Genomic DNA, 63,412 nt, shown 5'->3' with positions numbered 1-63,412 from the left:
ATCCCGTCTGCACCTGATCCTACCTGCTCCTGATCCCGTCTGCACCTGATCCCGTCTGCACCTGATCCCGTCTGCACCTGATCCCGTCTGCACCTGATCCTACCTGCTCCTGATCCCGTCTGCACCTGATCCTGTCTGCTCCTGATCCCGTCTGCTCCTGTGTGTGTCCGCCTGGTCACGCTTCCGGAATCTTTCAGACTCTGAACCTGCCTGGAGCTTTAGGATGCCTGGATCCTGCCTGTTCTGAATCCCTGTCCAGGATGGGCTTCCTGCAAGTCCTCTGAAGCTGCAGCACCAGGGATCCTCTGGGTGATGCGCACCACATCAGCTGTCTATGGCAAGCCAAGAATGCCACTATTAGCATCTAATAGTGGCATTCTTGTCATCTAATTATCACGTTAAAATTGAAATTCACCCACTAAAAGCACCACTTTCGCCGCTTTTTTCGCCGTCTTTTACCAACAAGGGTGTATCCAGAAAACAGTTGCTATGTGACTAAGATGTCACATTTAATTGTAACAGCAGTTGGTCGTATGCTGTCGAAAGCATTATGAGCTTGGGTAAAGGTTAGTCATATGCAGGAAACATACAGAAAACAAGTCAGACAGACACATTTTCTGGAACAAAAGTGGCTCCTTTATTGTCATTCTATTCGCACAATGTAAAAAGTTTTGAAACGAAAGAATGCATGGCGATGGGTTAAAAACAACAGTGAAGTAGGCTACATTTATGGATTATATTCTCAAAATAACAAACTACGAAACGTGCTTGGTTAGAGACAAGAGAGAATATAAAGGGAAAAGTCGAACTGCCTCACCTGGATTTTAACCTGTATTGAAGCAAAAACTATGCATTACATGCAGTCACTTTAACCACTGCGCTGCCTCTCAGTTGCAAAATTTGCTGAAGTGTTCCATCTAATACCTGTAAAGCACCAAACATTTGTTAGCGATGCATGTCGATGAAAACGGGCATGGAAATGGATTCAATGGATTGTAGTGGATATATTCCTAAAATGGAGGCTTTGTGAAACGGCAATGCAGTAAACTTTGGCAACAATGCCACACAGAGCTCTGTGCAGAGCTTTCCACAAAGCAGATCTGTGTTGAACTTTCTTGGTCCGGCTGCTCGGATCAGCGATTGGATGCAACCAGTTCAAATGCCTTCGCTGTCGGAAAAGAAGGGAGGACATTATTATCATATTAGTTATTTGACACGCGTTGTCTCGGTAAGAATGCGCATTCTTACCGAGACAACGCGCATCTTGTGGTACCATCATGACCAAGGGCGTAGGTTTGATTTCAACTTTGGTAGGGACACTATTCTTCAGTTTCATTGGTCCTTTGCAAAAAATATGCATGCTCTTTTTTATGCTTATTGTGAGCTTCAGGGCTCTTTTTGTTTAAAGGAGAAGTTCACTTTTTAACACTTTAAGCCCATTTTCTGTAGTGTCCAGGATGAAATCGAATGATCGACACCAAAATTTTGACAATTGGTCCTGTCTCTGCTTTTTGGCTCATGCAGAATCCCCCCCTGGCTGCTTCAGAATGGCTTCCATAGAGCATGTCCGATAATGTCCTTAAAACAACCTTAAACGTTCTTTTTTTTAAATATGCTACTCACCGGGTCGTCAGCGCTGTTCAATGACGTTCCAAAAAAAGTTTCGTAAAGAAAAAACGTTCCTGTAGTGTTTTATTTAGCATTTTGTAAATCCCATTGAGTTCTGTAGGAATAGTCAATATTCCGCTGCCACCGGAAACGGAAATGGGGCCTGTTTACACAGTTGTAGTCTTTTCGCTTCACTCTGTGTACTCCGACGTCGAGGTGCTAACGTCTCTGTTAAACACTTTAAAAAACTCTGAAAATGGAATACGAAAGGTGGATTCTTGATTCTCGAGTACACAGAGTGAAGCGAAAAGACTACAACTGTATAAACAGGCCCCCTTTCCGTTTCCGGTGGCGGAGGGATATTGACTATTCCAACAGAACTCAATGGGATTTACAAAATGCTAAATAAAACACTACAGGAACGTTTTTTCTTTACGAAACTTTTTTTGGAACATCATTGAACAGCGCTGACGACCCGGTGAGTAGCATATTTTAAAAAAAGAACGTTTAAGGTTGTTTTAAGGACATTATCGGACATGCTCTATGAAAGCCATTCTGAAGCAGCCAGGGGGGGATTCTGCATGAGCCAAAAAGCAGAGACAGGACCAATTGTCAAAATTTTGGTGTCGATCATTTGATTTCATCCTGGACACTACAGAAAATGGGCTTAAAGTGTTAAAAAGTGAACTTCTCCTTTAAAGAGAACAGCAGCATTTCTTGCTACATTAATACAAATCTTATAAGCACTACATGTACTAGATGCTGTTTATCAATATTTAAAGCATCACTGGCTCTGATGAATGTGGAATTAGGACTTTTTCCACTTTGAAAAGGATTGCATTTAAATTTACCTGCGACTAAGACAGTGTCTATTTAACCAAATATAGTCTAGAATATGTGGATTTATCCTGTGTTTTCTTCTGAAGATATAGAATTGTGCAGAGGTAAAACCCACTCTTATTTTTTTTTATCTAATATGCTCTCTCTGGATTATGCAAAATAATACATTCAAGGGACGGCAAATAAATGTATTGTATTTACATGAGCACTGGAACTATAAGAGGAACTGACACTGAGCATTTAAACTATTAATATTAGAAGTTGTACATCTGGGCTGTAGTTACTCTGTGTAGCTAATTTCATGTATTTGATCTATGGCTGAAACAATTAATCATATTAACAAATTATTTAAATAATTGGAACTAATTTAGTAATTGATTAATCGTTAACTGGAGTATAGGGCCACTAAAATGTGCCTTTAGCTGACAGAGTAACCCACTTAGAGCAGGAATTATACCAAGATTGTAAAAAATATTAGCATTTAAGAAGTAAAAAAAAAAAGTTTTTGTCTGTCAATATTCTCCATCCAGAACTCCTCCAAAGGAAACGTTTAAACGTTTCTGTTTCACCTGGTTTCATTTCATAAAAGATCTTCTTTAAGGAGCCTTTGGCTATCTGATTAAAAGATAAAATAAAATAAATCATAACGTTTTTAACTTACATTTCTCAAGTTCCACAAATCAATGAAACTCTCTCCTGCTTCTTTACAGAACTCCAATCAGAAGCTTTCGCCTGTTTTAGCGTAGATAATATTTTTTTTAATTTGGACTAGTTTCGTAGCCCAATATTAATTTATTTTAACGTCTTTTTTCGCACTCCAAGCACCCGCACACGCGCACATACAGACTAGAAAACACGCAATCAGAAAGAGAGAAGGCGGAACTTAAGGCAGAATAATCAGAGAGTTAAACTGCGCAGCACAGTTGATGCCCTGCTATGTGAACGGGACAGGAAAGAGCAGGCAGCTGCAGGTACCAGGCAGAGAAGCTGCGAGAGGAAAAGAAGCGGCTGCTGTATAGTAAATTATAAACATGTTGTTCACATCCGATTATTGGTAGGGACAAATAGGTCTTTCCAAAATTTTGGTAGGGACATGTCCCTATGGTCCCTATGCAAACCTACGCCCATGATCATGACAGACGTAAAAAGTTGTGCTTGTTGGTAAAAGACGCCGAAAACAGTGGCGAAATTTCTGAAAAACGAGCGCTTTTAGGGGGTAAATTTCAATCTTAACGTGATAGTTAGATGCGAATAGTGGCATTCTTAGCTTGCCATAGCTGTCAGCCCATCAGCTGGTTCGCATCCCCTTCAAGAGAAATGGACTGGACTGTTAAACTAGGTAAGTGACTCACTGAGCTCATCATCTTCTGTTAGATGATCAGAGGTTTCAAGTAACAAAGTACAAATACTTTGTTACTGTACTTAAGTATGCTTTTTAGGTATCTATACTTTACTCCATTACTTAATGTTCTTCCTACTTCTGACTTCTACTCATTACTTTTTCACATAACTATCTGTGCTTTCTATTCCTTACGTTTTAAAAATAAATGTTACTTGTTACTCTTGTCTTTGGTTTAATGCAGAGGTCTGGGAATGCGCCGCTTCTCCTTTTACCCCGAAATCCCACATCCTCCGTCAGCGCTCCGCCCCGCAGCGCTCCAGACCTACTGCTCAAAGCAAAGCCTACAGCCTCTGCTGTTCCTCCCGTATTGCTGCGTTCCGACTTTTTTCAATCCTCTAAGCTTTAGGAGAGCATGCACCATATTATCATTAAATTAGTAGGAGCAAAACATGCAGAAATGAACGCTTAATTTAATATGACAGATCAGTGTTGTAGTACTCGAGATCAGTCTTGGTCTCGAGACCATTTTTTGATGGTCTCGGTCTCGTCTCGGACTTGACCGCATTTGGCCTCGGTCTGGTCTCGGTCTTGGGCGCTGAGGACTCGGCATTTTATTTCAAGACCGGTCAAGACAACAACTGTGGAAATAACGCTAATCATTGGAATATTTTGAGTTTCTTTAAGATCCTTCTTTTTATTGGATGCTTGGATTCAAATCCAAGCAATAACGTGTCTCATTGGTAAATGCATGGCTTTTTTTGTTTTTTTACCACTGCCCACCTCCTTTCACCTGCGCGGGCTGCTGCACTTTGATTGATAGTCACAATTGGTTGTGTGAGAACGCGATAAGATGTTGACCAAATCATCGGTTATAAAATTCGGCTATTTAAATCAAAAATAATATATTTGTAAAGCAACATTGAGAAAAAAGTATACAGCGCAATGTAAGTTCTGCAGTGCTTCACTGTCAGAGACGGTAGGGACTACGACCAACTTTTATCGACACCTTGACAGAAAGCACAAAGACAGGTAAGCTACGTGTAAAAGTGATGTTAGGAAAGCTAGCTAGCTCCTCTGTATCAAAATTCTTTTATTCTATTATGAAACTGCTTCCAGTTGTGTAATTTTATTTTTGAAACACATGCAGTTGGGCCTCTAAATGTAAGATTTCTTTATTATGTATGTTATGTATAAGTTGCTACATTCATTCAACAGCAAAGTTAAAGATGCAGTATGTAACTTTGATAAAACAAAATATCTTTATAAAAGTTATATACTGTAGTTCTTTTTTTTTTTTTTTACAGATTTAAGTCCTTATTTTGTGACAGTTTGTTATGAGTCCGACAAGCTGTGAAAATATTGATCACTTCTGCCTTTTCTCCATGTTCCCAGTACTAACTAGAGAAATACACCGCTTGGTCAAAACAAACCATCTGATCCTGCAACAGGGTCTTAGAACTGAAAACAGTCAGTCAGGCTTTTGTGCCTGTGGGGTTCAGTGGGGTTTGTATTTCTGCAGATGTCAGTAGCTCAGGGAGGAAGGGAAGGAGATCAATTAATGTTTTTCAACAAATTATCTGTCTCATAACATATTTACCAACTTGTTGACAGATATAGATTTATTTAAGAAAAGTTATATAATATAGCTTTAATCTGTATATGAGAGAGAAACAAGAGAAATGATTGGCATTTTTTCAGTTTTACACATTTTACAGAATTTTGCACATTGTTTTGAAATAGCACATTTAAAAACAACATAAATGTATGTACTGTTCATGAACGGCAGAGAAAATACTATTTTGATCGACTTTGATTAATTGTTTGAAATTCTGTGATTACTACACAGAAGTACTAAATAAAGATGTTAATGTTTAGTGCAGTTCTGTGTGCTAAATATCTAGGTGTTTTATGTGAATGTGGGTCTTTTAGATCAATTTTATTGATTTTGATCATGTTTCACATTTCATTGTCACATACTGGCGCTGGTCTTGGTCTTGACTCGGTCTCGGGTTAGGTGGTCTTGACCACAACACTGTGACAGATTAACAAATCAGCATCCAGCAGATGTTCAGTTTCTGATGGAGATGAGAAATCTGCTTCCTGGTCTGTTGAAGAACCAATAGTTTGCATCCAGTCTTTGAAATAAACGGTGTTAGTTTTTTGAAATATAGAAGAGTTATGTTCTAATTTGTAGTTACCGATCTTGTCATGATGGGTATCTGAATTAAGCCCAAAATGCAGAACACACACGGAAACTGGGTAAAAGTTCAACAGAGTTTATTTGCACAAGCACAAGGAATGAAACACAGGAACTGATTCAGGGCTGGTTCACTAAAGTCTTGACTGGGACTGGAGACTGTTGGTCAGCAGAGTTCATGGGAAGCTAAGCATCTAGCTTCAGGCTTAGCATGGCAGACCTTGATCTGAGCTTCCAGCTCATTGCAGAAAACAACAGGGATAATCCACATAGGAACCTTCAGGTTGGCTCACCAGGGCAGATTAGCAGGTTAAGCTCTCCTAGAGCTTCAGGCTTGAGACTGGTTTCCTGTGATACAGCTCTCCCAGAGCTTCAGACCAGAGACAGGTTTCCTGTGAGGCACAGACAAAGGAGAGATTAGAATCTGATCTCTCACTAGAGACAACCAAGATTCAATCTGTAACAGAGGCTTAGGAAGCTAACCAACTAAGATCAACACTGCGGCGTGGAATCAAGGCCTGGCAGGAGCTTATAAAGGGGAGGTCTCCTGATGAGAGGATTAACAACAGGTGTGCAGGAAGACTCCAGCCCAAGGAGACCCACGGCGCACTCTGCTGGAGACAGAGGGTAATCTCCAGATCCCAGCAGTAACTCCAGTCCTAATGGAAAGAAACAAAGAACAAAAGGGGATCCTCGGCGCCCTCTGGTGGGCAAGCCTGAGGATCCTAACAGAGCCCCCCCTTCAAGGGCGGATTCCAGACGCCCCCTGAAAAAATCCAACAAGAATAAACAAAAAACAACCCACCCAGGGTGGGCGGAGGGGGCACTAAGGCAAGGAGGGCCAGGAACAAAAAACAGAGTCCAGAAAACAAAAAACAACCCACCCAGAGTGGGCAATGGAGGAGACAGGCCAGGAGGGCAAAAACAAAAGCAAAGTCCAGAACAGAAAATGATCCACTTACGGTGGATGAAAACAAAAGAAAACCCAGAAAATTTCTTGGGCAACGTCTCCGGTGGCAGGTCGTGGGACCGGCAGCGGGACAGAGTCTCAGGTGGCCGGCCGAGGGACCGGCAGCGGGACAGAGTCTCCAGTGGCTGGCTGATGGACCGGCAGCTGAGGCGTAGCAGCTGCTCAGGAGGTCGAACTGTTGAGACGGAGGCGAGGCCGATTCTCAGGGGGCCTACCGCTGGGCCGGAGGCGAAGCAGCGTCTTAGGAGGACCACTGCCGGGCCGGAGGCATGGCTGAGGTTCTGGAGGCCGGCCGAGGATCCGGTAACAGAGCAGAGTCTTAGGTGGCCGACTGCGGGGTCGGAGGCGAAGCTGACGCTCCGGGGTTCTGCCGCAGGGCCGAAGGCGAAGCCGACGCTCTGGGGGCCAGCCGCGGGGCAGGAGGTGAGGCAGCTTCTCAGGAGGATGACGCCCAACCTTCAGAAGGTACCCCCATGGGGTACCCTGTCCCCTCTTAGGCGGCTCAGGAACAGGCTCTGTGGTGACCGCCGACTGTGGTGCTGGAACAGGCTCTGAGAAGACCGCCGACAGCAGCTCTCGGACTGGAACAGGGGAGCCCGCCGATTGCCGCTCCGGGTCTGGAACTGGGGAGCCCGCCGATTGGGGCTCCGGGTCTGGAACTGGGGAGCCCGCCGATTGTGGCTCTGGAGCAGGGGAGCCCGCCGATTGCGGCTCCGGGTCTGGAACTGGAGAGCCCGCCGATTGCGGCTCTGGAGCAGGGGAGCCCGCCGATTGCGGCTCTGGAGCAGGGGAGCCCGCCGATTGCGGCTCTGGAGCAGGGGAGCCCGCCGATTGCGGCTCCGGGTCTGGAACTGGAGAGCCCGCCGATTGCGGCTCTGGAGCAGGGGAGCCCGCCGATTGCGGCTCTGGAGCAGGGGAGCCCGCCGATTGCAGCTCTGGAGCAGGGGAGCCCGCCGATTGCGGCTCTGGAGCAGGGGAGCCCGCCGATTGCGGCTCTGGAGCAGGGGAGCCCGCCGATTGCGGCTCCGGATCTGGAACAGGGGAGCCCGCCGATTGCGGCTCCGGATCTGGAACAGGGGAGCCCGCCGATTGCGGCTCCGGATCAGGAACAGGGGAGCCCGCCGATTGCAGCTCCGGATCAGGAACAGGGAGGACGACCGACCGCGTCCCAGGAGCAGGCCCACAGGAGACCGCCACCTGCGGCTCCTGGACAGGAACTGAGGAGCCCACCGACTGCGGCTCCACATCTGGAACTGGGGAGACCACCGACTGTGGTTCCAACTCAGAAAAAGGGGAGGCCACCGACTGTGGCTCCACCTCAGGAACAGGAGACACCACCGACTGTGGTTCTACCTCAGGAACTGGAGAAACCACCGACTGTGGTTCCACCTCAGGAACTGGAGAAACCACCGACTGTGGCTCTTCATCAGGAACAGGGGAGACCACCGGCTGTAGCTCCACCTCAGGAACAGGAGAAACCACCGACTGTGGCTCCACCTCAGGAACAGGAGAAACCAGCGACTGTGGTTCCATCTCAGGAACAGGGGAGACCACCCAAGGAGGCACATGTTCAGTCTCTGAGGTGGCTTGAGGTGTCTGCAGAGGGCTCTTGGCGGTTTGTGGCCTCTGCTGAGGGGCTCTTGGAGGCATATCTTCACCAACTCCACATTCTGAAGCCCTCTTAAGTTTCAACTCAGGGGTCTCTGGATGGCACAGGGCAGGCTCAGGGGTCTCTGGACGGCACAGAGCAGACTCAGGGGTCTCTGGACGGCACAGAGCAGACTCAGGGGTCTCTAGACGGCACAGAGCTGACTCAGGGGTCTCTAGACGGCACAGAGCTGACTCAGGGGTCTCTGGACGGCACAGAGCAGACTCAGGGGTCTCTGGACGGCACAGAGCAGACTCAGGGGTCTCTGGACGGCACAGAGCAGACTCAGGGGTCTCTGGACGGCACAGAGCTGACTTAAGGCGACGCCTTTTCTTACGCCGAGGGGTCTTTGGAGCTAAGCTAACTGGTTTACTAATTGAATCTGGCGACAAATTACCCGGTTGAAAAATAAGAGTTCCAGAACGGATTACAAATTCAGTGGTTAGTGAATCGGGCATGGGAACGGATTCAGGAACGAAAGTGACAGGTTCAGGCGTCTGATCAGGCTGGCGGGGAAGTCTAGTAGTTTGAAATTTAACTTGTGGGCCTAATTTGAGTCCTTTGACAGACGGAGCTAAGTGAGGGTCGAGTATATGTGAGCAGAGACTAACCTGGCGCTGAAGGGAAATGGATCTGGTTTGTAGTGCTATGTCTAACCCAATGGCTAGTTCTATGAGGTACTCAAGGTTAGCTGGCTCGACGTAAAATGAAAGCTCGTTTCTGACGGGTTCGTTCAGAGCTAAGAGATAAGTGGTCTTGAGCGCAGACTCGTTCCACCCAGAAACGGCTGCTCTTTCCTGGAACTCAGAAGAAAACTCGGCAACGGATCTATTTCCCTGTTTCATTTCGAATAGTCCACTAGAAACACAGGATTTATTTGTGACCTGATTAAAAGTCCTTTCAAACTCCTGGATGAATTTCTGATATGTACAGTTTATTCTAATTTTAGGTGGAAATCTGGTCTCCGCCCATTCAAGGGCTTCACCAGACAGAAAAGAAACGACAAAAGCTATCCTATCCTTATCATAAAGAAAACTAGAATTGTGAAAACCAAAAAACAACTGACACTGAAATAAAAATCTCCTGAGCTTACTTGGATTGTCGGAAAATCTCTCAGGCAGAGAAGGGCTGAGTGCAGAAAACGACGGACTGGGTTCTGACCAGAAAGGAGGATTATTATCTTGACTGGGAAGTGACGTCATTGCCGGTGACCTAGGAGACGGAAGTGAATTCGGAGCAGGACGTGCCGCTGACGTGGCGTTAGCATTATCCAAGCGGCTAGCGAGTGTTTGATTCAGCTGTAACTCACGGAGGGTTTGTGAATGTCCATGGATCTGAGCGTCCCGTTCCTCAATCCACCGACGGAGGTGATCTGCTGGGCTTTGTGTTTGGCTGCAGTGTTCTGTCATGATGGGTATCTGAATTAAGCCCAAAATGCAGAACACACACGGAAACTGGGTAAAAGTTCAACAGAGTTTATTATGGAACACAAGCACACGATAAAGAATGAGTTCTGGAACAGGTTCAGGGCTGGTTCACTAAAGTCTTGACTGGGACTGGAGACTGTTGGTTAGCAGAGTTCATGGGAAGCTAAGCATCTAGCTTCAGGCTTAGCATGGCAGACCTTGATCTGAGCTTCCAGCTCACTGCAGAGAACAACAGGGAATATCCACATAGGATTCTTCAGGGTGATTCCACATAGGAACCTTCAGGTTGGCTCACCAGGGCAGATTAGCAGGTTAGGCTCACCTAGAGCTTCAGGCTTGAGACTGGTTTCCTGTGATACAGCTCTCCCAGAGCTTCAGACCAGAGACAGGTTTCCTGTGAGGCACAGACAAAGGAGAGATTAGAATCTGATCTCACACTAGAGGCAACTAAGATTCAATCTGTAACAGAGGCTTAGGAAGCTAACCAACTAAGATCAACACTGCGGTGTGGAAGCAAGGTCTGGCAGGAGCTTATAAAGAGGAGGTCTCCTGATGAGAGGATTAACAACAGGTGTGCAGGAAGACTCCAGCCCAAGGAGACCCACGGCGCACTCTGCTGGAGACAGAGGGTAATCTCCAGATCCCAGCAGTAACTCCAGTCCTAATGGAAAGAAACAAACAACAAAAGGGGATCCTGGGCGCCCTCTGGTGGGCAAGCCTGAGGATCCTAACAGATCTGTTGTTACTATATTTTAATCTGACAAACCGGATCTTCTCGCCGTTCTTTTTCGTGTTTGGTGCGATTGCAGTAGAGGATCCTGACCTGGCCGGACCGGAGCGGAGCCTGAACATTTAGAGGATGTTTGGCTCAACCTGCTGCTGTGAAGCAGGATTCTCCACCATGAACAGAATCAACAATAAATCTGGATCCAGGCTCAGAATGAGCTCCTTGATAATTGATTGAGAATTCAATGTTTAACATGAATGCATAAACACCTCATTTTATGTCAGTGTTAAATTCTGTTTAAGGTAACAGATCATTAAAAATGTCTGCGGATCTTTACTGGTTGAGGATTTTCTTTATTCAGACCCTGATGATTTTTAATTGGTTCCCCTGGTTTAATGTTTCTAAATCTCTATTTCCCGTCATGTGCTCCATCCAATGCAGATCATTGGCTCCACCCACATCTAGTGAAAACTAGTGTGATTGGATGAGTCATAGAACGCAAACACTCATTGGTTAGCTAAAGGAAACCATCAGAAGCTAGCAGGTGTTCTTCAAACTGCTAACGTGAATTGTCTATGCCATGCTACAATGTGGGATTCAGAAAAAGATGTTGAAATGTCTGAAAGGTCGGACACAGGCGAGAGCGTATCGGGAGACGGAGACCAACCAGACCTCCCTCATCCTTGGCCCTATCTCAGAGAATTTATAGAAATAGTCCAAAATTGAGCTTTCAGTTCATATAGCGGCATCTGGCTGTTTTTTTAAACGTTACTTTATACTTTTATACTTTAAGTAGTTTTTGGAGCGCATACTTTTTCAGTTTTACTTGAGTAAAGAGGTCAAGTTGATACGTCAACTTTTACCAGAATGTTTTTAAACTGCAGGATCTATACTTCTTCTGATGTAACAAATGTGTGTATTTTTGATGCCACTGGTACCAGCTTTAAATATTGACTATATCTCTGCTGACTACCTATTAACAGAATCAATGAGATAAGTGTTGTTACTTTAGACCTGTCCTATCAACTCCCCCATGCATAGCAGTCACTGCAGTGGACATTTAAAGCCATTTTATTTGTATAGCACATTTCAGCACGCGAACAAAGCATAAGAAAGAAAAAAATTGAGGACAGCATGATACTGTGCCCTAATAGAGGCAGGTGAAGAAAAATTGCAATACAAACACACAAACTAATAATGTTGTGTCCCACAGCCATGAGAGAACCATCACATGGGTGGAATAATGAACATGGATTAGACAATACTGCATTATTGTTTTCAAACAAAAGCTAAAATCCTTTCTGAAAAATGAGGAGCTTCCAAGAACATCATGGAACGCTGGGGTCATCAGTATAGAAACTCTTTGTCCAAACAAATAAGTCTCAATTCTATTCAGTTTATTTCTATAGCTCCAATTCACATCATGTCATCTCAGGTCACTTTCCAGTTCACCAGATCATCCAGTCAGATTGATTCAAAGTTTTCTATCTAAGGAAAACCAGCTGATTGCATCGACTCATTGACTCTTCAGCAATCCCTCACACTAAGCATGCTTGTAGCGACAGTGGAGAGGAAAAACTCCCTTTGAACAGGAAGAAACCTCCAGCAGAACCAGGCTCAGTGTGAGCGGCCATCTGCTGAGGCCCACTGGGGTTCAAGGAGACAGAAGCAGACATAGAAAAAGAAGCATAGATACAAAAGGCAACTGTCAACCAGCTCCACAGGCGGCCCCGTCCAGGAAACACACAGCCAGGCAGACGAGCTCCGAGCCAGCTCCCATGTCAGAGGATGAAGAGAGCACATCCAGTTAGTCACAGTTTATTACTCATTCACCTTTAGAGGAGGTTTTATGGGAATGATAATGATAATCTACCAAAAGGGCACTTTTGGGCAAGAAGCAACCCCAACACACCCCACCCCCATCCACACACACACTGCATGTGTATTCTATAGTTTATTTTTAAAAAAAAGTCACTTTCTAAAATAGCAATACATAATGCAGTTTACTTTCACCTAATTTTTGTTGACAATCTTTATAAAGAAAACTCTTTTGATTTACATGGTGAAAAGCAGATGACCACTAAAGGTGGTATGATGATCTGGATTGTCATGAATCCAGGAGTTTGCCCGCATACGCATAAATACACTATCCCCAACATTTAACAGCGGTGTGACTCCATTAGAAGTCTTCTGACCACCGGAGGGCTGATTTTCATATGTTGCAATGATTTCCTCTCCATTTCGGACCAAAACAGCCGATGTTGGGCTTGAAGAACTTCCATGCCCATATAAGTGAAACTCAAAGTGGTAAACTCCTCTCACTGGTGCAGTGAACAGTCCTGTGGAGCATAAACAGAAATATCAGCCTCTTCTAAGCTTTTCTGTCTTTACAAATAAATGTAAAATATCCAGCGAAAATCTGAGCACCTGTACTTGGGCTGTAGGCATTTCCAATATTAGTTACAACATGCCCAAAGACCAGAGTTGTGTGTGTATTGAATGGTCCAAAGTTTCCTGAGCCTGATGTAAACAAAGATGCTGAGAAAGCCAGGCGTTTTACTGAAAAGAAGAGATAGATACCAGATAAATGTAGCATCAACAAAAATAAACATTAAACACATCTAATATTTTCTAATGAGCCTATATGCATGAGAACAAAGACATGCAAAAATATCCCTCTAGAAATCTAAGAAAAAGTAGAAAAGCATATGATATTATTATGAAACACTCTCTTTGGCTCCCAGTTCAATTCAGAATTCAATTCAAAATCCTTCTCTATACTTTCAAAGCCATCCCTAACCTTGCTCCTTCATATCTGTCAGACCTCCTTCACATTGCCACCTCCTCCCGCTCCCTTAGATCCTCCTCCTCCATCCACCTCACTGTACCCCCAGCTCGACTTGTCACCATGGGGAGCAGAGCCTTCAGCCGCTCTGCTCCCCAGCTCTGGAACTCACTTCCTCCCGACCTCCGCAGTATTTACTCTCTCCCCTTATTCAAAGCCAGACTCAAAACCCATCTGTTCCAGCTCGCTTATCTGTGAATACACTGCTCTTTTCCCTATCCATAATTTGTTTTTTGTTCTCTGTTGTTTTATGTTCCTGTATCTGTATTTTGTATTTTCATCGTCTTTTTATTTATTTTTTGTATTATTTGTAAAGTGACCTTGAGTGTCTAGAAAGGCGCTGTTAAATAAAATGTATTATTATTATTATTATTATTATTATTAAACAGGCTAACCTGTCTCCAGGATGGAAATGCTGCTAACATGCATCGCTTAAGTGTTAATTTCACAATATTCGGCCAAACAAGCTAAATTAAATTTATATAATGTTCTTTGTATTTAAGGACCAGATGTACAAAGCATGCATATGCATAAAATATTTTATGTTCCACTTGGCATGTACATAAATTAAGTTACAAATCAATTAAGTTAAATCAAAAAATACTTTTTACAAATACAAATTAATCCAAAGGGAACTTAGATATTGCAGTAACTCTTAGTTTTGTAAGTGTTAATAGCTGTAGGCAGGAAAGCTCTTAAGCAGCAGTCTGTCTGTCTTGCACTTGATCTGGAGAAGCCTGGAGGCAGAGATCAGACTGATAGAAGATCTGAAGCCTCTGAAGGACCTCAGCTTCCTCTAGAAGTCCAGTCTGCTCTGTCCCTTCTTGCAGACGGCTTCCCAGGTGTGTCTCCAGTCCAGGTTGTTGTCCAGGTGAACACCAAGGGATTTCTACTCCTCCTCCACTTCTTCTAACAGGATGTTAACAGCATTCAACTTGTTCTGAGAAAATATGCACTAGCAACGCAAACCTTTAAAATTAAGAAATAAACTATAGAGCCCAAAAACTCACCCAATCACAATGACATATGATTCCATTAATATTTTTCATAGAGCTAGCCAAGATCTGGACGATTGGCTAATAGTTGACCAACTTCTAGAGAAAACAGATGGTGACCAGCTCAGGGATAAACTGTTGCTAGAGTCAGACTCCATGATACTAAAGGAAGCCAGAGGTCTGCAGGTCACAGCCCTGACCGTTACCCGATTCCTTCACCCCCCCACCATGGACTGTTCTCCCTGCTGCCCTCTGGGAAGAGGCTTCACAGCGTTCAACGCAGGACCAGCAGGTTCTGCAGCACCTTCTTCCCTACCACCATCACACTGATAAACTGTTGAGACTCTAAATCATGTCAGACTTTGCATCACACTGACCATATTGATCACTCTTTGTATACAAAATGACTAAGTCTAAGTCCTTGGTGAATGTTGAACAGTTGGAAACTGCATAAATTTAATTGTCCGTGTTTGACCACATTGTGTATGATCCTGTGACATCATCATCGCCAGCAGTTCAGAACATTACTCAAGTGACTGCTGAGGCTGCCAGGTTAGTGACATTTTGGATGTACAGAGAGTAGAAATGGGGCCCAGGGAGATCTGCAGTTGCTCTTCCAAGTATGCAAAAAGAGCTCAGTAATGCCCTGCTCAGGGTAAACACTGTCATCACTGCAGTACTATAAATTAAACTATTTTTCCTGCTGCTGTCATTCCCCTCCATTCTGTCACTGCTGCTGTTCACATTAACTCAATATGCAGTTTGCAGCCCACTCCAAGTGGATAGAGGGGCAAAATTGTAATTCCTTAAGGAAAGCACAAAGCGTTTCTTCAGTCATGTTGCTCTGGAGGAAACAGCTACACCTCAGGCTACGGGCTTTTTCCCATTTCAGCTCTAGGTGTGGCCCGCCTCTGCGACAGATATGATCTCCACTGTGACCCGGGGTTTCAATTCATTCTGTCACTGCTGCTGTTCCAGTTCCCTGCTGTAAGTTTATTCTGACTGATGCCAGAGGTCTGCAGGTCACTGCTCTGACCCTTATCTGCATCTTTTTGAGGTTTTGCAAGGCCCACATGCTCTGTCGCTGCAAAAATCTTTTGAAAAAAAAGTTAAGATTCCTTATGTCTTAATTCTAGGCCCAGGAAGTTGGAAGTTTGTAGCTCAAAAGCTCTAGGAGGAGTTGTCTCAGATACAATATTTGAATCTTTTGAATCAAATCTAATTGATGACTTTGATTCAAAATGGCCGACTTGCTTTGGACCATGGCTCCAAGAGACTGTTTTGTAGGTTTCGATGGGTTACATATTGGAAATCCCAAATTTCATTGTCACTAAAAGCATGGCCTGGGGCTTATGTTTTGTTTTATGGCAAACAGACCACATTTGACGCTTAGCCCCGCCCACATCCTTTAATGTAGAAAAATTCCTTTGATAACTTTTGATCCCAATGCCTGAAGTCAATGTGGAGTAAATTTGAAGTCTGTAACTCAAAAGTTGTAGGAGCACTTTGCTTAGATATGTCATGAAGGTAAAAAATTCAAATGACACCTTTCATTCAACATGGCCAACTTCCTGTTGGGTTTGGACCATGGCTCCAGGGGACTTTTTTCTAGGTCCTGAGGGGTTACACATGTGTACCAAGTTTTAATTTTTTAAATCAAAACATGGCCTGGGGCTTCCCTTTTGTTTTAATGCCAAATTGTTGAATTTAGCGATTGGCCACGCCCATATGCTTTTATGTAGAAAAATTCCTTTGCTAACTTCTGATCCACATTACCTACAGTCAATTTGGAGTAAATTTGAAGTCTGTAACTCAAAAACTCTAGGAGGAATTCGTTCAGATCCATCATGAAAGTAAAAAAATTAAGCGATTGCTTTGATTCAAAATGGCCAACTTCCTGCGGGGTTTGGAGCATTGCTCCAAGAGACTTTTTGTAGGTTCTGAGGGGTTACACATGTGTACCCAGTTTCATATGTCTCAGTTTTTTGTGGATTTATGTTTTGGATTTTTGCTTATGTTTAACTTTTGAATAATAAATCTTCAAGTAACCTCCTTCAGTTTCAATCTGCATTTGGGTCCTGTCAAACCACCAAACTTGACACCTTAGATAGAAAGCTTTAAATCAATCTGACTGGATGATCTGGTGAACTTGAAAGTGCCTTGAGATGACATGATGTGAACTGGAGCTATAGAAATAAACTGAATAGAATTGAGCTGCACCTAATAGGTCTTAAAATGTGCATACCAATCCCTCTGATCAGCTGAAATGCACCCCCTTATTGCATCTGCAAAGAAGTTATCATCAATAAAATTCAGCCCCCTTTAATTTGAAATCCATTGTTGGGCCATAAACCATTATATTAATTTTCATGTGTTTATTGCTGACAAATCACTGTTGCTTGCTTACATCCAATGAGTTCTATTATGTTCTAATCTAACCTAATAATCCTCTTACAGTATTACAGAAGCTACAGTACATTACATGACCACAAAAAATCGGACTGAAGGCCTGATCGGATTTAAAATGTTTCACGTAAACATGTCAGGCTAATTCCAATCTGATTTCGTCTGATCGGAAAGAAACTTTATTCCGGTTGAGAGAGGTGTTTCTCACACCCCTGTTCTCCGGCTGCCACCTGGAATCTGGGGCCTGGGGGAAGAGCGAGCCGCCTGGTCCCTGGTCTTGGCAGGCGGCTGTTGCGGGGCCTGGGTGGCCTGCCGATGGCGGGGCTGTCACTTCTGCTCTCCCCAAAGGAGGGTGGAGGGAGGGGCGGGTAGCAAATTGAGGGGAGGAAGTGGCTGGGTGAATTATTTAGGGTGGGGCTCTGGTTGGGTAGCCTGTGTGGGGTGTTTGGGCCCTGATCCCGGGGGGCTTTTGCTGGGGGTGGTCTGGTCCGGGTGCGAGGTGGGGGGCCGGGCTTGAAGCAGGAACGAGATGGGTTGACGTGGCAGTGTCACCACTCCCCCCCCCCATTCCGGATTTTTGGTTCACTTATTGGGTCATCCAATAATCCCGGGACCGACAACCGGTGCCACCGGGTCTTTGGTCCTGGGATTATTAGATGTGAGTGTTAAGTGTGAATGTTTGTCCGCACTTTTTTTTTCTCATCTTCACAGAGACAGTGTGGTGTGAGAGGGGCGCTAGGGTGGGAAGGCGTGATTGAGACTTTTTTTTGGCCTGGGCTCGCCGGTGCACTGGTGGAGCTCGGGGTTTGGGGGTGGATGCCCGGGTGGCTACAGGCTCATTCCTGGCAGCTTCTCCGTAGGGACCAGCTGGGGCTCCAGCTAGGGGGTGGGGTTTCCCCTCGGACCTCGGATCCATGGGGCTCATGGACGGAATCACTTTGGGGTGGCTGGCTGCCGGCGGAGCCCGCGGACTCGTCCCTGCGGCTTCCGGGGCTCCGTCATTGCGGTGGCTGGGGGACTTTCTCTGAGCGATTTCTCCTTCTCCCTTGGTGGGGGTCGGATTTCCTGGGTTGGCCCCTCCTTGGTGCCTTTGCTCTTGGGGTCTCTTTGGGCGTCTGGGGCTTTGGGGGGGGGTGGGGGGTGCCTCTTCACAACCACTATTGAGCATTTTTCCTTTTGATAAACTTTACATGCACAAGTGCATTCTCGTAATAAGCTACAGGTGTTTGGTTCCAGGAACTTAGAGATTCACTTCCATACAGAAAGCCCATATTCTGATCTTCAGGTAACACTTCAGTACATGTCAGATTAAATAATACTACTGATACTTCAGCGATAGTATTTAGGTGTTACTTTATTGTATATTTCGTACCGTGTCTTTCGGTTGTTCTGTTCTTTTTACATCTCTTTGCAGGTGATGAAACAGACTGAAGATGTTTTATCATTATCTCCCTTTTATCTCCTCTTTCTTTCATCTTTTCTCCTTTTTTTCCTGTTTTTCCTTTCCTTTTCTACGTACATTGCAGTGTCCATATAAACTGTAAAACTCCCTGCATAATTAGAATAAAGATGCTTATATGCTTAATTTAAGCGGAACACTATGGCGATAGCCGTACTGCTCCACTTGTGAAAGTAAAATCTGTTGGGCTATTTTTGGCATCAAAACAATTATTCTTATTCTGATCAATCAGGATTTCGAGACGTAACTAATGAAACGTAGCTAATGAGCTTCATTAAATGTTGTTTTGTTGTGAACCTGCACAGAGATGATGAAGTATTAGGGTATAGTTTGTGAAATATTATTGTTATAAGCAGGCTTGGACTGGTAATCTGTGATAGCGGGCATTAACCCGGTGGGCCGGTCCTAATTTCAGCGTGCGAGGGCCGGCCCTCCTTAAATCATACCGGCTCCAACACCTCCTCTCTAGCCGAAGCTCCTACCTGTGACAGTAAATAACTCAAGGAGCTAAAGAAGTAATCTAATGTTAACTACCTAAATGATGCATGCAGTATATAAAGCCCTTCCTTTATGCACATCCTTGTGACGGTCAGCATATGGTGTCATTTTCTATTTCTTCAAACTGTAAAATCCTTGCAACAATTGTGCATTGTTGTCAGGTTATAAGATTTGTCTTATAAAAAGAAGAAGGTTATAAAAAACCTTTTCAATAGAATCAACTGGTTCTTAACTCACAGAGCCAGACTTTGAAAGCGAGCAGATTTTTTGCTATTAGTGGGCGTGTCTTATTGCAGCTACTTCATTGGCTGAATCATTTCCTCATTTCCTGTCACTTTATTACACCTGATTTGCTGTTTGTTGCCAACATCTGATCTGTATATTATTGTAGCAGCCTAATCATATATAATTTTATAAAACAAGTGGAGATATGTGTATTTAATCATATAATTTTCTGCTTTAAAAGAAACACATTATAGTTTTTAAAATTTGTCTGTTATGAAGTTTTTACCACACATGAAAACATATTTTCCCTGGAATTTTCCCAGCAATAAACTATGATTATGATTGTAACCCTACTGATGTCCCCCCCAGACCTAAAATTCATGTTATATAAGTGAGACTTTCAGTGATAATGATCACAGACCTTCTCCGTCTCTCTGCAGAGCTTCCACATGGTCTGCAGTAACGTTGGCTTTGACTTTAACTGTGACCAGTTCTGCTGCCTGAGCTGAAATACAAAGAACAGTGTTTGGATGACTGACTCTGAGGTATTGCTTTGGTTTGCCTGTTATTCCACATCTAAAATGCATCATCATCATCATTACTTTATTAAAGGGCAACATCAAAGTGATGAAAATATTTCAATGTAGGTTTTCTTCACAGACCTTCTCCTTCTCTCTTCAGAGCCTCCACCTGGTTTTCAGTGATGTCCACCTTGGCTTTAACTGTCATCAATTCTTCTGCCTGAGCTGAAACGAAGAGATTAACAGAGATTAAAAAAATAAAAGGTGTCTATAGAATCAGCTTTAATGGCAGGTCTGTGTGCACAGAGCTAATTGATTCAGTTCTGATCTCTCACATGGTGAAACATCTCAGACAGACAGAATTAAGGCTCAAATGTGATAAAAAGGAAAAGACAGAATAATAGACTTAACGTGAAGCACATCTCTTTTTATAGATGAATGAGAATGGGTTTGTAATATTGCAAAATGCTTCAATTATTAATATCTGATTACCTGAATCTAATGTCTTCATTACATTAAGTAATAGTGTTGCTTGAATTAGTTAAAGGTACACTATGCAACCGGTGTTGATTTTCCAGTGAGGCTCCCCCCAGAGGGCAAAAGTAAAAGTGCACTGTCGTAAATATGCTCAGCTGTTCTCCTGGTTTCTCCGTCAAGCCAGGCGCGGTTGTTTTGAGCTTAGCAGCGAATGACTAATGCTGCGTTCACACTGGACGTAGCTGGCGCGACAGAAGCAGCGAGTTTACATGCAAAGTCAATGGTTGACGCGCGTCAAGGCGCAGCAAAAGGTCCCGCGGCGCGTTTTGAGCAGCAGGCGCAGCGCATCTGAGCAGCTGAAGCAGCGCGTCGGGCGCGTTTAACGCAGGGAGAGAGACACAGCGCTGATGATCACTACTCTTAAACAGTTTATTGACGCCTAAATTAACTTAAAATGCAGAAATCTGCCGGCAGAATATGCAGTTTGGATTATTTAGATGAAAAACACCTACCAGCTGCCGCCGTGAACCGCGAGGAGGCGACCCGGCCAGAGGCTGCTGATGAAGGGATTCCTACTGTCGGCGCCCCGCTGGTATGTGGGGGTCTGAGCGGCTCCGACAGAAAAAATATTGAAGGCAGGATAATAATCTGAATGAACTGACGGCACTGATTACGTTTTCAGGTGTATTTTCTCACTTAAAAACATATTAAGACTACTTTATTCCCACTGATCACAGCAAATATAGCTGCAAGGCAGAGAAAGGATAGTGAAGCTCCGCCCAACGCGCCAGACACACTTTTGCACCGCGCAGGCAGAGCAGCAAAGCTGCTTCAGCCACGCGTCAGAACTAACTGGTAGAAGCAGCAAAAATGAAGCAGCAGACGTGATTTTGCTGCTTTTGCTGCGTGAACGTAGCATAACTGCACAAAGATCGCCACTGTGCTAGCAACGAGAATGCTTTTAACTGGGGGGTGTAGCAGTTCTCGCCGTAAAGCAAGACTGACTCTCGCGAGACTTCTGAGCCTGTGGGTGCGGGTCGGTGCTCCTGCAATTGCAAGTGCAGTATTTCCCCCACAGACCACCAGGGCGGCCGAGAATACCTTTGTTCAACCTGAAATGACTCATTTAATCATCCATAACGTTATGGAACACATTAATTAACTGAAAAATGTTGCATAGTGTGCCTTTAAAAGAAATATGTCTTCAAGCTGAAACAGTTTCTGAACAAACTGGAATTCGTTGCCTTTTAATTATGTTTACAGAATATAGATTTTTTTTAAACGTTAAAATTTGTTCTATTTTAAACTTTCCACATTTTGAGACATAAAAATAAAACATATAATAATTTATAGAAGGCAATATTTCTCCTAGTAAACGTACCTTCATTATCTTTCTGCAGATGTCTCACCTCCACCCTTAGTTCAGCCAAGCAGGCGCTCATCTCTCTGAGGACAGCGTTGATGTCCTGGGTGCAGGTCTGCTGGGTCCCAGAGAGATGTTCTGCTTCTCCTACCTGTGCTGCAGGTGAAACGATGTCCTTGTCAGAGACAGTTTGAAGCTGAGCAGGACAGACAGAGCAGACTAAGAGCAGCAAAGGAAAAATCATTCTCGTTTCCATCCTGATTGTTGGTCTCTGCAGGTCGGCTCTACTGTTTAAGACCTAAGTGGCATCAAGCCTTAAATATTATATATATTTATTGCTGACTACTGATTAACAGCGTCTATTATCTAAACTACTGAGAAATCAATTGTTACTTCAGGCATGTCCTATAAAAATATGATAAACTTAGTGTTAGGAATGAATGTGTAACTAAACCATAAACCATCCAGGAAGGATTATGCTGCTATGAGACATAGAAACATCGATCAACTTCACCTTAACATTGTATTAAACTCTTCAGTTTACCAAAACACTGAAAATTCATTAATCTTGATTCCAAGTGAAAATGATTAAACCTGATGTAAAAACAAAGAGCCATGTTATAAATATGGACGACCAATATATATATATATATATATATATATATATATATATATAAATATATATATATATATATATATATATATATATATATATATATATATATATATATATATATATATATATATATATATATATATATATATATATATATATATATATATATAGTGTATATATAAAATAAACTGTTTTCTCACCCCTCGTGGGGTGGTATGTGTCATCCTGGGGTCCTCTACCAGAGGCCTGGGAGTTTGAGGGTTCTGCGCAGTATCTTAGCTGTTCCTAGGACTGCGCTCTTCTGGACAGAGACCTCTGATGTTTTACCTGGAATCTGCTGTAGCCACTCTCCCAGTTTGGGGGTCACAGCCCCCAGTGCTCCCATTACCACTGGCACCACTGCTGCTCTCACTTTCCACATCTTTTCTAGCTCCTCCTTCAGTCCTTGGTATTTCTCAAGCTTCTGGTGTTCTTTCTTCTTGATGTTGCTGTCGCTTGGGATTGCCACATCTATCACCACTGCCTTCTTCTGCTGTTTGTCGATCAACACGATGTCTGGTTGGTTAGCCATCACCTGTTTGTCAGTCTGGATCTTGAAGTCCCATAGGATCTTAGCTCGGTCATTCTCAACTACCTTAGGAGGTGTCTTCCATTTTGACCTTGGGACTTCCAGCCCATACTCATGGCAGATGTTCCTGTACACTATGACAGCTACCTGGTTGTGGCGTTCCATGTATGCACTTCCTGCCTGCATTTTACACCCTGCTGTTATGCGCTGTATTGTTTATATATATATATATATATCCAAGTTTTCTGCTTGGGGGGGGCATGAGTATGAATTCAGAGCTAAACATCCAGATGTTAACAGATGAATTCAGAGCCAAACATCAGGATTGTGTGAGAACAAAGCCAAGGAGCTGCCATGGAGGGAAAGGAAGGAAAGTCTGAGCGTTAGAGGAGCTTTGCTGAACAACCATCAATTTTCTGTTCCACACCTTATTTCTATAGTAGGATTAAATAGTTTTTTTTTTTTCATTTCACTCCATAAAAGGTTTTCTATAGAATCAGTACCAGCTTTGATGGCCAGGTTTGCACAAATATTACATTAGATGCAGTTTTCCATCTCTCACATCATAGTTAACAGTTCCATTAACAGTCGAAAAAAAGTCTTTAAAAGATGTTTCGACCTACAAGCTTTTCTCCCATGAAATACAAAACAGCACAAATAATGAATTAGCTAACAAACTGATGTCCGTCCTTCAAATATTTGTAGATACCTTTATGTAGAAGTCTGGTATTATTCAGTACCTCTGAACCGCAGGTTTATATTACATTCATCACATTACATCTTCATGCCCTGCGATGGACTGTCCAGGGTGGACCCCGCCTCGCGCTCATTGACAGCTAAAGATGGACACCAGCAACCCTCACGACCCCACTTGGGATTAAGCGTGTTAGAAGATGGATGGATGGATATTACATCTTCATTCAAAGATGACCTAAAAAAAAAACATAAGGTCAGATCAGATTTTTAATAATACTTCTAGTGCTAATTAGCAAACATCAATAATAATTATTTAAATATGCTAAGCCCATCTCTCTATAGAAGGAAATTTCACCATTCCCACTTTTCCACCATTGGAACAACATAGCTGCAAAGGGACGACAGGGAACTGTTTTCAGAATGGAGAAGAAGAGCTTCTGTTCAATGCTGACTGAGAAAGTGACAACTGATGGTGAGATTATTGGGAAATTAAAGAAACATTCAATGGCTGGATTGATCCTTGCAATATCTTCCATTTTTAAAATGTGTGGTTCATAAGCTAATGTAAACACAATAACGTAATAATTTGCATTGAAAGTGTCTTTATTGAGGTCAGAACAGCTAAGAAGATGGGCTCTGAACCAGAAAGATTGCATTCAACCAGTGAATGCTAATCTGCAATGAAGCTGATTTAGGAGGTGGTGCAGACAATGCTGTTCAAATCAGGATTTTCTTTTTGGTCCTCAGATTATAAAAACCTCTGTCTTAAATTCATACATTACTGGGCTGCATCAGGTTTTCTCATATAAATAAATGCTGCTCATGTTATATGTTTGTTCCTAAAGCTACATCATCAGAGGAAGACATCTTTCCAGCCCATTCTAACCTTGACACAGCTTTTCCACTCAATGATTAACTTTCCAGACAATCTGTTTCCTTATAGTTTAGTATAACCAATAAAAGTAGGTCAATAATCTTTTTTTTATAGCCACCGCTAGAAGTAAAAAAATATCTGGCTCAGCATTATCTTTATTTTCAAGAAGTGCACTACAAGGTTTGCTAATAATAGAAGGATATAAAGGAAAAGAACAAGGATTTTACTGGTTTGGGTACAGAGGTCAGTTTCACCAGGCAGGTTTAACAAACTTAGACTCAAATCCTCAACTCTAAATAATCGCGCCTTATGCTGGAATCTCTGAGTTTTCTGGTTCATAAAAGCTGCTGTGAATAAGTTCAATCAACTCTAAGTAGGTCCACTTAGAGTCAAATGCAGGCGTAACAAATTTAAAAAGCCATTATCAGTGGACCCTCTATTCAAGGACACACCATGACAACAGGCAACAGGAAGTGCCTATTTCACCTCCCTGGAGCTAGTGATTTTATGAAGAAATAAAAGAAAAAATAGAAAATTGTGTTTAAGACAGATAAACAGTTCTACAGCTTCAAAAGAGACGAAGATGGCCGAGGAGAAGATTGTTGCTGAGTTAAAAGGGCAGGCAGTTTAGCATTTAATGAAAGCACTCTCCTCTCTGTCGTTCCATTTTCAGACACTAAAATAAGATTCTTCTTGATCAAAATTACTTTCCTGGACTGAACTATAATAATAGATTTTCTAAATTACATTTGAAAAAGTAAGAATTAAGTTTTATATATCTAGAAATGTTTACACATTTAAAATGGCCATTTTGACATTTATCAGCTTGACTGAATATTTTTTTATGATATCTGAAATAAAAAGTTTTATAGTTAAAATAATACAAATGTTGACCAGTAATATTAGGAATATGGAGATCTGAAAGTAATTTCTAGACATCTAAAATGTTAATTATAGATATAAATAAATTTTGTTTAAAATGGTCATTTTGGCTAGGAAAAAAGTTTTTAAAGGTACACTATGCAACCGGTGTTGATTTTCCAGTGAGGCTCCCCCCAGAGGGCGAAAGTAAAAGTGCACTGTCGTAAATATGCTCAGCTGTTCTCCTGGTTTCTCCATCAAGCCAGACGCGGTTGTTTTGAGCTTAGCAGCGAATGACTAATGCTGCGTTCACACTGGACGTAGCTGGCGCGACAGAAGCAGCGAGTTTACATGCAAAGTCAATGGTTGACGCGCGTCAAGGCGCAGCAAAAGGTCCCGCGGCGCGTTTTGAGCACCAGGCGCAGCACGTCTGAGCAGCTGAAGCAGCGCGTCGGGCGCGTTTAACGCAGGGAGAGAGACACAGCACTGATGATCACTCCTCTTAAACAGTTTATTGACGCCTAAATTAACTTAAAATGCAGAAATCTGCCGGCAGAATATGCAGTTTGGATTATTTAGATGAAAAACACCTACCAGCTGCCGCGGTGAACCGCGAGGAGGCGACCCGGCCAGAGGCTGCTGATGAAGGGATCCATACTGTCGGCGCCCCGCTGGTATGTGGGGGTCTGAGCGGCTCCGACAGAAAAAATATTGAAGGCAGGATAATAATCTGAATGAACTGACGGCACTGATTACGTTTTCAGGTGTATTTTCTCACTTAAACACATATTAAAACTACTTTATTCCCACTGATCACAGCAAATATAGCTGCAAGGCAGAGAAAGGATAGTGAAGCTCCGCCCAACGCGCGTCAGACACACTTTTGCACCGCGCAGCCAGAGCAGCAAAGCTGCTTCAGCCGCGCGTCAGAACTAACTGGTACAAGCAGCAAAAAGGAAGCAGCAGACGCGATTTTGCTGCGTGAACGTAGCATAACTGCACAAAGATTGCCACTCTGCTAGCAACGAGAATGCTTTTAACTGGGGGGTGTAGCAGTTCTCGCCGTAAAGCAACACTGACTCTCACGAGACTTCTGAGCCTGTGGGCGCGGGTCGGTGCTCCTGCAGTTGCAAGTGCAGTATTTCCCCCACAGACCACCAGGGCGGCCGAGAATACCTTTGTTCAACCTGAAATGACTCATTTAGTCATCCATAACGTTATGGAACACATTAATTAACTGAAAAATGTTGCATAGTGTGCCTTTAAGATATCAGGAATACATATTTAGTAAAATTAATAAATAACAAGCTTGCCATACCCTGCTGTTACCGTGATAATATTAAAGGTTTTTTTTTCTTGAATAGTAGTGGATCGATGGATCTATTTAGGTGAAATCTTCTGTCAGCAGGTGAAGATAAGGAATAAAAATGTTGTTCTAATATATAGAACCTGTTCACCATCTCATGGGTTCCTCCTCAGTTTGTAAATAGTGATCTTTTTATTAATGACCTTAAAGGGATAGTTCGGTATTTTTGACATGAATCTGTATGGCATCCCCATCACCAGTGTCATGCAATCACACTGACTTACCCCTGGCAGCGTCCTGTGAGCAGAGTTCTCGTCCAGCTTTGGTCAAGCCGAAAGTAGTCCGGCAGGTTTGCTAGACCCAGCGAAATAAAACGTTTCTCTTCCCAAAACATTATGTGTTCAAAAGAGTGATATTTTTGGATCCCAAAAACATTGTAGTGGAAAAACTCACTCCTCGTTATCAATTGGTCCTATTTTCTCTCTGTTCGTATCAGTGCGCGCCGTCATTCAGACAGCGAGCTCAACTTTTCCAGCTCATTTCAGTGCTAACTTAGCAGCCTTTGTTTACAAGCAACGCCACCGAGCTAGCTTTAGAGCTAACCAAGTTCATAAGACTTTTACAAGATAGTATTTGATTATATTTATATAAAGCCGGGTGTGTAAAAATGGTGAAGGCTTGCGATTATCCTGGTTGTGCCAACAAAGATGATGGTAAATCGACTCTCAGTTTTCATCGTTTTCCTCTGACGGACGTTGCGGTCAGGCAACTTTGGCTACTCGCTTTGGGATTCCATGTTGACACCAGACTGGCAAAAATTAAAAAGCTCCGAGTTTGCAGTGCTCACTTCAGCGAAGACGACTTTGCGTCTTCGTGCCCAAGAGATACGAAGAAAAGGACCCCTGAGCCTGCTCTGTGCCCTCTGGAGACCCCTGAGCACACTTTCAAAGAGGCTTCAGACTTTGGGGTTTGTGGGAGTACGCCTCCAAGAGCCCCTCAGCGGGAGCTCCAAGCCTCCAAGAGCCCTCTGCGGGCGCTCCAAGCCCTCTCTGAGGCTGTTCCTGAACCACAGTCGGCGGCCCCCTCAGAACCTGATCCGGAACTGCGGTCGGCGGTCTCCTCTGGGTCTGCTCCTGAGCCGCAGTGGGCGGCCTCGTCTGATCCTGTTCCTGAGCCGCAGTGGGCGGCCTCGTCTGATCCTGTTCCTGAGCCGCAGTGGGCGGCCTCGTCTGATCCTGTTCCTGAGCCGCAGTGGGCGGCCTCGTCTGATCCTCTTCCTGAGCCGCAGTGGGCGGCCTCGTCTGATCCTGTTCCTGAGCCGCAGTGGGCGGCCTCGTCTGAACCTGTTCCTGAGCCGCAGTGGGCGGCCTCGTCTGAACCTGTTCCTGAGCCGCAGTGGGCGGCCTCGTCTGAACCTGTTCCTGAGCCGCAGTGGGCGGCCCAGTCTGATCCTGTTCCTGAGCCGCAGTGGGCGGCCCAGTCTGATCCTGTTCCTGAGCCGCAGTGGGCGGCCCAGTCTGATCCTGTTCCTGAGCCGCAGTGGGCGGCCCAGTCTGATCCTGTTCCTGAGCCGCAGTGGGCGGCCCAGTCTGATCCTGTTCCTGAGCCGCAGTGGGCGGCCCAGTCTGATCCTGTTCCTGAGCCGCAGTGGGCGGCCCAGTCTGATCCTGTTCCTGAGCCGCAGTGGGCGGCCCAGTCTGATCCTGTTCCTGAGCCGCAGTGGGCGGCCCCTTCCGAGGCTGTTCCAGAGCCGCAGTGGGCGGCCCCTTCCGAGGCTGTTCCAGAGCCGCAGTGGGCGGCCCCTTCCGAGGCTGTTCCAGAGCCGCAGTCGGCGGCCCCTTCCGAGGCTGTTCCAGAGCCGCAGTCGACGGCTCCCTCTGAGCCTGTTGCAGAGCAACAGAAGCAGAGGCGGCGTCCTCCTCGGCGCATCCTGCGGAGGCGGCGTCCTCCTCCTAGGTTTCTGCTGCATTGGAGACGCCGGCCTCCAGGGCGTCTCTCTCAGCCCCGGCCCCGCGGCCGGCCTCCAGGGCGTCTCTCTCAGCCCCGGCCCCGCGGCCGGCCTCCAGGGCGTCTCTCTCAGCCCCGGCCCCGCGGCCGGCCTTTCAGAGACTTTCGATTGTCCTCGCCCACTCTGGATGGGTTGCGTTTTGTTTCTTGGACTGTTTTTGGCTTCTTGCCCCCCTTCCTGGTTCCCCCTCCGCCCACCCTGGGTTGTTTTGTTTTTTTTTGCTTTTTGGACATTAAAGGGGCGTCTGGAATCCGCCCTTGAGTGGGGGGCTCTGTAATGATCTTGGTTCTGTTGTTTTTCTTTAAGCTTTCTGTTTCAAGTTTAGCCAGGTTTTTCATTGATTTCTAGCTTTTTTGGTGTGTCTGGATTCATTTAAGTTGCTTAGGTTTTTCTGTCTGTCCCCTGCTGCCTCCTTGTGTTCTTTTCCCTTGGCTTCCTCGTCAGCTCTAATCACACCTGTTCCCTATCAGCTCATTACCTCTACCTTTGTTCAGTCAGCCATAAATACACTCCCTCTGCAGTCCCTCTTTGCTGGTTCCTCGTCTTTACCTTTCCTCACCCTGGCTCCTTGTTGGTTTTTCCCTGATGTCTCCATGGTTCTGGTTAGTGTTTGATTTTTATGTTGGATTTTTGGATTCCTGTTTTTGTTAAACATTTTTTAAGTTGGATTTTTGGATTCCTGTTTTTGTTTACCATTTTTTAAGTAGGATTTTTGGATACCTGTTTTTGTTGCCTTATCTTGCAATAAACCCTCCAAGAATTCACCTCTGCCTCCCAGCTTCTGCGTTTGGGTCCAATCTAAACCTTTTAACCAAATCGTGACACTCTAGGGTTTCCTTATTCATACCTTCAGCTCTTTTCTCTCTGAAAATAAAAAAAGGCTACGTTCACATGCCTTAATGCTCAATTCCGATTCTTTTGAGAAAATCCGAATTTTTTTTTTTTGCGTTGCCATTCATATTTCCAAATATATGTGACTTGTATGTGATCTCCTGTGTGAAGTTCAGTCATACAACGCAAGTGTCCCGCATGTGCACTAGAGGAGGCGATGACGTCACAGGCCAGCGTGCTCTGTGTTTACAAAAGTAAACATGGATGGTAGTGCCGGCGCACATCTTTTCAAACCATAAAAACTAAATTTTTTCACATGGTTAAACATAAATACTGCTCCCCGCATCATCATCCGCCATGGTTGTTTTTTTTCTTGCCGTCTCTTAGTAGCAAGAGGCAGAATAGTGATCTTTTTATTAATGACCTTAAAGGGGTAGTTCGGTATTTTTGACATGAATCTGTATGGCATCCCCATCACCAGTGTCATGCAATCACACTGACTTACCCCTGGCAGCGTCCTGTGAGCAGAGTTCTCGTCCAGCTTTGGTCAAGCCGAAAGTAGTCCGGCAGGTTTGCTAGACCCAGCGAAATAAAACGTTTCTCTTCCCAAAACATTATGTGTTCAAAAGAGTGATATTTTTGGATCCCAAAAACATTGTAGTGGAAAAAGTCACACGTCGTTATCAATTGGTCCTATTTTCTCTCTGTTCGTATCAGTGCGCGCCGTCATTCAGACAGCGAGCTCAACTTTTCCAGCTCATTTCAGTGCTAACTTAGCAGCCTTTGTTTACAAGCAACGCCACCGAGCTAGCTTTAGAGCTAACCAAGTTCATAAGACTTTTACAAGATAGTATTTGATTATATTTATATAAAGCCAGGTGTGTAAAAATGGTGAAGGCTTGCGATTATCCTGGTTGTGCCAACAAAGATGATGGTAAATCGACTCTCAGTTTTCATCGTTTTCCTCTGACGGACGTTGCGGTCAGGCAACTTTGGCTACTCGCTTTGGGATTCCATGTTGACACCAGACTGGCAAAAATTAAAAAGCTCCGAGTTTGCAGTGCTCACTTCAGCGAAGACGACTTTGCGTCTTCGTGCCCAAGAGATACGAAGAAAAGGATTTTGAAGAGCTCTGCTGTTCCTGCAACACTGGTAAACAAAACTACAAATGATTTTATGTAGCAGCCGTGCGTAGCCTAACGTTGATGCGGCAGGGTTATGCAAAAGCAATGTTGAGAATATTAATCATAAAACATAATCAATCACTCGGTCAGCAGGTGAAGATAAGGAATAAAAATGTTGTTCTAATATATAGAACCTGTTCATCATCTCATGGGTTCCTCCTCAGTTTGATTCAGTCTTTTACACAGTAAATACTAAGTGGCATTAAGTTGCATTTTTACAGCTTAAATGTCAGGTTGAAAAACTTTGGGGTTCCATTTGTAAAAAATGTGTGTTCATGTGTGATGTGATGTGTTCACACGTCTATGTAAAACTGGGTATACACTGTACGCTAGGCTAACGATGGAACCAAACGACCCATTCATCGGTTACCATTTGCATGTTTCCAAGCGATAAAAGGCTATGTCTATATAAAGACTCAAACTCACTGCGGATCCAGACATTTGAATTGAGAAAGCTTCCTGGAGAGGTGGAGAAACATCTTCAAATCTTGAAAACCAAGTCCAGTGGATATTTTTTGAATTTTTACGGAATAACTATGACCTGGATGACTGAGAACCTTCATCAGCATACTGTACGCTATTTTCAATCATTGTACTCAGGTACAGTTCAAAGTATAAGATGAAATTGCAGAGTTTTAAAGTTCACAGCTCAGAATGAATGTTCTTCCACTACAGAGCCCAACACTCACACTGTACATCTAAAAACCACACATCAGTCTAAGCACCGAGAGATGGCGCTGGTCAGACTCATCATTCTTAAAGAATGGAAAGAAGAAGGAATACCTTGCTTGCACATGGGCAGTGCGTGGGGTTCTGGTAAATCAGTTAATAGCTCTGCTTCAACAGCAGCATTTGCTCACTAACACCTCATGAGGGTCGACTGAATTTCAAAGATGGTTGATTTTCTCCTGACCTTATGATTCCTGAGGAAGAGGAAGCCCTGAGGGGCTAATCACCCCTCGTTACCCCCTGTATACCACATGACGCAGGATGCACCATGAGACTGAAACTCCAACCGATCCAAAACATTCTTTTACGGCTGGAAAAGCGCTCTGAAAAGGGCAAAAACCCGTACAGTGTATGCCCAGCCTAAGGTTGCTTACGTGATAGAAGCTGTATCTTTAGTAGGTTTATGTGCATCTGTCAGATTTGTGTCCATCTGCTGAATTCATATGTCTATATGAAATATTATGTGACTATGATGAGTTCTTCACTTGGTCCTTCAGTTATGTTTTTCAACCCTGAAATGGAAACCTGTCATTGTCTCCTATCATGTGATGTCATTCTCCCCTGTTGTAGCTTGATGTTGTCTGTTCCTGTCACTCAAACTTGTCGTAACAACCTGTCAAGTTCATTTCTGCAATATAAGCCTTCGTCATCCACAGATATCATTAATTATATTATATTTTTATTATTTTTAATTAAAATCAATCTTATTTATAAAGAATCCTATATAATCATTCCTGCTAAGAGCAGGTGGGATGGATGGTTCCACAGAGCTATGGCTCTGGGTTAGTTTTCTTTAATCTGTGCAGCTCTGCATTAAACCAAGGAGCCAGCTTTTTATTTTAACAGTTTTTCATTTTCAAAGGGGCTGCATTGTCTAAGGCGGTATGCAGAGAACTAGCAACCCCATCAACAAAATCATCAACCTGTGAAGGGGAATAAACTAAGCTTTTGCACTCTGCAGCACTGCTCAGCAATACAGAGGAGAGAGAAAGTGAATCAGATTCCACGCAATGCTGCAGAGATTGGCGGCTCCGCCATGCCCTGTTCCCCCGTGCCACTGACACTGATTCTCTTCAGGTGAGACGTATGGCTTTAAGGCTCTAGGGTTTCCTTATTCATACCTTCAGCTCTTTTCTCTCTGAAAATAAAAAAGGGCTACGTTCACATGCCTTAATGCTCAATTCCGATTCTTTTGAGAAAATCCGAATTTTTTTTTTTTGCGTTGCCATTCATATTTCCAAATATATGTGACTTGTATGTGATCTCCTGTGTGAAGTTCAGTCATACAACGCAAGTGTCCCGCATGTGCACTAGAGGAGGCGATGACGTCACAGGCCAGCGTGCTCTGTGTTTACAAAAGTAAACATGGATGGTAGTGCCGGTGCACATCTTTTCAAACCTTAAAAACTAAATTTTTTCACATGGTTAAACATAAATACTGCTCTCTGCATCATCATCCGCCATGGTTGTTTTTTTTCTTGCCGTCTCTTAGTAGCAAGAGGCAGAATAGTGATCTTTTTATTAATGACCTTAAAGGGATAGTTCGGTATTTTTGACATGAATCTGTATGGCATCCCCATCACCAGTGGCATGCAATCACACTGACTTACCCCTGGCAGCGTCCTGTGAGCAGAGTTATCGTCCAGCTTTGGTCAAGCCAAAAGTAGTCCGGCAGGTTTTTAGGACCAGCGAAATAAAACTTTTCTCTTCCCAAAACATTATGTGTTCAAAAGAGTGATATTTTTGCATCCCAAAAACATTGTAGTGGAAAAAGTCACACGTCGTTATCACTTGGTCCTATTTTCTCTCTGTTCGTATCAGTGCGCGCCGTCATTCAGACAGCGAGCTCAACTTTTCCAGCTCATTTCAGTGCTAACTTAGCAGCCTTTGTTTACTAGCAACGCCACCGAGCTAGCTTTTGAGCTAACCAAGTTAATAACACTTTTACAAGATAGTATTTGATTATATTTATATAAATCCGGGTGTTTAAAAATGGTGAAGGCTTGCGATTATCCTGGTTGTGCCAACAAAATTGATGGTAAATCTCTCAGTTTTCATCGTTTTCCTCTGACGGACGTTGCGGTCAGGAAACTTTGGCTACTCGCTTTGGGATTCCATGTTGACACCAGACTGGAAAAAATTAAAAAGCTCCGAGTTTGCAGTGCTCACTTCAGCGAGGACGACTTTGTGTCTTCGTGCCCAAGAGATACGAAGAAAAGGATTTTGAAGAGCTCTGCTGTTCCTGCAACACTGGTAAGCAAAACTACAAATGATTTTATGTAGCAGCCGTGCGTAGCCTAACGTTGATGCGGCAGGGTTATGCAAAAGCAATGTTGAGAATATTAATCATAAAACATAATCAATCACTCGGTGTCATAGTATTAGTGATGCTTACTAAACAGGGCTGTTTCAATCATCTGCAACTATGATTACACTCAGGGGCGGATCTAGGAAATTTGGGGCCCTAGGCAAAGACAGGCAGGGGGCCCCCTGAGAAGTAAACCCATATAACAGACCCATTCTACAGATAGAGAAATGTTAATAGAATAGACATCCATTATATGTTCTAGGTTTTGTCCCTCTCTTCTTGTCCCCTTTTCCTCTCTATTTTTCAGCGTTCTGATGGCATTTTGGCCAAAGGATTTTTATCAAAAACATAATTAATGTGCACAAATAAGGATTAGTTTTATTAACCATACATGGAAACAGAGTTTTATGGGGCCCCCAGGAACTTGGGGCCCTAGGCAACTGCCTAGTATTGTCTAATGGTAAATCCCCCCCTGATTACGCTGACGTACGAGTAGGCTACCTACTCCATGGTTTCTGTCAGTGTACAATCTGCTAGAGGGCTCTAGGCTGTGACAAACTGGGCTGTCGGTCTCAGCTAATAACTCTCGAAGTAGCAGACCAGGGACGTCCGGAGCTTTGTATTTTAATATTATTTCGGTGCGCAAAGGGACTTCCATTTTGACTCATCTGCGTCTTCCTTGAAGAAAAATCTTCTAAAAATTTTGCCTAGTACGCTGATCTACCCTGGTTTAGTTGATGAGAGGCAGCCCAGTGTGACGGTATTCTGCTGTCGTCGGCCATGAGCATCACACGGGGGGATTTACCATTAGGCAATACTATGCAGTTGCCTAGGGCCCCAAGTTCCTGGGGGCCCCATAAAACTCTGTTTCCATGTATGGTTAATAAAACTAATCCTTATTTGTGCACATTAATTATGTTTTTGATAAAAATCCTTTGGCTAAAATGCCATCAGAACGCTGATAAATAGAGAGGAAAAAGGGACAAGAAGAGAGGGACAAAACCTAGAACAAATAATGGATGTCTATTCTATTAACATTTCTCTATCCGTAGAATGGGTCTGTTTTATGGGTTTTCTTCTCAGGGGGCCCCCTGCCTGTCTTTGCCTAGGGCCCCAAATTTCCTAAATCCGCCCCTGGCATCACATAGCCTTGAGTGAGTCCCACACGTGCTGTTTGCATGAAGTGCCATTTGGAAACAGGTCAAAACAGGACATGAAGAACACAAAGCTTTTTCTTTGAAATTGGATAAATGTATTGACCACTCTGAAAGACAATGTGCTCCTTAGTGAAATTCTGCATAAAAATATGTCACCGTTATTTGAAGAAAGTGAATGCTGATGTTATGTTACTGTTACTGTTTCTAAAACCTGACTGAGATACCTGAAATCCACAATGCAAAAAATTGTGTGTTTTCAAAGGCATGTGCTCCTGTTGCAATGGCTGAAACGGCACAATCTAAGGCCGCAACCTCTGAAGAAGAGCCAGCTCTTCAGTCAACCCCCCTGAAGTCCAGATTGGACAAGCAACAGTTCCAGATGATGCTCACCAGCCCAGCTGATGCTGGTCCAAGCAAAAAGCCATCGACTTCAGGAACATACATAGCCCTACCTCCTACCGGGAGACTGTCACAGGTAAGCCCATATTTTTCTACACGTTTAGTCTGAATAAAAAGCTAACAATTTCACATGATCAAAATACTGTATGATCATGAAGCCCTTTGCACACTATAAGTAAGTGCAGCCAGTCAGCCAATTTACTGTACTTTGACTTCTCTGTATTCTTTTTCTATATTTATAGTCAGAAAACCCTAGCTCAGATGTTGCACCTGAGACCCTGGATACCACCATGACATCCATAGAGACACCTGTGGACAGAGATGACAGCACATTCCTTGAATTGAGCAGTGATGACACATCTACAAGATCATCTTCCTCAGACAACATTGCGGGAGCAGAAAGGAGAGGCGACTGGTCTGAGAGGAAATGGATTGTGAATGAGTCATGTCTAATGGAACTGTTTACAACTTGTCACACATGCGGGATATCCATTTGTGAGAAGAAGATCACCAGCCGTGGATCAAAAATTAAAATAGAATGGACATGCATCAATCACCATATGGGAGTGTGGGAGTCCTGTCCTGATGTCCGTGGAATACCTGAGAACAACCTGGTATCCTCAGCAGCCATTATTTTCACAGGAACAACACAGAATGAAATTGAAGAGTGGGCTGATCTTCTAAACTTACAACTGCTAAAGAGAACAGCATACTATTCACTGCAGTCCACCTATATGATACCTGTTATTCAAGAAGCCTACACCGAGATGCAAGAGGAGATTTTGTCAGAACTCAGGGAAACTGAAGCTGCTGGTGGACACACAGATATCTGTGGTGATGCAAGGTGGATATTCCCATAATGGATCATGCAGTATATGTAGTTAGTTGTCCTGTTACATTATAATTCACATCAAATCATTTTTGCCATCACTCCACAAGTAACTTCCTTGTTTGTCTTCTACAGATCTGATTCCCCGGGTTACAGTGCCAAGTACACCTGTTACAGCTTTATGGAAGATGCAACAAAGAAAGTCATCATGTCAGATCTAATTCAGGTAAAGTATGAATAGTTTTGCCAAGTAAGTTATTGAGTGTGTTTTATCACTTTGTTCTGCTTTTCACAGGCCTCTCTGCATGTTTGTTCTGTATTTCCTGTTACAATGATCAATACAGGTAACTGAGGCTACCAGTTCAACAGCAATGGAGCCTGTTGGTTTCCGGAGGGGCCTGGATCGTCTGCTGGACTCCGGCGTTGGTGTTTACGTGGTAACTACTGACCGGGCTCCATCAATACGGAAGATCATGAGGGAGTCCTATCCTGAGCTTAGGCATCAATTTGACCCATGGCATGTTGCAAAAGGTACCATTATTTGGGCATTATACACTGCTTCATTTTGTGAAATCTTCACGTTTGAACCTTTGCATAAGTCTATTGTAATGCTATTACAGTTGACAAAATAATTTATACATTTATTTTCATCTTTTATGCATTATTTAGGTATAAAGAAGAAGGCAACTGCATTGGCAAGGAAGAAAGAAAACCGGGACCTGCAGCCATGGATCAAGTCTCTGGGCAATCACTTCTGGTGGTCGTGCAGTTCTTGTGGTGGCGATGAGAAGGTGATGCTCATAGACATGTTGTTATGCATAACGCAGTACTGTTATTTCTTCAATACAACTAGTTCTTTTCATTCATGAATTTGCCAAGCTGTTTCATAGTGATGTTATGCCTTGTAAAAGCCAACACGGCTCCAAAACAGAAAAGGAACACCACAACAATGCAATGTAACTTCAAGTTACTTACACTTCTGTGATACCAGCCTGTCCAGTTCTGAAGCAACGCTCATTGTGAATCCATTTTTCCTACTCTTGTAAAAATTTAGCAAGCAATGATTAGAAATTAGAGATAAAAACGAAACCCTTAGAAGCTGATGATGATCTATACACGTTGAACATTTGTTTCACACAAAAGCATGTTCAGATATGAATACTCTGTGTCTAAAATGTACCTGAGAAAATTGCTAAGCAGTGTCTAATTGTCCTCAAATAGGAGTTGAAACACCGGTGGACCTCTATCCTTTACCATGTGTGTGGTATCCACCGCTGGGAAGAAAATGACCAGGAGTACAGATGTCGCCACGAAGACATCAGCGAGGAGCAACAACGACGAAAGAAATGGCTGGAAAAGGGGTGTCCTGCCTGGAACGCTCTGAAGAGTGTTGTACTGGACAAAAATCTTTTGAGAGACCTCAGTAAAATGACTTTGTTCAAGCATACAGGTAAGTGTGGATAAACTTCTAGGCAGTAGGTTGAATACATTTTCCCTAAACGAGTAAGAATATCTCAAAGGGAAATATTTTTGTGTGTCACCTTTCCTTTGAGAAAACATTAGTTTTGCATAATATAAACACTGTACTATTGTATATGTTTATTTTCTCTCAGGGGCCCTTGAAGTGTTACACAGCTCCATGCTGAAGTACGCGGAGAAGAGGCGCCATTTCAAAAACATTGTTATTATTATTGTGATTTCACTACTTATTTACAGTATGTATTGAAGTAAAAAAAAACTTGATTGTTTACTTCTATAAACCAGTGAAATGCCCAATTTATTTGCAGAAAATGCCAAAAGGTCAAAGTAAGACAAAAAGATGCAATGTATCAGATCAGATCGACACTTTTGAAAAAGTATTTGTCTTTCTGTTCATACATGCACACCTGAACGAAAAATGTCTGCACCTGAGCCTGGTTGCTGCTCAAGGCCAAGAACCATAGAGTTATGACGAACTGGGCTACTTCTCATCAAATAGAATAAGGGACAACTGCAGTACTCTGCCTCCGCATCTTATAACCTAGTCTTTAGTTAGTTACAGCTTTTTACTCTCCCCCTTCCTCAAGTCAGGGGCCACACAAATCACAGTATGTAATGGACATAAACCATCCTCATGATTCTTGTGTCACTCTTCTCATTCCCAGGACAGGAAAAGTACAATGTCATTCACTCAAGGCAATCAAACCAGTGGGTGGCAAGAAAGCTGTATGAGCCAACAACGCAGGAGTTCCGGAAAGAATTGGTGGAGCGGGTCATTCGACGGCGGCTTGACAAGAATGTCAGGCTTGGAGATCCCGCTTTCCATGTCCATCCTCCTGTCAGCATACCGGCCAACATTGCTCCCACTCCAAAGCCAAACAAGGCTGACTTGGTTGCAGAACATGCGTCACGCTTTCCAACTAAAAATACTGGTGATACAGATGTTGATGTCTGAGACTGAAATAAAAACCTTATTTGTGATTGTTGTACTTTTCATTATTTTTCCCCATTTTCTCATAATTCCTATTGTACTGTAAGCGTCATCAAAACCATTACAACTGAAGTCTTGGTGAACATAGTCTTATTTTATTATTGAAATGGTAGTCATTTGTGGCGTAAATAATTTGTAAAATTTTTAGTGTAAATAATATGTAGAAAATCAGAAAAACAGTAGAAAATGTAGAAAACAGCAAAACTTCTATAAGTAAAACATTTGGAACGTGTGAAGTAAAATATTTAAAACAATTGCTGTGCATCCGCTGATTCTTTGAAACCTGCATATTGCCCAGTTGGTGATGGATAAGTTCTTCTTATTAGCTCCACCACACAGGAAGGAAGAACTCTCCTGTTTCCTGGACCAAGCTTCTCTCCTTTTAGACCCCATTCCATGACGATGCGATAGGCGATCAGCCTGTACTGTCTGAAATAGTAAACAACACAAGTTGGTGCATACTTGATATGACAATACAATGTGTGTGTTGGTGAATTTGAAAGCACTTGGTCAGATTTGATGTGCTGTGTTATAATACATTTAGATGAAGTGAATGAAACAACGTTTTTATCATGAAATTGTAACATAGTGTTTGGATAATCAATACTGCTTAGGACAATAGGTCTATTGTAAAGTGGGAGAGGCCTACAGACATGCTAAAGCTCAGGAGGCTGTCTTTCAAATCTTGAAGGAAATTAAATAATACAGCTAGGCCTATGCAACACCCTAATGTTATTACATTATTATGATAACTCATATTCCTATGTCCTAGCCTATTTATAGAACACTACTAAATACACACATGATGTCCTAACAAGTCAATGCCTGAACACTTTTATAACGTTCTAAAATATAAACAACCTCCATGCCTCCAACATCTAAGTGAGGAGTCAACACTTACTCTGCAGACAACTGACCATCGGGTCCAGCTGGTCTGGGACGCTTCTTCCAGTTGATCTTGGGAACATGGAAGAACGTTCTCAGGACCCCTTCATTGAGGAGGGCAGGGAAGTCGCTGTGGTTTGTGATGCAGACAGCAGCTGCTGCAACTCCGACATCCTCATCAATTGAAAGGTTCTGTATCTCGGGCATTACTAAATCCCACTCGTGGCAACAGTAGCATTCCACCTCTGTCTGCATTAATTCGCACTTTAAACAAGTGCACCATGATTTGTCGGCCACCCTGGATATCGCAGCTCCAGCTGAGGCTGCTGCGGGACCGGCTTCAGCTTCCATCACAACTCTGTCCACCCTCTCTCTTTCTGCCCGATCTAACTCCATTTGTCTAATTTCATCGTCACTGTACTCGGGTTCATATAGATATCCCTTTGGCTCTAAGTGGAAGTCGATGTTTTCCTCGTCGCTCATGTAGTCAGACATCTTCCCCAGTAGTAAACAATAGCGGATCAAACAACAGCCAGATGCATGTCTCGGTCCGCCCAGCTAGGAGCTAGGCGGAAGGAGAAATGCATCTGGCTGTTGTTGGGCTCGCTGTCTGAATGACGGCGCGCACTGATACGAACAGAGAGAAAATAGGACCAATTGATAACGACGTGTGACTTTTTCCACTACAATGTTTTTGGGATGCAAAAATATCACTCTTTTGAACACATAATGTTTTGGGAAGAGAAACGTTTTATTTCGCTGGGTCTAGCAAACCTGCCGGACTACTTTCGGCTTGACCAAAACTGGACGATAACTCTGCTCACAGGATGCTGCCAGGGGTAAGTCAGTGTGATTGCATGACACTGGTCATGGAGATGCCATACAGATTCATGTCAAAAATCCCAAACTATCCCTTTAAAGGTATAGAGGATGATCTTTAATTTCCGGGTGGATCATCTAAATAAGTGGTACTCCTAGTTGTAAATCATTCTGGTGATATGTTTACGTAAGGTTGTCCTATGTGCTCATTCCATAAGCCATTTTTTTTTTGCAAATGCTACTTTCAGGCGTATATGCGTGGTGAGCTACAGTTTCAGAGAGTCACTGAAGCTCACCTTTCTCACCAGCCTTCTTTGAAAGGACATTTCATAGAAAAAGTGTCTAGGAAACGTATGAGAAAAAAACAAAGAGCTCAGAAGAGGCAGATCTATCCTGGAATGCTTTAAGCGGAGAGTTCTCCTCTCAAGGTATTATTGGATTTGCTGTCACAGAGGCCTGCTGTCGCCATAAGCTGCTGCTACTCAACGGCGGCAATTAACAACAAAGATAGACTGGCACTTTGCAGTGGAGGACAAGTTACGTGACCTAAGGGGGAAAAAGTAGTGACCATCTGTCCGAACGGTCAGTTAACTGAGTTTACTATAAGTCCACTGTATAGCCCCCACTTTTCATAGTGATTGAGGGATTTAGAGGTTAGGGAGGACGTTCAGTCACAGTAAGCTTGCATGAGCTATGAGAAGAGCAACTTTTAAAAAGAGCATGCACGAGGAGAAATGGGCTTGTGCATGCTCTCGCACGTGCATTTTTTTTTTTTTTTTTAAGTGGAGAGGGTGGTTCTTTAAAAAATGTGTGAAAATCTCCACAATACCTTTAAGCATACCCGGACTGGCCATAGCAGGAACTGGGAGTATTCCCAAAATGACAGCCTGAGATGGTCTGCTGGCCTGCATCTCTCTCTCTCTCTCTCTCTCTCTCTCTCTCTCTCTCTCTCTCTCTCTCTCTCTCTCTCTCTCTCTCTTTTTTTTAATGTTTTATTAAGTCTGCTATTGCAGCAGCAGCATGTCTATCAGAGAGGCAGTAAGGCTAACATGTAAGGAGGTAAACACGATTGGTTTATTTTTATTAACAGACTGTGTCAACAACACAGACAGCAGCGTGCGGAAGGAAAGGGTGCTTAAAGTGTGCCTGTCAGATCAGCATACCTGGGCTGGCTAGATCAAGTGGTAAGAAGCCATCCTGAAAACAGGTAGCCTGGGTTTGTAGAGTTAATTTCGATGCTCTGTATTTGTGACAGTGTAATCACAATAAAACGTTTGAAAACTACAAAAAAAAAATGATAAAAAGTCAATTTAATGAACAAAGGGCAGCCCAACATGCACTGGGAACAGGTCTGACTTACTGTCATGTTGGAATTTTGATTCCTGATTCTCTTACCTGTGAACGTTACATTAAAACTACAACAACTCACCTCTGCCTCCCTTTCTCAGCATTTGGGTCCTCAAAACCTCAACCAAACCCTGACAAAAGGAACCAGCCAACATGGATCCAGCAGAGCCACCAAAGTATTTTTTTCAAAACTCCTAATAGAAACAATAGACCACCTTTCCACTATCACTCCACCTATGCAGCGAGTGGGAACTGCAGAAGAAGTACTGAAAAGACTTCAAATGTAGAACTCCAAACCTTCTTACTTCATGCAGGTTACATAGCCTTAGCTGAGTGGAACATAAAGGATGCCTTTTCTCAGCTACTCTATAGACTTCCACCACCCAAACCATCACTCTGTCACGTTCCAACTCGGCAGCCAATCACCTCCAACCCTGTTCCTCCACCATCTCCAGCTGTTGGTCCTCCCCTGCCATCTCCTTCCTCCAGGCGTAAGCACCGCAGCTGGGGGAAGAAGGCGACTCCCTCTGCGTCAACCTGACGCTCCTACTCCCTCTCCAGCGGCTCAGCCTGACACCTCCACCTCCTCTCCGGTGGGTCAGCCTGACACAGCCACTCCCATGGGTCTGCCTGCTGCTAGCCTTAGTTCACCTCCAAACAGGTCAGTTTTCCCTATTGTCTCATATGTCACCTCTATGACACTGCATGAAAAGTGAGATTTTCGTCCCCGTAAACTCCCGCAGATCCCCCTGATTTTCGTCAGTTTCCCACAATTTGCAACCCGCGCTTGTCCCCGTTTGTCAGTGCCACAAATTGTCGGGAACGGACTCTGACGTATGTGGAGAGCGATCAGCTTTACTAATGGCCCTAATTAGCATATGAATGTAGCAAACCCGCACGGCTGGCCAGGTCTGGCTTGAATAACCTAGTCAGTATTGGCTGAAACCACTATTCTCAAACAAGTAAAATCGCTCGTGATTGGCAGCAAAACCACACGTGGCCACGCCAGGCTTTAATTTTCTTACTGAGTATTGGACGGAACTGCCTCAATTCTTCGTGGCATAGATTCATCAAGGTGCTGGAAGCATTCCTCAGGGAGTTTGGTCCATATTGACATGATGGCATCACACAGTTGCCGCAGATTTGTCGGCTGCACATCCATGACGTGAATCTCCCGTTCCACCACATACCAAAGATGCTCTATTGGACCAGGCAACGTTTTTCCAATCTTCTATTGTCCAATTTCGATGAGCTTGTGCAAATTGTAGCCTCAGTTTCCTGTTCTTAGCTGAAAGGAGTGGCACCCGGTGTGGTCTTCTGCTGCTGTAGCCCATCTGCCTCAAAGTTCGACGTACTGTGCGTTCAGAGATGCTCTTCTGCCCACCTTGGTTGTAACGGGTGGTTATTTGAGTCACTGTTGCCCTTCTATCAGCTCGAACCAGTCTGGCCATTCTCCTCTGACCTCTGGCATCAACAAGGCATTTCCGCCCATAGAACTGCCGCTCACTGGATGTTTTTTATTTTTCGGACCATTCTCTGTAAACCCTAGAGATGGTTGTGCGTGAAAATCCCAGTAGATCAGCAGTTTCTGAAATACTCAGACCAGCCCTTCTGGCACCAACAATCATGCCACGTTCAAAGTCACTCAAATCACCTTTCTTCCCCATACTGATGCTTGGTTTGAACAGCAGGAGATTGTCTTGACCATGTCTACATGCCTAAATGCACTGAGTTGCCGCCATGTGATTGGCTGCTTAGAAATGAAGTGTTAACGAGCAGTTGGACAGGTGTACCTAATAAAGTGGCCGGTGAGTGTATATATATATATATATATATATATATATATTCATTTATTTATTCATTCATATATTTATTTATTCATATGCTGTGTATTTATGTTATCCTATACTACTACACAATTATTAGGCTACCATCAAGGACATGAATGAATTTATACAGGAAATGAACATTTGCCAGGAAGCTGTTTATGCAAAGAAAGAGCTTTATTAAAACACACACACACACACAACTATATACAACGCGTATCCAAACACATGCTTATCCAAAAATTACAAGTCCGTGAACGGTCCATTTGCCTCCTCGGGGTTGGAGGTAACTGGCAGCTAACCGGGACTGCAAGCTTAACACAGAGTTCAGAGAGATCCGGCCTACGAAATGGCGGCGGCCATTCCAGAGTTCCACTTCCTCATCAGCTAGCACACTCTGCCTCGATTCCAGCAGCTGTAAAAAAAAAAAAAAAAAAAAAAAAAAAAAATGAATCAGCACTATGCGATGGGATGCACTGCGTATAGACACAACACATCTATCAATGCACCTGAAAAATAGTCACCAAATAAAGTCTTACTCTCTTTCTTTTCTGAATGCTTGGCAGGTTCCGCGCACAACGTGTTCTCAGGCTGCGTATATCTGAAGCTCCTGCGTACCGTCTCATAATACGTCTTACAGGCAGCTGGAAAACAATTAAATGAGAGTGGTATGAATAATAGGAGGTCACCGCCTCATTATGAGGCGAGATTAGTCTGTGAAAACAAAATGTACAGCTATGATCGGTATCTATCCGTATCCATTTCCTTTTGCGGCAGAATGAAAGCATATTCTTTAACTCTTACCCTTGCTCCGGTTCATAGCGCCTGCAATTTGTCTTCGAGTTGTGCAGACGGCGTACTGCTTCCTGTGAATCACAAAAAATACACTTTAATAAAGCTTGTTCTTGCAAGGCTACTATTAGCCGTGGCTTTAGGCTAGGCTGCTATAAGCCGTAGCTTTAGTCTAGGCTGCTTTTCGCCGTAGCTTTAGGCTAGGCTGCTATTAGCCGTAGCTTTAGGCTAGGCTGCTTTTAGCTTAGCAGGCAGTAATCAAACATATATTTACCGCTAGCTTCTCTTCTTTGAGTTCTTCTCTCCCGCACAGTTGTTCGACTGCAGAGTCGCCATCGCGTCCAAGAGGAGTTGAAGGCGAGTTGAACGGGGGACGTCGTCCAGCCATTGATCACGTACCAGCAAAATCCAAACAAAGGAACTGGAGATAAATTTCTTCTGAGTATAGCTCCTCCAATCACATACGAGGTCATTGTTATACGGAAGGACTCGCGAGATTAGCTGCGTCTATCATGTTTTTTTTTTTTTTTTGCTTTATTAGCAATTCCGTGTAACAATACAGAGTAACTCAACATCAAACAAAGATACACAGCAGTTGGTGACATTATAACTTAAAAAAAATGACACATATAATGTAAAAAATAAATAAAATCAAAACAAGGGAAACAAACCTATAAATAAATAAACAAATAAATAAAATAAACATAAAATAATAATAGCTAGGGGTTTACATTGAGTTTATGGTCATTTAACTTTTTGTAGCTTCCTGTCCTAAACAGTCTTTAAGGAAACATATTAGAAGATGCAATATTGTATATGTGAGAGAGGAGTTGCTGTAAAAGAATGGTTTACCACAGATTTAAAACTAGTAATAGCATAAAGAAATATGAAAATTCTAAAACAGTCTTTAGACTTTTTATCAGCAATTACTGTGGGTAGCACAACTTGTGTTACAGAAAATAGCAGGCTTTGGAGATATGTTCTGGAGAATCTTGATTTATACCATACTAGAGAACATTTCAAAAGGCTGCTGACTTTTTCTAAGTGAAACCCTGTCAGAGCTCTCCTTATATATCAGCCCAGTTACAGTTTGCCCTGCAAAAATAATCAGGCAGATTTACCTCAGGCAGATTTACTTAGCGCTACTCCTCAGACAGAACCTCTTTTTGAGCATGCTCTGCGCCGCCCAGAGACCTCTGAGCATGCTCCGTGCCGTCCAGAGACCCTGAGCCACAGGATGAAATTAAGTTATGAAACAGAGGACGGCAAGAGCTCCAAGACAGAGAAAGCTCCAAGGCCCCTCAGCAGGTGCTCGCCATCTCCTTTTTCAATTCAATTCAATTCAGTTTATTTATATAGCGCCAAATTCACAACACGTCATCTCAAGGCACTTTACAGTTCAACCAGATCATACAGTCAAATTTTGGGTCCCAAGCTGTGCCGCCTGTTCGTGGGTCCCAGAGCCACAGTCAGCGGCCCCCTCCTTGTTCCCAGAGCCGCAGTCGGAGGCCCCCTCCTGGGTCCCAGAGCTGCAATTGGCAGCCACCTTCTGGGTCCCAGTGCCCCAGTGGGTGGCCCCCACCTTGGTTTCAGTGTCCCAGTCGGGTGCCCCAAGGTCCCTGCTGCAGAGATGCCGTCCTCCAAGGTTCCTGCTGCAGAGAGCCATCCTCCAAAGTTCCTGCTATAGAGACGCCAACCTCTCAGTCATCCTCCAGAGGCCCTCCTTCGTCATCTCCGGCCTCACGGACGGCCTCCAGAGACTCTTTGTGTTTTGGACTTTTTTTTGTTTCGTGCCCTTCCTGGTTCCACCTCCGCCCACCCCGGGTGGGTTGTTTTTTTTTGTTTTTGAACATTTTAGGGAATTTGGAATCTGCCGTCACGTGGAAGGTACTGTCGTGGTTTTGGTTACGTTAAGTTTTCTTTGAGTTTTCAGTTTCACATTGATTCATGTTTTTCTTTGGTTTAATTCCTATTTTGTTGTGTTTTCTGGATCTATTTAAGTTCTTAGGACTTTCTTAGTTGTCCTCTTGTGTTGGTCCCCTTTTCCCTAGCTCCTTTCTGGAATCCTCTGTCCACACCTGCTACCTATCTGCTTGTTAGTTCTGTCTTTGTTCAGTCAGTCATAAATCCTCTCCCTGTGCAGTTCCTCAGTGATGGTTCGTCTTTCCCCATCTTTCCTGGCTTCTAGTGCATGTCTTCCCTGATGTCTCTATGGTTCTGGGTTTTGTTGCATTTTTTTTTATTCCTGATGCTGTTACCTGTGAACACTACATCATAAGTAAAGGGACTCACCTCTGCCTCCCTGTTCTGTTCCCAGTGCCCCAGTGGGTGGCCCCCACCTTGCTTTCAGTGCCCCAGTCGGGTGCCCCAAGGTCCCTGCTGCAGAGACGCCATCCTCCAAGGTTCCTGCTGCAGAGAGCCATACTCCAAAGTTCCTGCTGTAGAGACGCCATCCTCTCAGTCATCCTCCAGAGGCCCTCCTTCGTCATCTCCGGCCTCACGGCCGGCCTCCATAGACTCTCTGTGTTTTGGACTTTTTTTTGTTTCGTGCCCTTCTTGGTTCCACCTCCGCCCACCCTGGGGGGGTTGTTTTTTTTGTTTTTGAACATTTTAGGGAATTTGGAATCTGCCCTTACGTGGAAGGTACTGTCGTGGTTTTGGTTATGTTAAGTTTTCTTTGAGTTTTCAATTTCACATTGATTCATGTTTTTATTTGGTTTAATTCCTATTTTGTTGTGTTTTCTGGATCTATTTAAGTTCTTAGGTCTTTCTTTGTTGTCCTCTTGTGTTGGTCCCCTTTTCCCTAGCTGCTTTCTTGAATCCCCTGTTCACACCTGCTCCCTATCTGCTTGTTAGTTTTGTCTTTGTTCAGTCAGTCATAAATACTCTCCCTGTGCAGTTCCTCTGTGATGGTTCATCTTTCCCCATCTTTCCCTGGCTTCTAGTGCATGTCTTCTCTGATGTCTCTATGGTTCTGGGTTTTCTTGCATTTTTTTTAATTCCTGATGCTGTTACCTGTGAACCCTACATTAAAACTAAAGGGACTCACCTCTGCCTCCCTGCCTCTGCTTTTGGGTCCTCGAAACCTCAACCAAACCCTGGCCGGCAATGCATACCAAGCTTCTGCTGCAGTCATACAGAGAGCGGACAGCCCTTAACAGAGGGCCCTGAACCCCATACTCCCGGAACACCCCCCACAGGGCACCACGATGGACATGTCGAAAGCCATCTCCAGATCCACAAAACACATCTGGACTGGTAAGGTGAACACCCACGAACCCTCGGGCACCCAATGAAGGGTATAGAGCTGGTCCAGTGTGCCGGAAAAAATGCACATTGTTGCACATGTTTCTCCTGGACCCGAAGTTCTACTATAGGCCGAATCCTCCTCACCAGCACCCTGGAGTAGACCTTACCGGGGAGGCTGAGGAGTGTAATATCTCTGTAATTGGAGTACACCCTCCGGTCACCCTTTTAAATCGCATTAATTGTATTGATATATGTTAGAAAAAGATGGATAAAGGATGTGGCTGTAACATTTCTGAATACTGAGAGGTCTTTCTGATCCCTCCATTGTCTGAAGTAGCTTTGATGGCCCTTTAAAAACTAAACAAAGAGAAACAGAAACAATTTGTTTTCTGGTAGCAGGGCAGATTGTGGGAGATTATCAGTAAATTGATTTAACCAAACATTTACAGATTATTTTATTTTATTTACCTCATTATTTCTTTCTTTGGTATCACAGAGAGGTCCAAGTTGAAAACCACACACTCAAGCAAATTTATCAACAGAAACAATGCTGAGAAAGACAAATATTCAGCATTGGAACATACAATAAAGTAGAATTTAAAAAGTATGAGACATAATATTCACAAGAAAATTGAAATGAAAAAAAACTCTCTCCTTCTTTGTGTCTCACAGCCTGACACATTTTTTTCACTTTTTAAGAGCATTTTTAATGCTTCTCTTAAGAAAACTAAACACTTCATAGGTAATGAAACGTCTTTAAAAAAACTGAGAGAAAGTCTGGTTGTCTCCAATTTAAGCCTTTTTACGGTTCTCTTGAACGACTAACACATGATATCCTGCTTTTTCTCACTAAGGCTTTATTTATATTTGAGACATGAGATCATTCTCACCCATTAGTTTCTTTTAGATGAAAAGGGGAATTTTAAACTCTGCTTGCCAGAAGCTTCTCACACATGTCCTACAGTATATGTCAAATATGAAGGCATGAAGTTGCTGGGTAGAGCAAAAAAATGTAAATATTTCTATTAATATACTAAACTTGCTTTAAGCTACTGTTTGCACGAAGGAATGGAAAAAAATGTCTTCATTAACTTACCAGCAGCACATTGACTCTTTGCTATGAAAGCAGGAGGTTTTGAAGTTTCCTGGTCCGATGCTGAAAGTGTTAGTTGCCTCAGTGACAAACAATCATTGCTGCCCATCAACCTTTTAGGTTATTATGGTATGTGCTTAATACTTTTCTGTTGGTCACTTTGGTTCTGTTTCTAATTCAATTTTGTTTTTTTACAGCTCTGTCTCTGACCAGGGTCCCATACAAGGTTCTGTTCTGTGTGATTGTCAGTATTTTCACCTTATTGTGAAGCTTTTGGTTAAGTTTAACCCTTTGTTTCCCAGTTAGATCGCTCTTTCTTCATTTCTCTGGTAGGTGGTCATTTTCTATCAGTTTCTTTGTTTGGGTCCTGCAGCACTGCTCTGCATATATTTATTAGTTGATGTATAATTATTAGAAAATTGAAATGCAAACAGAAGTCACTTTAATTATCTGATCATTTTGCCAGTTAATAAAAAACATCAAAACAGGAACCTGATGCAGTGATGTCAATTTTTATAAAAAGATGTACTGATCTAAGTCTATATTGCTATATTGAAATAGAACCAAAGTGTGCTCTTAATCTGTCACCAAAATATCCTCAGTGACAGAGGCACAAACTTTTTTTTTTCCTTTGTCAAGAAACATGAAAACAGGAACTCAGTGCAGTGATGTCAGTGTTATAAAAATGTATTCTGATCTCAAGCTGAGGTAAAAACTTTGCTCCTATTTCAGACATCTGCATTTTCCTACAGACTGCATTTGCAGCTTGATGTGAAAGGAACAATATTTGACCAAAGCAGAACAACCCATCATTTTGCCTTAAGATCAGGATGGAGAACACCTTATTCAGTCTGCGGTGCTTAATGTGTAAGTAGATCCCTTTCTTTGTAGAAAGGATTTAAATGAAGAGAAAATTCTGAAAAAAGAAGAACATTATTTGGTCATGCTGTCCTTTTTAAAACTTGCTCTAACTTCTCCACGTTGTTTAAAGAAATATCTAAAGAACTTTTCTTTCACTGATTTTCCTGCTGTGGTCGTCTCCTTAGTGCTTTAAATATTTAATAGTCATACTTTATTTCAGTATTACCAGATTTTATCACATATTTTTAGATCCAGTAGCGCTAATGTGGAGCAATGAAAGTGTTCTTGTACTCAGCGTCTTCCACTTATCTGAGACCTGGTGGTGGGGCAGACTTCCCTCTATCAGACACCTTCAGCTCCTCTGAGGGAAACCTGAGGCGTTTCAGGGCCAATCAAGAAACATCGTCCCTCCAGGGTGTCCTGGGTCTCCTCCTGGTATAACATGCCTGGAACACCTCCTGAGGGAGACGTCCAGAGGGCATCTGAAACAGAAGTCCAAGCCACCATAGCTGCAGAGCTCCTCACTTTATCTGTAAGGGAGGGCCTGGCCACCATGTGGAGAGAACTCATTTCAGCTGCTTTGATCTGGATTTTGTTCTGCTGGTCATGATCCAGATTTCATGACAGTAGATCAGGGTAGGAAAGTAAACTGATCTCTGAATATAGAGCTGTACCTTTAGGCTCAGCCTCACCGTCCATCTGTGAATATTTAGTAGCGGTGGAGGACGTCTCTACATTTTCTACAGTCAGACACAGAGTCCAGAAGTGGAGTTTCTAAAGTGGAGTTTGAACTTATCAGACATTAAAACATCTAAATTAAAAGTTGTCCTATTCTGATCAGAAAAAATATTTCAATGTTAACTTTATTAGCATATTTGCATTTATCAAGCTTACAACAGAGTAATTTAAAGGTTTCATGGTGGGAAAATGATTTTACTAAACTGAATCTCTTTAAGTTTTAAACTATTATCAACTTTCAACTCTTTTCCAGTGTTGAACACTCTCCTCTGCTGCGGACTAACTCAAGGTGACTTCAGCTTTAAATCTTTATCATAACTATACTCTGTATTTTTTCTTTTTTCATGATTTTAATTTTAGTTGTTAATATCTATTATAAACCAGAACAGATGTGAACTAAATGCTGCTTCTCCTGTAGATGCTGTGCTGACAATTCAGCCCAACTGGTCGACATTTTATAGAGGAGAGTCTGTTACTTTCATCTGTGACATGAATGAAGGAAAAGAAACTGACTGGGATTACAGAATAATATGGAATGGTGGAGAACATGACATCAACAGTTCAAAAAGCTACACATTTAATCTTGACTATACAGATTACAGTGGTGAATATAAGTGTTGTGGTTACAGAAGGAACTCACATCTACCTAAGTGGAGTAATACTATCTACATGATTGTTTCAGGTAAGATCCAGTATTTAAAAACACAACTTAATTTATAATAATAATAATAATAATAATAATAATAATTATTATTATTATTATTATTAGTTCAGAAAAATAACAGAAAAAAAAGGAATGGCTCTTGGTTGTCTGTAGGAATATAATCAAGTTTAACATGAGAAATAAAGGAATTATTAAGAACTAATGTCATGGTCTTGGTTCTGTTGTGCTTTACTTTGCTCCTTCTTTTCTAGTTTTATTGGTGTAATTCCTATTTTGTTGTAATTTCTAGATTTATGTTAGTTCTAAGGTTTTTCTGCGTTGTCCTATTTTTCCCTCTTGTGTGTGTTCCTTTCCCCTTGGCTTCCTCGTTGTCTCCTCTCACACCTGCTCCTCGTCAGCTCGTTAGCCCTGCCTTTGTCTCAGTCAGCTACATATTCTCTCCCTCTGCTGTCACTCTTTGTTGGTTCCTTGTCGTTGCTGGATCTCAATGCTTGCTCTGTTTAAAATCCTGGGCTGCGTCCTTAGAAGGCCAGATTCGAAGGACGATTATGTCATAGCGCGGCGCGGAGGTCTGGTCGGATTCCAAGAGTCCTCGTTATGCAACCTTAAAATGCGTCCTTCTTTTTGCCCGATTTGAAGGACGGGTCGGATGTATCCTCGGTATCCTTGGTTTACCCAGGATTCATTGCGAGACCAAGCAAGCCGTGAATTGCTCACAAACAGTAGTGAAAATTGGAAGTTCAGTTTAATATGATACAAGTCTGTGAATTGTTACGTCTGAAATGAAGGAAAATTGTTGTTTTAATGGTTATTGAGTCAGATAAGCTGCGGTAATGTTTGATTTATCTAAAGGTTTTTATCTGTTACTGTGTAAATGAGTTTGGCTGTAATTTAAGGACAGATTCTAATATATCTGCAGTGCGGGGACTATAATAGGATAGGAGTAAACATTTTTTTTTTTTTGCTGTTTTGCACATTATGCTTAACTAATATTTTTTTGTTGTTGAATATTAGAGATTTTGCAGCTGTATACATTGTTTAGATTTACTTATATATTTCTCCCCTTTTCATAGAATAGAAAATCCCTTTATTGTCCCACAATGGGCAAATTTACACAAATGTGGACCTTAGAAAAATGTATAAGAATAGCATCATAGGGAAAAGTCAAAATATGTTCAATACAATTATGTAAAGTGTTTTAACAATATAAAACTGGAGAATAAATAACCAATATCCAGCTATGGACATTTCTACAGTAATGGATATTTGAAAATAGCAGCAACATCAGAGATGTGCAAAATGACAGCAGCAGGTTATTTAACTGACTAAGGTTTCTATCATTACATTTTATTTTATTTGTTCCTGCTTCCGGTGGTTGACACCTATATTCCACTCTGGATTCTTGTGAGTGTAGTCTTTGTTCACTTTATAAAAAAAAAAAAAACAGTTTTCAAAACTTCAGTTTTCATTTTTTTCCTGCTTTGTGTGTCAACTTTCACGGTTGCTAAGCAACAGAGCATATGGCGGTAAAACCCGCTGAAGGGTAGACCTGTTCGAATTCACAGCCAAAACTCTTATTTTCACGGACTTCGAAGGATCCAGTCTACGTAGACCGCGTACTTGGAGGATGCAGCCCAGGATTTCAAACAGAGCGGCTGTTTTCGTCCTACCTTGTCTCTCCCTGGCTCCTCATGATTATTTTCCCCTGATGTCTCCATGGTTCTGGTTGGGTTTACGTTATTAGTTGGTTTTTTGGATTCCTGCCTTTGTTTACTGTTTTTTCCCATTAAACTGCAAAAAATCTACTCAGCCTCTCTGCCTCTGCGTCTGGGTCCTCAAACCTCAACCAAACCCTGACAACTAAAAATTTACTTTTTATAATGTATAAAACAATAACAAACTACCTCACTAATTCATGTTACCTATTTTGAAAAATAATGAATTATAATAATTTTATTCTTTAATATTTTTATAACAATGAAATCATATTTCAGTATTAATTTTTTATGTTTTTTGTATAAAATCAACTTCTTTTCTGTTTATCATATCAGCACATGAACCCAGAGCCAAACTCACAGCAGGTCCATCAACCATTCCAGTAGGGGGAAGTGTGACAATGAGCTGCACTGTGGAGCCCTCTACTGGATGGAGGTACAGATGGTATAGAAAGACCTCAAACACCCCTGGAGTTGAAGTCAGAACAAATAATGAGGAAAACAGAGAAATCGCTGTGAGACAAGGAGGAATCTACAGTTGTTATGGAGTGAGAGGAAACACAGACTTCAACAAACATCCAAGCTCTTGGATCAATGTTGTTATAACCTGTGAGTTTGTTAAAGAAAACTATGAGCAACTAAATCTACTAAATCAAATCTTCTCAACTAATTTGGCTAATTTTGTTCAAATTTGATGTAAACAGTTTCCAACAAGGTTGTTGTGATTCAAAAACCAAACTGCTCTCAGATGTTCAGTGGTGAGATGATCACTCTGACATGTGAGGTCCAGGGAGGAGAAAGCACTGAGTGGACGTATGAATAGAGGAGATCTGGTTCTGTTATACACAGCACACCCAGTAAAGACTGGACTTTTATTGTTTCTGAGTCCAGCAGTGGAAAATACACATGTCAGTGTAGAAGCAGAGATGACTGGTATTCTTCAACAGAGTGGAGTGAATCAATCATCCTGTCAGTATCTGGTAAGTCAGGTTTGTTTTGATCTAAGAGGCTGAAGCCAAACTAAACTAAGCAGCTGTTTGCTGCAGGGGGAGGTTGGACAACTGGACAAGGTAACAGATTTGACCTTTAAAAAAGGGCTTTGGCAAAAACACAACAAAGATGATGTACATATATGTACATATATCTTAGGCTGGACTTATTACAAAAAAAAACAAAAAAAAAAAAAAAACAGATGAATATTGTTTAATATCTAAAGAATTAAATCTATTTCAGGCAACCTGATTTTAGGTAAAAATTTTCACAAAACTTAATAACTGAGTTTGGCTCCCTTGTCACTAACAACTAACATTATTAATATGTTTTTGTCTATACTTTAACTTATTGATCCTAATACCGGATTTTTTGTAGATGTTCTGCAGATGTATGTCTATGTTTCTGCTTAAAGTAATTTATTTAAATATTTTTATTGGATCTGATGATAAAATCATTAAATTCTTCGTAATGTTTTATTTCCAGGACCGTCATCCAGCCCTTATAATCCTCTATTTCCTGTGCTGCTGATTGTGGGATCAGTTAGTGGAATCATTGTAATTATCATTTTGGCCTTGCTGTGGCGCTGTAGACACCCCAATGGTGAGATATTTTTCTTCTCATTCCATGTTAGATTGCTTCTTATGTTTAAATACATTATTATTTAGCCAACGATTGATGTATTCAATTTGAAATTGATGTAAATGAATATAACGTTTATATGAATGTTTCTTTTTTTATCCTCCACAGATCGATGCTGCATCAGGTCAGTTTTTTTTTTTTTTTTTTCTCATCTTGAACTTTTACTCCTAATCTTTTTATTCATCTGCAAATTTATTTCACACTAGCATTTTCAGGTTATTCCAGTCAGGAAGCAGCAATCAGAGCTCCAGCACCATTTATGAAATGAATCAGATGGAAAATCATATTTAAATCTCTTTGCAACACGGTTGGTCTCAGAATAACATCAGTATTATTCCTAAATATGATTAGCTTGAGTCAAATCTTCCTTTATATTGACTATTTCAGAAATAAATTATTTTATATTAAGCTTTAAATCTTATAAACTGAATTGCTTACGTCTTATAAAAAACAGATAATACCAGAGTTAAAGGACTCTGGTATTATCTTAAAGAACAGTCAAATCTTTGCTGTGCTGAATTTCATCATTCTGTCACAATCGATCAAGGAATATTCTGGTTATGCTGTGCAACATAAAAAAATAAATTTATATCATAACCATGAGCTTCTTTAATGGAAATATATTTTCTTATTTTCTAGCGACCACTTCAGTCTATGAGACGATCCAAACCTGCAGAGCCACTGGAGGAGGTAAAGTATATATTTTAATATCGAGCTGCAGTTGATTAAGAAGATGGATTATAAATAGCTGAGATTAAAACCCAAAATATTTTAAATTCAGATAAACCCTAAGCTTTAATTTAACTGAAATGGAAACAATTAAAAATTATTAGATAATAAATACATTTTCAGGAGTTTCTATTGGACGTTAATTTATGTTTTCAATGTATTTGTTTCACGGTTTTCACAGAGAGGCCTCATCATGCAGAGGAAAATACTGATTACGCAAATGTGAACCCAGAGAATTACAGAGCAAGATGAAGGTCAGTTAATCATTTCCTTTGCTCACACCCGCAGTGGTATGATTCATCTCTGCAGTGAAAATGTCCCTTTCACATTTAGAGATTTGTCTTAAAATGTTACTTCTTAGTCTTCTTTGACAAATATCATTAGGGAAATCTTTCAATTAGTTTGTTAAATGTATGCTCTTTCTTTGCAGGTTATTGGAGTCCTCCATCAACAGATGATCTTGTTTGTTCTATGACCAGCAATAGCTATAGTTAATACTGGTGCAAAATAGGCTTTAAGCTTTGCTAATTGATTGTGTCATAATTAAACGTATTATAGAAATAATCAGTTTTATTTAAAATTCACTTTATTGTATTTTCACGACCATAACGCGCACCGCACTAAAAGGCGCAGTCTCAGTTATGTGTGCCATTACTGTATTTAACACACACATAAAGCGCACCAGATTATAGGGCGCAGGTTTTATATACAGGTACATATCCTTATGTGGGGGTCTGAGTGGCTCCGACAGAACTAATATTAGAAGGCAGGATGGTAATCTGGATGAACTGACTGGAATGATTAAGTTTTCAGGTGGACTTTCTCACTTAAAACATATTAAAACTACTTTATTCCCACTGACCTAAACAATATGTTAGCTGTCTGTAAATACAAGATGACTTGTTCTGCCAAAACTGAACCGTGCTGAGTCCTACTGTTGCACTAATGCTTGATTTAGAGAGGTTCATTTGTGTCTGGAACGTCCAGTTCAGTTGTATTCCATTTACACTCAACACTTATCTTGGTTAACATGCTCTGACCATTCTTTGCATGGTTTCAAAAGGACATTGTAATTGGGGCTAATGGGGGATCCTGTCAGGATTTGGTGTTTGATTGTAGGACTCAAATGCAGAAGCAGGTAGGCAGAGGTGAATTTAGATGGGTTTAATGATGTTCACAGGAACTGAGGCAGGAATCAAAAATCCAACAGAAAATAACAAACACACCAGAACCAAGGAGACATCAGGGGAAAACCAAATCTCTAGGAGCCAGGGAGAGACGAGGAAAGCAGACAGACGTTAGACGAGGATCCAGCAAACAGGAACTGAAGAGGGAGGCTTTTAAAGGGGACAGAAACAAAGAGAGGGCTAACGAGGGGATTGAAAACAGGTGAGGGCAGAACAGAAAACAGAGCTAGGGAAAGAGGACACAAGAGGGCAGCAGAGGACAACAAATGGAAAACCAAGAAAACAGGAACTAACAAACCAAGACTGTGACAGATCCCAGGCAGTCCAAACCCAGACTAGAGATGCTGGAGCTGGATGTTGTAATCCACAACGTATAGTAGGAGGAGGAGAGATGGTGAACCCTGGTCTGCAGTCATAAGTAGATCATTCATGATGTGGACGAGGGCTATGTCCATGCTCTCTGCTGCTTGAAAACCAGACTGAACTTTGTTGGTATATATTAAGAATGTGATGCCGATTTTTGAGTTGGCCTACAACAACTTCTTGTAGGACTTCGAACAGAAACGGCAGGTTTGAGGGGGGTCTGTGATGAGCAAAAATTTGTGGTCGAATGAGGGCTTTTTCAAATGGGGGGAATAGGTTCTCCCAGCTCTTTTAGGAGCTGGGGGAACCTGACCAGATTAGAGTTACTGGCTCAGGATTGCTGTGATCAGTTGACTATATGCTTAATATTGTAGGCATATGGATGGTCTCCTGCACTATATGATTTTCTCCACCTCTCTCTAAGAGATGCTTTAGAAGACAGAAAATGTGTTTAATGTGGTGACTGATTTTAGAGGAAGTAGCAGTGAAGTTGAACCAGACTGAAGCCACCCCTGGTTGGTAAAAAACTCCATGAACCCATTGCACTGATCTGTACTGGTGTCAGCATGTGCATGTGTAGATGGTTAAGAAGTGAATTGATTGGTACGAACAACTGTTTTTAAATTGCTGATAGTTTGAGATGTTATGAGAAAATATTGGGACCTGGCTGTGTTGGGTGCTTTGTTGTATGATTGGTGGTTGGTAAATTTCAATCAGCGATCCTGTGAAGACTAGAATTGTCATGATGGGTTCTCAAATGGAGACCCAGTTATGCAGAACACCACTGACACAAGGATGGAAAGTTTAACAGTTTATTAAAGCACTACACACAGAATGTACTGATTCAGGTTCTGGTCTGGGTGCTGGTTCACCGGAGTCTGCGAGGGAGACAGCACAGTTAGAGACTGCTGACAGGGTTTGATTTCCACAGGTTCACTGATTGTACCTTGAGGGTTCTTGAGGTTTACTTTGGGAGAGTCACTGTTGGTTCTGGAGAAGAGTTTATCAGCAGAGTCCGTTTGCTGCTTCAGCGTCTCACGTCTAGCTTGAGCAGACCTTGGCTTAGGTTTCCCAGCTCTAGTCCAGTGCTGCTTGGAGGTTCTCTGAGAATCTTCAGGGTTTGGCTCTGAGGGTCGGCTCGGCAGGTTAGCTCTTCCTGAGCTTTCACAGAGGAGGCACGGGTTTCCTGGAAACACAGAGACAGTGGTTAGAATCCAACCTGGATTCAAAGTCATGGAAATACAAAAAAGATCTAGGCTTTAGCGCTGACCAACTGGAACAACACTGCGGCGTTGAGGCAAGGTCTGAAGACAGCTTATATAGTGGATCCTCTGATGATCTAGATGAGCTGCAGCTGTGCAGGAGGCTCCCTCAGAGGATCCACGGCGGACTCTGCTGGAGAAAGATGGGATTTTCCCCCCCTCAACGACCGCCCCTTGGCGGTCCGGAAGAGGTAGATGGGCAGGAACGCTCGTACTCCTCGATGAGCGCAGGGTCGAGGATGTACGAGCCAGGGACCCACTGACGATCCTCCGGTCCATAGCCCTCCCAGTCGATGAGGTACTGCCATCCGCGACCTCGTAGACGGGAGTCTACAATGCGGCGCACTGTGAAGGCCGGATGGCCATCGACCTCCAGGGCGGGTGGTGGGGAGTCGGACGGTGGGCACAGAGGGCTCGAAGAAACAGGCTTGATCTGGGAGACGTGGAAAGTAGGGTGGATTCGGAGGGACTGAGGTAACTGGAGACGAACAGCTGAGGGGTTGATGACTCGTGAGATCTTGAAGGGTCCAATAAATCTCGGGGAGAGTTTTCGAGACATCCCCTTGAGGGGGATGTCTCGAGTGGAGAGCCACACTTCCTGGCCTTCAGCATACTGTGGGGCGGGACGTTGCTTGGCGTCGGCGAAACGTTTAACTGACACGGATGACTGGTTGAGTGAGGCGATGGTCTCCCTCCAAATCCTCTGGCAGCGACGGATGTGTTGGTTGACGGACAGCACCGATATCTCTCTCTCATCTGCGGGGAAAAGAGGTGGTTGGTATCCGAGACTGACCTGGAATGGAGACTGTCCAGTGGATGCAGAACGGAGAGAGTTATGGGCATATTCTATCCACGGGAGATATTGACTCCAATCCACGGGGTTATTAGATGTAAGACAGCGGAGGGTGGATTCCAGTTGCTGGTTCATGCGTTCGGTCTGGCCATTCGATTGAGGGTGGTAACCTGAAGTGAGAGATGGTTTGCAACCGAGAGCAGAACAGAAAGCCTTCCATACCTGAGAGATGAATTGGGGACCTCTGTCCGAGAGGATTTCCTGGGGAATGCCATGAAGCCGGAAAACATGTTTAATTAGCAGCTGAGCTGTCTGGAAGGCCGTGGGAAGTTTTCTGAGGGGAACTAGATGGCAGGATTTCGAGAAACGGTCAACAATGGTTAGTATGGTGGACATACCTCGAGAGACAGGGAGACCGGTGACGAAATCAATGGCGATATGGGACCATGGACGCGAGGGAACAGGAAGTGGTTGAAGCAGGCCTGAAGGAGGTTGGTGTGAGGCTTTGCTACGGGCACATGTGTTCAAGCCAACACATACTCCTTTACGTCTCTGTGGAGAGTGGGCCACCAGAAGCACCTGGAGATGAGAGCAACTGTCCTACTCACTCCTGGATGAGCGGAGAATTTGGCGGCATGCATCCACTGGATAAGACGGGACCTGACAGAAGATGGGACATATGTACGGTTAGACGGACCGGTATCTGGATCTGGTTCAGTGGCTAGGGCTGAGTTGATGAGATCCGTTATCTCCCAGTTGACCACTCCTACGGTACATGAAGCTGGGAGGACAGGTTCAGGTGTCTTTGGATGATCGACGGAGTAGAGACGAGAGAGAGAATCGGGCTTCACGTTCTTGGATCCGGGTCTGTAGTAAATGATTAGATTGAATCGTGAGAAGAAGATTGACCACCTGGACTGGCAAGGATTAGCCTGTTTAGTTGACTGGATGTAAGCCAGGTTTTTGTGGTCTGTCCACACAAGAACCGGGTGCTCAGCTCCCTCCAGCCAATGCCTCCATTCTTCAGAAACGCCAGCTTAATAGCCAGGAGCTCTCGGTCACCCACGTCATAGTTCTGTTCAGCAGAAGAGAGCCTACGGGAGAAGAAAGCACATGGATGTATTCTTTGATCTGAGTCGAGCCTCTGGGAGAGAACAGCTCCAACACCGGAATCTGAAGCATCCACCTCTAGGATGAACTGTTTTGCCGGATCAGGTTGAATAAGTACAGGTGCTCTGGAAAACAAGGATTTTAGTTTCTCAAATGCTGCTTGAGCCTCGGGAGTCCACTGAAAAGTTCGTTTAATGGAAGTCAGAGAGGTTAATGGAAGGGCGGTTTTACTGTAGTTCCTAATGAATCGACGATAGAAATTAGCAAACCCTAAAAACCTCTGTAACTGTTTTCGGTTCTCAGGAACTGGCCAGTCTAAGACTGCTTTGATCTTGTCCTCTGAAGGTTTTACCTGGCCGCCCTCGAGCACAAACCCCAAAAAGGTGACTGAAGGTTGATGAAATTCGCACTTCTCGGCTTTCACAAACAGCTTATTCTCCAGTAGTCTCTGTAAGACAAGACGGACATGTCTCTTGTGTTCATGGAGGTCCTTGGAATAAATGAGAATGTCATCAATGTAAACAAAAACAAACACGTTGAGGAAAACTTCTGTGACATACATTTACAAGGGCCTGAAGCAGGCGGAGCGTTTGTTAGACCGAAGGGCATCCACCAGGTATTCGAATTGCCCAACAAGGTGTCTTAAAGGCAGTCTTCCATTCATCGCCCTCAAAAGGGTAGAAGCGGAAAATCGTATCCTACAGCGAGATGATAGGCGTTTCTTACTAAGTCCAGGTTTGGAAAAACACTGTAGCACCAACTGTACTGGTTCGAGAAAGCAAGAGACAGAGCTAGGAAGTGGTATTTGTTTTTAATTGTGAACTGGTTCAAACCTCGAATCAATGCACGGTCTCAGAGGGCACTCACCCTTCTATGCCCACGAAGAAGAAACAGACGCCCACAGGAGATGAAGAAGGACGGATATATTCCAGGCAGCTAATGATTCGTCTAGAAGTGTGATTTTTCCTATATTTCATCTCTTTCGGTGTATTGAAATGTTATACAATCTGCCTGCTAGAAAGAGGAGCACCAGTAAAGTTCAATGGCTGCATTTGTCGTATGTTCAGGAGTGGAGGTAGGACGTCGCACTGGACCTTACTGAAGACGGGGGCAAAATCATGGTACTCAGAGGGAACTGAGAAAGAGGTCAGGAAGTCCCATCTCCCCCGCCCCCTTCTATGAGACCCCAATCATCAGGGCAGCGGAACGAAGACATTTACGTGGCACGCTCGTAGACCATGATAGGTCCAGGAGACGTTTAGTCCATTATGTGAGGGTGAATCATCTCCCCAAACCACTCAAACCCGAGGACCATGGGGGAACATGCGAGGGAAAAACAAAGAAAGTTATTGTTCTCTCAGTGGAGAGTTTACCTACAGAAGTCAAGCTCGAGGGCATGGAGTTTGGTGGGTAACACGATGGAGTCTTTTTCAGTCTATGGCGGACACGCTGAGAGCAGAGAGAGGGGAACGGTTTAAATCTGGAGTGCTGGAAGAGGTATAGAGTCGCTAGGTAACGCACACAACCTTAGTCATGCAGGCGGAGAAAGAGAGACTTTGGTTATCACAGAAGAGTGTGGCTGGCAGCAACAATCGAGGAGATTTTTTAGTGTTTATTTGGCCCGCCAGACTCCTCAGATCCTCTGGCGGGCCCCGGCCACTTGATCTTGCCGGGCAGGAGGCGATGAAGTGTCCACTCTCACCACAGTAGATACATAGTCTACTTAGAAAACGCTTCTGTCTCTCCTCTGGAGTGAGCCTGGTGTGTCCCACCTGCATAGATTCGAAAACCTTTTCGCCCGAATGAGAGGCCTGGACAGGCAATGGTAGAGACTGGGGCCTAGACCTCTGAGTGGGCAACTGCTCTGTGGAGGGAGAACCAACAGTCACGTTATGTGAGGCACAGTGTTGGGCACGTTACTTTGAAAAAGTAATTAGTTATAGTTACTAGTTACTTCTCCCAAAAAGTAACTGAGTTACTAACTGAGTTACTCCACAATAAAAGTAACTAGTTACTAGTAAAAGTAACTATTGCGTTACTTTTGCATTTCTCGCCCCCGTAACCCTCACCACCCAGCCCCCACCTTCTCGCCGTGTGTTTCCAAAGCCAGCTGATTAGAGTGGACGACAAAGACAAGAACCTGCAGAGAGTTTTGCATTTATTGCAAGTCAATGTAAATGACATCAGGGGGGAACGCCATGTGAAGTTTTTTAACAGGGCATTCAGATCTGGTGAAATTAATGACTGGGGATGTCTAATTCTGAAATCCTGTGTGTTTGGGTTGTTATAGATACTGTAATATCTATCTATCTATCTATCTATCTATCTATCTATCTATCTATCTATCTATCTATCTATCTATCTATCTATCTATCTATCTAGATGTATACTCTGCGTGTGACATAAAATATGGATCTCCATCCCTGCCACAAAGGCCATCAAATAATGTTTAAAATAAAAAATACAGTAGGTTGAAAAGGCAGAGTATCCATCCATCCATCCATCCATCCATCCATCCATCCATCCATCCATCCATCCATCCATCCATCCATCCATCCATCCATCCATCCATCCATCCAAGCATCCAGATTTCTCCCTTTCTCCATATAGGCTATCATTTCTGGCTGTTATCAGGTTAATCATTTGATCGTTCACGCTCTCCATAGTTCTCCTGTGGCGCGAGCACAGGGCGACTGTTGCGCGCCTTTAGCGAGCATGCGCGTTTCCTGTCGCTTGCGCTCTGACTCTTGCCGCCTGCGCTGTGCGGAGATGCAGAGGAAACCGTATCTGATGGGGAAACGCAGCTCGACGTAACACCTGTATTTCCATCTGGAAAAAAGCTGTTTTGCTGCTGGATCATCCTCACTCTCCATCTCTCTGTGTGTGCTGTACGTTAACACCCACCAGCAGAAACACCCAACTGACAGACGGAATCTCTCTATACATCAGCCATTCTCATCCTCCCCTCTCTCATGACAAGGCGCGCACCTCTGGATGACCTAAAAAAATAATCTTTAATATCTCTTAAACAAAAGTAGCACAAACAATATTTTTTTCTGCACAAATCTGCACTAACGTTGCACTAACCATTCAGTCTATTTGCAGAGTTTTTTGACGTGGGTGGGGTGTCAGCTTCACGCAGCTGCGCACGAGTCCTATCATGAAAAAAGGTTCATTGTGCGACCTGAGTAACGCGCAGTAACGGGGTGTCTGCAATGGTAACTGCATTATAGTTACAGTCAAAGTAATTAGTTAGATTACTCCTTACTAAAACAAGGTAACGGCGTTGGTAACGCCGTTACTTTCAACGCCGTTAGTCCCATCACTGGTGAGGCAGGAGAAAAATTACTCTGCTTCTTAGAACTGTTTCTGGCTCGAATTCTATTATCTAGTCTGATGGAGAGGCGAATTAAATCTTCGAGGGAGGCAGGTTTGTCGAGGGTTGCGAGTTTATCTTTGATCTGTTCGTTTAATGCCATGAAAAAGGCTCCTTTCAGGGCGCTTTGGTTCCATCCGGAAGCTGCCGCCTTAACCCGGAAGTTAATTGAGAATTCAGCCACCGAAGAATTTCCCTGTTTTAAGTTAAAAAGAGCTCTGGAATCAATTGTTTGGTCGGTTTCTTGGTTGAATACCTGGTTAAATTCTGAAATGAAGTCGGAGAAATAGCAGTTTAAGCTATCGTCGGAGGCAAATCTGGCCTGGGCCCATTCCAAGGCTCTTCCTGTTAGCTGAGAGAGAACAAAAGTTATTTTCTTGTGGTCCAAGGGAAAACTATCAGGGGAGTTCATGAAAATCAAACGGCATGTTAAATCTAATAATGTTGAAGTATTTTATATTTCTTCTTACGATAAATATTATATCTATATCTTTGATTTATAACTACATTGCTAAAAATCATTCGAAAAAGTACTTTACAATTTGTGATCTTACGTTATATAAGTTGATGTTTCATACAAGTTGAAG

General features: G+C 43.1%; 2 protein-coding genes and 2 long non-coding RNA genes across 4 annotated transcripts; 3 read left to right on the top strand and 1 right to left on the bottom strand.

Moving 5' to 3' along the window:
• Positions 1-12,751: 12,751 nt before the first annotated feature.
• On the bottom strand, positions 12,752-21,830 carry LOC119778939 (caprin-2-like). Its single transcript, XM_038278394.1, has 5 exons — positions 21,567-21,830; positions 19,850-19,933; positions 19,609-19,692; positions 13,187-13,318; positions 12,752-13,098 (listed from the first exon to the last, which is right to left on the bottom strand). The coding sequence occupies exons 1-5, from the start codon at positions 21,802-21,804 to the stop codon at positions 12,815-12,817; spliced, it is 822 nt and encodes a 273-aa protein (XP_038134322.1). The 5' UTR covers positions 21,805-21,830; the 3' UTR covers positions 12,752-12,814.
• An 11,240-nt stretch (positions 21,831-33,070) lies between these two features.
• Positions 33,071-38,348, top strand: LOC119778938. The gene is made up of 9 exons (XM_038278393.1): positions 33,071-33,474; positions 34,949-35,161; positions 35,328-35,929; positions 36,050-36,140; positions 36,259-36,445; positions 36,584-36,705; positions 37,136-37,364; positions 37,528-37,629; positions 38,059-38,348. Exons 1-9 carry the CDS (start codon positions 33,214-33,216, stop codon positions 38,346-38,348), a joined length of 2,097 nt encoding a protein of 698 aa, XP_038134321.1. The 5' UTR covers positions 33,071-33,213.
• A 10,777-nt stretch (positions 38,349-49,125) lies between these two features.
• LOC119778936 lies at positions 49,126-50,516 on the top strand. Its single transcript, XR_005280150.1, has 3 exons — positions 49,126-49,262; positions 50,248-50,283; positions 50,413-50,516. It is a non-coding gene; the product is annotated as an uncharacterized LOC119778936 (long non-coding RNA).
• A 2,685-nt stretch (positions 50,517-53,201) lies between these two features.
• Positions 53,202-54,685, top strand: LOC119778937. Its single transcript, XR_005280151.1, has 5 exons — positions 53,202-53,353; positions 53,850-53,966; positions 54,114-54,129; positions 54,221-54,312; positions 54,645-54,685. It is a non-coding gene; the product is annotated as an uncharacterized LOC119778937 (long non-coding RNA).
• The last annotated feature ends 8,727 nt before the right edge of the window (positions 54,686-63,412 follow it).

This window comes from Cyprinodon tularosa, unplaced genomic scaffold, assembly GCF_016077235.1.
Source record: "Cyprinodon tularosa strain WSP-4 unplaced genomic scaffold, ASM1607723v1 ctg1401, whole genome shotgun sequence".
NCBI lineage: Eukaryota > Metazoa > Chordata > Actinopteri > Cyprinodontiformes > Cyprinodontidae > Cyprinodon > Cyprinodon tularosa.
The sequence above is the reverse complement of the archived record's forward strand: the minus strand, read 5'-3'. Positions and strand labels throughout refer to the sequence as shown.

Bases quoted from the DNA above. Each gene is read 5' to 3' on its own strand.
- LOC119778939 (XM_038278394.1), bottom strand. From the start codon at position 21,804: ATGGAAACGAGAATGATTTTTCCTTTGCTGCTCTTAGTCTGCTCTGTC. The intron at 19,934-21,566 runs GTACGTTTACTA...TCTTCGTTTCAG, and splicing joins TCTGCAGAAAGATAATGAAG to CTCAGGCAGAAGAATTGATG. The intron at 13,319-19,608 runs GTCTGTGATCAT...TCTTCTTTTCAG, and splicing joins TCTGCAGAGAGACGGAGAAG to TAAAACGCCTGGCTTTCTCA.
- LOC119778938 (XM_038278393.1), top strand. From the start codon at position 33,214: ATGGTGAAGGCTTGCGATTATCCTGGTTGTGCCAACAAAATTGATGGT. The intron at 33,475-34,948 runs GTAAGCAAAACT...GTGTTTTCAAAG, and splicing joins CTGCTGTTCCTGCAACACTG to GCATGTGCTCCTGTTGCAAT. The intron at 35,162-35,327 runs GTAAGCCCATAT...CTATATTTATAG, and splicing joins CTACCGGGAGACTGTCACAG to TCAGAAAACCCTAGCTCAGA.